This window comes from Panicum virgatum, chromosome 2N (genome assembly GCF_016808335.1).
Source record: "Panicum virgatum strain AP13 chromosome 2N, P.virgatum_v5, whole genome shotgun sequence".
Lineage (NCBI taxonomy): Eukaryota > Viridiplantae > Streptophyta > Magnoliopsida > Poales > Poaceae > Panicum > Panicum virgatum.
Window position 1 is genome coordinate 718,640 of NC_053146.1, and position 63,042 is coordinate 781,681.

Below are 63,042 nucleotides of genomic sequence, written 5' to 3' on the forward strand. Positions count from 1 at the left end.
CATAATGAATTGTTTGATCTCAAGATCTATGACATGTAGTATATTTGAGATTACTCTCAAATATTTTTTCCTTGTATATTGTATTTTCTCCAATTGTAAAAAAATAATTAATTTAGTATATTCTATTTAAATACAATACTTTTCAAAACGTCATCTAAGCATATTCACATGCGGTCTTGCTTTGAATGTCTCGTCGTAGAAACACAATGGTGCAATTAAAATTTAATTTGAATACATGGTTTAAGATTTTGTTATTATTTCTATTCTGCAACATATTTGCATGCTAATGACGTAATAAGATTTGTCTCTTTAGCATGTGCTCACCGACTTTCATGTATTCATGCCTCTGTTCCGTGTTGAATTTTGTTTGGGCTAAAATTTGATTGAGCCGTAGAGATGGAGAAGTTTTTTATCACCTTCTACGATGCATAGCTGCGCCCGTCGGCTGGACGATCTGATTTCAGCTAGGAATTAACAGTGCCCTCAAAAAAAAAAGGATGCAGTTTTTTTAATGAGACAAACAGCAGAGGTAGCAACAAACATTGCCTTCATTTTGTGGATTTCTTAAGAATTCGATTTTCCAAGTCTGGACACTGCATTACTGCTTCTATTTGCAGAGATAAAATTTGAGTCTGAACACTGACTGAAGAAGACTAATGAATTCAGGTTCAAAAAAAAAGAAGACTAACGAATTGTGCTCAACGAGCTAGGCCACGGCATTAGCCACGACAGCGAAGAGTCTGACCAGCGTGACAAAGGTCCTCAGATAGATTGGCCGCCGCCGTCCCCCACACCTCATCGGTCGCTGTGGCGCCTTCGTCTCCACCAGCAGTTGCTTGTGTACTTCTCAGCTTGGCCGTCGTCGCTCGCCGGAGGAGCTTCCGCCGGGTCACGATCCGCAGGCCGATGGTGGTTACCGTGCAGGCCATGTACTCCGCTTGCGAAATGCCTCGTCCTCGTCGTCCGAAATGCAGGACAGGTCGAGCTCGGACTCCGATCGTGGAGGCTCGTGTAGTCCGGCTGACTGAGGATGATGGACTCGGCCGGATCGCCGCGAGCTTCTGCGGCGGGACCGGATGGCGGAGGCGCCCGCAGCGACCGCGCGATCTCCAGCTCGAGCAGCTTGAGGAAGTCGCCGAGGCCCGCGCAGAGCTTCTCCAGCCTCGCCACCGCGCGGCTGAGCCGGTCCAATAATAAGCCGTCGCCGCCACCGTCCCCGCGGCGGCCGAGGGGCCACGGCAGCAAGCTCCTCGCCGAGCGCGCGACGCGCCTCGCGGCGTTCCAGAGCCTGCCGCGCGCCCTCTCGGCCGCCAGCTCGGCCAGCCGCCGCCGCCGGAAGAGCCTCTGCACCTCGTCGCCGTCGAGCGCGGCGTCGCGGAGCCTCCAGAGCCATCGGCGCAGCCACCAGCCGGCGATGTGGACGCGCTCCGCCTCGTCCACGGCGCTGTGCACCGCGAGGAGCAGCGTGCCCAGGCGCTCCAGCTGGTCGTTGGCGTCGTGCCTGTCGACCGCCGCGGACATGGTCCGGGAGACGACGTCGCCCACCGCCGCCGAGAGCGCGTGGTCGCCGAGCTCGGCCGCCTTGCGCTTGCGCCGAGACATGGCAGCTTGGTGTTGCTTGCTCTACCACCAATGCAACTAATTTAACCTAACTGAACCAACGCTCTGATCGAGATGGATGATGGTCAGCGGCATGCATCATTTTGTTTGTTTGTTTGTTTTCCACGATCGGCCATTCTTGTTTTCAGAGCGTCATATGTGCCAATTTGATGGTGCGGTGCACTCGAGGACGGACCCAACATTATTAAGGTATATATTCACTTTGTAATAATTTTATTTCGGACATCCCCAGGCAGCGTGTCTCTGTGTGTGTATGCAGTGCACATCATAATCATAATTGAGATAGAACTCGCTACAAGTGTAGTGTAGTGTTCTTGACCTGCTTTCAAGTTTCATATACCGTGCAGTAGTCTTATATAAAAAGGATTCAGCAGACAGCAGTACAGCTAGCATTACAAGCAGGACCGTCGAAGCCCACGAATTGAAGGGCCCCCAAATTATTCTATCAAGGCCCATAACATATAGTAGTTTAGAGCAACAACGGTCCATGTCTGCTGGGACTAGAGGGAAATGAAGCAGCAGTGGCCCATTGCTAATTTCTTCCATGCGAAGATACCGTTGCCATCTCCATCGCCGATGTCTTTGTTCGACTGACCGACGTGAATACTGATGCCGTGACCATATCGCTTGTCGCTCGACGGTCGCCCGTCCGTGCTGAGGTCGAGGTGTCATCGCCGTGCCGCCGGCCGCACTATCGCTGGCTTGCCGCGCCGCGCCGTTGCTGCTTCGTCGCCGGCTCGCCACGCGCATGCCATCGCCGTGGGCCTCCATTTGTGTTTCGCACACGGGCCTCCAAATCCGGCAGACGGCCCTGATTACAAGTTCAACTGGTCGCAATAGGCATTGCATGCTAGGTGACACGCAACGAAGACACACCTGACCAACATGATGACAAAGCATTTCAGAACAATTGTAAAACAAGTGCTTAGCTGCATCTAAAACACTTAAAAGCACTCTGTTTTGCTGGTGAAGAATTGCAAGCTTGTGTTGTTTGGGGTGTTCCCCCAGCCAATGTTTTTTCAGCGGTTGCTAGATCTCGTTGTAAACAGCGAGTGGTTTTTGCGGTCATCAAAACCTTTTGTGGCGATGACGTTTGCAGGCGTCCTTTTCCCTTACTGTCTTTTCAGTGTGTTTTTCAAGCTCCGATGGACGACGAACAATCGGTTGACGATGACGATCAGAGAGCTCTTCAGTGTAATTTTATTTTCTTTGCATTGTCTTGTGTCAAGTTGTACTTCTGTTGTACTACCAATTGTTTTCCTTGATATGAATAAGACATGAGGCACCTTCCAGGTGTCTTCCTAAAAAAATACTTGAAAACATTCCTTACAAGAAGATAAGTCAAGAGTAAAGTACACAATCGGTCTCTAAACTTATTCTGATGTGCCATATAGATCCTTAAACTCTCAAAATCCCTAAACTTGTTCCAAAGTGTCACATAGATCCCTAATATCTCAAAATGCATATTTAGGCACATAAACTTGTCCCGCGATGTCATGCAGATCTCTAAACTCTCAAAATGCTATTTTTAATTTAATATAAATGTTGTTTTGCTACTTTAAGTCAAGAAAAAAAATCCTTTTGCTTTAAATTTAATAAAATTGTTATTTTGATTTTTATTAAGAATGAGAATGAAGTATCTTAATAAATTTATACAAAGTGCATGCAAAATATAAATAGTTAGTATGAAATATCCAGGATTAGCATTGATATATCCATGTTAAACAAGAAAACTATAATTTCCATCGTTGATATCAAATGATCTTGATTAATTCATGATGTAGGATTAATAGGCAGCTAATTCAGAATTAAAATGGTCTTAGTGCTAAAATTTCTAAATGAATTAGGTGGAAAAATAGTTTAATAAATAGTCCATTTTCAATACAATTAATTAGTGGAAATTTTCAGGGACATGAAAAATTCATCAAAATGACACATTGAGACAAGTTTGGAGACCTGAAGATGCATTTTGAGAGTTTAAAGATCGGAATGACACCTCTGGACAAGTTTAAGGATCACCCATATTTTTTACTCTGAAAAAGAAACTGATCCACTACCAAAAACCACAACAACTATGCGAACGTGATCAAATTCTGAGCTCAGGAAGACATTATCTCACAAAGGTAAAACATGAACCGTGACCGGCGGATTGCGGTCGGAAGCTTACAGTATCAGCCTTTCGTGAAGCCTCTCCAGAGTCCAGTCCCCAGTTATTTTGCCTGACCTGACTAATCTCAATCTGACGAGGCTCGATCCATGGCAGCAGTAAACCTGACCAACATGAGGAAGTTGTCGAGATGAGCAGCCGCCATCTCCACGCTTTGCGCTGTCCTCGTAAGGCAGCAGTAAACCTGACCAACATGAGGAAGTTGTCGAGATGAGCAGCCGCCATCTCCACGCTTTGCGCTGTCCTCGTAAGCTCGTCGCCTGAGGTCGCCGCCAGCCCGCCACAATCACTACAACATGACTGAAGATACGAGGCATTTTAAAATGCCTTCAAAAGTGGCAAAATGCCTTCACAGACTATTTAAGGCATTTTTGAAAATGCTGCCGAAAACACGGACGCAAAAGGTCTTTGGTGGCACTTTTCAGAACGCCTTTAAAAATCAATGATAAAGGCATTTTCAAAATGCCTAAGCTACGTTCAGAGGCATTCTGCAAGATGCCTTTGAAACTTCGTAGGGCATTTTTCAGAACGCCCTCAAATGCTGATGGAGGCATTTCTATAAATGCCTTCAAAATAAAACCACCAAATTAAAGATGAACCAAATCAAGCAATTGTATTTGAAAGTGAACCAACAGGATCAGGAATTGTCTGTTATTTTCAATCACTTAACATTTCATATGTTCTTGGTTTTCTATCCATATCTGTAACTAATCACAATCAATGAAGCTAGAAAAATGAATAAATATCCATCTCCAAATATTTTTCCTTATATCCTGACTCTTGAATGAGTGAAATTTCTTGCTCACTTGATTACACAAAAAAATTCGAATCAAGCTGCACATCAAACTTTAACTCTGTACTCAATGGATGTTCCTTGCCTTCCTGTCGTCCTCACTTCATTCATGCTTCCTGCTTGGAACAAGATATTTGGATGAGTAAAATAATGGACAAATACACCATATTTTTGGAGTACTAAACAACAGGAGTAATTTGCATCAATGATTATAATAGAAGACCAACCAAAGATCAGAGTGAGAAACTTACTTTTAAATGTACTAACATCAAGATGTTGCTTTTTCTTTAGACACCTTCCTTGCTAGCTTGTTTTCAGACATGATTTGTGAAGCGCCCTGACCATTTTTAAACTTGGAAGCCTCAGATTTTGATGTTGACCTTTTTTGCTGTACAGTCCCACTTAAGCGCACAGAACATACATTTTTCTTTGGCCATGCTATACAACGGGCAGTTGCATTTCCCAGGTTTTGTATCTTCCCATGTGCACGAGGCAATATGGTTGTTTGGTTAAAAGCAACACTGACAAGGACCTCAACACAATCTGCCAATGGATAACCATCACTTGCATTAGTTTTGCTATCAGTTTTCTGAATGGTCCCCAATGCCACCATCCTTTTACTATTTGGTGACTCCAAACCAACCTCCATGCCACACTTTATATCTTTCACCTCATCCTACAAAGAAATTTTACTCCTAAGTCTTTCATCTATCTACTATTAGTTTAGTAAAAAATTAATCTGCAAAAAAAGTATAGCTCGCTCACCTTATTGAGTGGTGTCTTAACTTTTCTTGGTTTCTTTACTTTCTCTGGAAGGCTTTGTTGAGTTGGTTTGTCCTTTCCTTTTTGCTGGTGAGTAGGTTGTGGTATCATGCTCTTTGTTTTTTTCCAGACATGGTAACACAATATTCCTTGTTTCCTAAGAGCAGAAGAGAAAAAAGATTAGCAATTGTGACTAATTAGTAAATAGACTCAAATAGAATTTTGGTTTACCTCAAGTTGTATTTCAGGTTTCTTTTTTGGACGTGAAACTGAATCTGCTTGGTCATCACCATTCATAGATTGCAAATGATCTGGAGATACTGGATTAACTATTGGACTACTTTCAATAGAAGGGCACCTTTCTGAAGCTGAAACTTCACTTTTCAGTTCATCATATTGCTGTTGCAACTTAGCTTGGTTTGACATTAGCGTCTGCACCGCACTCCAAAGCTTTTTTGTTTTCTTCTATCACTTCCTGCACCTCAACCAAAGCTTCAAATATGCGTCCAGAGGTTGCACCACCTGCTAACAGCCCAAGACCATGCCTTCTTCCACTTCTCTCCTTTGGGAACAATGTCGAGAAAAAATCATTATCATGGGTTTCCTCAGCAATCAAAGAAGGATCCTCATCAAATCTTCGTCTAATTTCATCCTAAAAAATTAGAATGGGACAAATTTATCAATCTTTGTGCATTGCTAAGCAAATACAAAGCAACTTGAGCATGACAGAACCAATGTACAGAAACCAACAAGTGAAAGAAAATGGCATACAATTTTGTCACTGCTGTAATCATCAATTGGCTTTCCATCTTTTCTGGTATGTGTTGCAGCATAGAGCTCAGCATGCCCAATTTGTCTACCTTCCTTCAGCTCCTATAAGGGCATTCAGTGGTAAGTGGAAACACACTTGGCAACATAGTAGATGGAAAGAATGACAATGCTGTCAGGAAATACCAGTTGATCTAAAACAACCGCATTACTTCTTGATCCAGTTGTGTGTCTTGAATTGAGCTGTAGTGCCCTAGTAGCTTTGTTCTTCTCAGATTTAAGCTGAGAACATGAAGTTGAGACAAAACTAGAATAGCAAGAAGCCTATGTAGCATTGGTAGATCAAACAAGTAGTAATCAGTTCTAGAAATAATTAATAAAGTATCACCTGTCCCTCATCTGATTTCCAGTGATTCACCAACCACACCCATTGGGGTGCCGGAATCCTACCGGCACAACCATTACTGATATTTTGCCTCCTGGATAAATTAGGATTGAAGTACTTTCTCTTCAAAACAACCTTAAAGTCTTTCCATTTTTTTCTTGCAGACTTCAAAACCCAAGGTTTGTAAGACTCATCAATCTAAAAAAATCCCTACATGCAGTCATATTTTTAGTCAATATCAATTTCAATGAAAATGAACTTTCAAAATCATCAAGTAAAATATTTAACTATGTACCTGAATAGTTTTCCATAACTTCTCTTTAAGAGATTTATCTACCTTGCTCCAATTTTTGCTTGCTAAAGGTATTTCCTTTCCTCTAGCAAGGTATCCAATAAAACTTGTTAATTTGCAGGTCTTCAGTCCACATGGCTGGCCATATCTATTAATTCAACTGAATCCTGTTTTGAGGATCATGCTCTTTCCACATTCTTTTCATCTTAGTTGGACCTCTCACATTCCTTATAGGCTAGTAAGAATCACCATTCATGGTCATATGTTCTAGATCATGTTCATTTTCAAGCACCAAGTTATCTTCAAAGTTCTCTTCCACACCTTCAAATCCAGACTCATCTTCACTCATATCCTCATCATCAGTGTCTTCATATTCATCATCACTGCTGCTTATTTCACCTTCAGGTAGGCTTTTGAACTGTTCAGATTCAGACAATCCCAAATTGACCTAGCATAAAAAACAATCGTCAGCTAGGGAGCCAAAAGATGGACATTTCACTAGATATCATTAAGCATAAGTGATTTATTATTACCTTTCGCATCTTAGATGGTGGGATGTTGGCTTCTTCAAGTGCATCTCTATATTCCATAAGCCTTCTCTTGTTACTCATTGCAGAGTCCTGATAAGAATATTTACCTCTACTGCCTGTTACTCCTCTTTTGTTCATCTTTACTGAAATATTATAATAAACTATGAATTAGAAAATGCATAATCATTCCTGAATCATCAGGGACATCATTACCCAGAGATATCAACCATTCAACCTAAAAAAATATAATTTTATCAATATGATCTAGTATCCTAGCCCGTAGTGGGAAATATAGATCATATGCACTTACATGGTCTGAAAACCAAGTGTGGAAAGTGTTGTGATGGGCACGTTCAATATTTCGTTTATTTTGGTGCTTATTTGCAGCTAGGACATTGAGATGTTTTCTACATGGAAACAAAGGGAGAGTTAGGCTCATATACTAATATTGAGAACATGGATGGCATATAAAAAGAGATTACTGACATACTCGACATATGGAGTAATTTGAGGATAATTCATCAACACATATCGCTGAGCTTGGATCCATGATGTGTAGGACAGTTCACAAGCAGAAGCCCCCGACAAAGGAAGGCCAACTTTTCTTAAGTAAGGTAGCTGGCTTGATAAGGCACAAGAATCATTGCTAGGACTTTGCAAATACCGTGAGCAAAATGTCATACTCTCATTAAATTGGTAGCCTTCAGCTATTGCTCCCTTAGGACGGCTACGAGTCCTAACCATGGATTGCAACTTACATAGATATCTTTCTATTGGGTACATGTTTCGAAAATGCACCGGTCCTGCAAGCCTTACTTCTGTTGCAAGATGAATAGTCAAATGGACCATGATATCAAAGAAGGAAGGAGGAAAAACCTTTTCTAACTGGGACATGATTTCAGGGATCTCAGCTTCTAGCTTTTCAATCTCACTAACACAAATAACTTTTGAGTATAATTTCTTAAAGTAATGGCTAAGATAGACCAAAGGCATGGAAACTCTTTCTGGTAAAATTCTGCTGACGACTAAGGGCAACACATCACACATTATAATATGACAATCATGAGTCTTCAACCCAACCAGTTTCTTCTCCTCCACAAGCACCTTATTTTGCAAGTTGGATGCATATCCAGCAGGGAACTTCACATCTTTCAGAACTTGACAGAACATCCTTTTCTCTTGTGGACTCAATGAGTATAGTGCAGCAGGTAGGTATGATTTACTCCCTTCTGTTTGTGGATGAAGATCTGGCCGTATGCCCATTTCCTGAAGGTCAAGGCGGGAATTCAAATTATCCTTTGATTTTTTATCAACTGCAAGCAAGGTATTGGCTACATTACCATAGACATTTTTCTCTGTATGCATGGCATCTAGATTGTGGCGCACAAGAAGCATCTCCAATATGGTAATTGAAACAAGCAACACCTCTTTTTGAATACTTTTGACACCTTGGCATCATGCACATCACTAGCCTCACTGTTCCTCTTCCTCTTTCTCTTATCCTTGTCATCAATAGTCTTCTATAGTTTCCCATAGATAGTCACCATGTCTTTTGTCATTTGGGATATGTCCTTCCCTGAAAGTTGAATTGGAGGCTCTCGAAAGTCTTGAGTGCCATCAAATAATCTAGCTTGAAATCTGAACTTATGATCAACATCTAAGAATCTACGATGGCCCATATAACAGGTTTTGTGCCCATGTTGCAACCGAAGTGAAGTTGTGTCGGTGAGACAATGGGCGCATGCTGCTATACTTTCCCCAGATAAAATCCCTCGCCCAAATCAATCTGCTGGATGCCGTAGCAGGCCATCTTTTGTGTGGCCTTCCCTATGCCACCTCATGTCACATGCTGTCTTCGAAGACATGAACAACCTTTGGAGCCTCTTCTTCAATGGAAAATGGCGAACAACCTTTGCAGGTACTCTATGGACACGTCTTCCATCGACTCCACCTTTCACACTCTTCCACCTGCTTGATTTACACACTGGACAGAACTTGGCATTGGCATATTCTTTCCTAAACAATATGCAGTCATTAATGCAAGCATCAATGCACTTATAACCAATTCCAATAGACTTCACGAATTTTTTGGCCTCATGGAAATTCTTTGGCAACAACTCACCCTCTGGAAGTGCCTCCTTAATTAAAGATAGAAGGTCATCAAAGCATCCATTACTGATCCCCCATAGATTCTTCAGGTGTAGGAGCCTGACAAGAAATTTCAGCTTTGAGAATCTCTTGCAGCATGGATACAATTGTTGACTCCCATCACTGACTAACTTGTAGTATGCTTCTGCATCAACATCTAGTTCATCCTCACATTCCTCATCTACCCCTAAAGCACCAGCATCATACATGCCAAACCCCTCCATTAGCATCTGGTCCATCGCATCACCCTCAGCATGCCCTTCTTCAGATTGTGAGCTCGAGGAAACATTTGGCACAGATGATCACATGCCTTCTCCATGAAGAATCCATGATGTATATCCATCCATGAAACCCACAGATATTAAATGATCTCGAACATTTCTCGCCTCTAACCAGTAATTATTTCCGCAATTCCCGCAGGGACAAAGTATCTTATTCTGTTGCACTGATGTGTAAAGGGCAAGTTCTATAAAGTTTTGAAGATCTTCATCATACTCTACTGACCACCTAAGATGCAACGATGAAAAAATCAGCTAACTACAGAACCAACCGTACTTCACTAATTCGAAACAGGAAGCACTATCTAACTAGTTACCTAGGTGCTTTCATCCAACTCTTGTCCATGATGGCTGCACGATGTGTAGGTCTCACTATAGCAATTAATTTAACACAACAGATTTAGAAGGATCAAGTTCAATACAACAAATTGGCTTAAATATAGAATCAAGGGATCATCTCAACTGAGGATTCACAGCGTACGAGTGGTCATGAAAATTTACCTCGAGGGGATGTATGGGCTTAGGGAGGAGCGATTGAGGGGGCCTCGGCGACGGAATTAGCGCTCAGTCGGCAGCAGAGAATGGGCCTGGTGAGGGAGCGCTTGTGGATCTCGGCACCGACGGCAGCAGAGAATGATGCAGCGTAGGGCCTCGGCGACCAAGGCGAAATCAACGATTCTGAGGTGGACGACGGCAAAGCTCTTGATGGCGGGGGCAAGGGGAGGTGCTCGCGGGAGGAATCGACGAACGGCGGCCGGAGTTGGTCGGAATCGACAATGGGGCGGCGATCTGCTCTGCTCCTGCTCAGCTCGACCCGAGGTAGAGGAGGAAGATATGCGCCGGCAGCGATCGACGGCGAATGTGCGGTGGTGGGGTGCAGGAGGAGCTCCGCGTCGGCGAGCTCGCAAGCCCTTGCGGCGGCGCTCAGGCCAACATGGTGTTTCCGTATCTGAATTGGGGATCGATTCAATTAGAGAAGAAGGCAACGTGGTGGGGGTGTCTATAGACATCATGTTATTGGTAGGGGCTTTTATGCATGTATGACAAGGATACAAAGGCACTTTTGAAAAAAAAAATGCCTCTATTCTTAGCAGGCGTTTTGTAAAACGCCCCAAGTAGTGTATATATTCAGGCGTATTTCAATTTTGCCTCCAAATGCAACGTTTTTAGTGGCATTTTCAGAGAAATACCTTTATGTAATTAGTAACTAAGGTATTTTAAGAAAATGCCTTTAAGAAAAGGAGGCATCTACACGGAGAGGGGTCTCCGGATAAGAATCCGTCGAGACCCCCTCCGCCTCGTACAGCAACATCGTCTTCCTCCATCCCTATCTCTCCGCCCGATCTTGCTCCTGGCTTCCTCCGCCCCCGCCCCGCCGACGACCTCCCCCTCGCCGGCGTCGCCTCCGACGCCAGCGAGGACCGCCACCTCTACCCTACCCTCCTTCCTGCCGCCACTGCTGACCTCCCCTGCCCCGCTGCCGAGTTCCCCCGCCGCTGACCCCGCCCAACCGCCGTCCTCCACCACCTGGACGGCGGCGCCATCGCCGCCGGCCTCGCCGCCCACAACCCGGAACCACCACCGGGCTTGCCGCCGCCGCCGGCCATCCCTCTATACCTGCCGGTAATGGAACCCCACCCCAACCCGGAAACCCAAATCCCTAACCCCGCCGGCCTCCACCGCCGCCCACGGCCGGCAGCTACCCACCGCCGACCGCTCCGCCCACCTCCCGCCCACCCATCGCCGGAGTTCGAGATCGTGGATTGCTCAACCTTCTTCTTCCCCTTTGTTATCTCTTCCTCCCCCTTTGTTGTTTCGTACTGTAACGGGGAGGGGCTCTCGATTTAGCTTAAATCGAGAGGCCTCTCGACGTAGGATACAGGTTAAGGAAATGCCTTCAAATCACGGTTGTGTACTAGTGAGTGGCTTGAGCTTGGACCGGAGGTGTAGGCTGCTCATGATCAGGCGCCGCCAGAGCAGGTAGCACGCGGTCGGCTCTGTCTGCGACGACCTGCAGCTCGCGGCGCCACCTCTCCAGCCAACGGCTGCCGTGAACCTCCGCCCTGTCACTGGCCTGAACGACTGCACAGATCTCATTCACCAGGCGTTGCAGCCTCTCCGTGTCCGGCTCCGATGTCAGAAGAGCTTGCCGCCGATAGCTGTAGCTGCCATCGTCGGATTCCGACGAGGTGTCGTCGTGCAGCCCTGTCCTCCTGCTCCGCCTCCCCCCTCCCCCCCCCCCCCCCCCCCGAATCCTGGTGCCCCGGGCCGGCGCGCTGTCATCGCTGCTCCCGTCTTCGTCGCTGGCGCCGCCGTCTTCCGCAGCCGGCATCTGGATTTGCACCTGGAGCAGCTTGAGAAAGTTACCGATGGTGGAGGAGACCTGGCGAGGTTCGGCTCATCGTCGTCGTCACCGGGCGTCTTCCGACCCAGCCTTTCCAATCTTGGCTAAAATTATTATCACCATTCACACATATGTTAAAGTTTTTAAATCTTGGCTGAAGTGTAGCCCACCCCATTATCACCCTAGTTTGGACGAGCTAGTGTTAAATTTAGCACTTTCACCTATAATTCTTGGATCCAAACGGGCTCTAAATAATCTCGTGAGTGTGAACGAAGACACTTCTTTTTGCTTTCCTTGATGAGGGAGTGTAGGCAAGGCACTTGTAATAAATTTGTAATCCGTATAATTTCTGGCGAATCGACCGTCTCCACCAAATTAAAGAAACTTTTTTTTTTCAGTGGAGGCATGGAGTGCAAACATGCTCATCAGCTAGCTAGTGCTCCTTTCTTTCACCTCCATCTCCATCCTCATCTTTGGAGTGAAGGCCTGGAGCACATTCTTCTACCTACCTTGTTGAAAACAACATCCACCTCGCTCATTATGCTTGCAAGATAGGCAGTCATGGTGACGGGTGTCCCCAGCACACCACCACCGCCGGTCGCCGGGGGTGCATGTCGTCGTCATCACGATCGATGAACAACTGTATATATATAGCCTAGAAACCGAACTCGATGACGGTAGGCAAAGGAAGAACAACATAATGGGCGGCAGCGCGGCTGCGGCGGCTCTCCTTCTGGTGGTGGCAGCCAGCGCGGCGGCGTGCGCGGCGCAGCTCCGGCGCAACTACTACGCGGGCGTGTGCCCGGAGGCGGAGTCCATCGTGCGCGACGCCGTGGCGAGGAAGTACCGGGAGACCTTCATCACCGTGGGCGCCACGCTGCACCTCTTCTTCCACGACTGCTTCGTCGAGGGCTGCGACGCCTCCGTGGTGGTGGCGTCCACGCCCAACAACACCGCGGAGAAGGACCACCCGGTGAACCTGGGCCTCGCCGGCGACGGCTTCGACACCGTCCTCCGCGCCAGGGCCGCCGTCGACGCCGTGCCGCGGTGCCGGGGCCGGGTCTCCTGCGCCGACGTCCTCGCCATGGCCGCCCGTGACGCCATCGCGCTGGCCGGCGGCCCGTCGTACGCCGTGGAGCTGGGGCGCCTCGACGGGCTGCGCTCGGCGGCGAGCAGCGTGGACGGCAAGCTGGCGCCGCCGTCGTTCGACCTGGACCAGCTCACCGCGCTGTTCGCCGCCAACGGGCTGTCGCGGACGGACATGGTCGCGCTCTCGGCGGGGCACACGGTGGGGTTCGCGCACTGCGGCACGTTCGCCGGGCGGATCCGGGGGCCCGCGGCGCCGGACCCGGCGCTGAACCGGAGCCTGGCGGCGCGGCTGCGGGCGTGGTGCCCCGCCGGCGTCGACCCGCGGGTCGCCGTGACCATGGACGTGGTGACGCCGCGGGTGTTCGACAACCAGTACTTCCGGAACCTGCGGGACGGGATGGGCCTGCTCGCGTCGGACCAGGTGCTGTACACGGACCCGAGGTCCAGGCCCACGGTCGAGGCCTGGGCCCAGAGCAGCGAGGCGTTCAGTCGGGCCTTCGTGACGGCCATCACCAAGATGGGTCGGATTGGGGTCAAGACGGGGGCCCAAGGGAACATCCGCCGCAACTGCGCAGTGCTCGATTGAAGCTGCTTGCCGTGTATTTGTTTTCATATTTTTATTCGAATACGGTGTCGAATACGGATAGTGCTAGTTTTTGCCGAATAAGATTGGAATGGATGTCGACATTATAAAAATATAACTTTTGAGTATTCGGATACGGATCGGTTACGGATATTGAATACTCGGAATTGAATACGGACGGATAAAAACTCTTTCAGACCGGATCGAATTCGAATACAGTCGGAAAATATCCATACCATTTACATCCCTAATGCCAAGCTAGCCTGCAATAGTAGTACAGTACATGCATGTGTACAGCAGCTACGAATGATGGGATCAGACGGTCCAAAATGATCGGCATGTGTGATGTGCACTTTGCGGCCCACTTGCGCCCTGTCCGACACCTCCTTTCAAGCGCTTTTCATTTTTATATAAAAAAACAAAATTTCAAAAATATATGCTGAATAGGGAAATTTAAAAAAAAAAATAGGTGCCTGTCGCCCCAGGGTGCCTGGCGCCCATCCAGTTGGCAAAAAATTACATTTAGGTCCTGGCGCCCATGATGTATTAAACAGTAGATTTGTAAAATCGATATAAAATCATATAAAAATTATAAAAATACAAACTCAACTATTCTCGATTCTATGAAACAAGATCTACAACTTTTGTTACATAAAGTTTTTCATTTGATCAATGTATCTTTCTCTATTTTAAATACCAGTTTAATGCACTTTTATTTAAATCTCAAGATCCATGCTTTGGATGCATGTCATCTTTGACCAGAGTGTTGCATATGGTGAGCATAGGCTTTTACAAAATTGGTAGGCCCAGAAAACATTTCTAGAATAAGTTTTTAAATTAGATCTTGCAATATGTCTAGTCTAAATGGGTTATTTATCCATGCTGCTATACTGAGTATTAGAAGACATAACTTTTACAGTACCATTATTTTATTTCCTAAGAGCTATAAAAAAGTTTGGTAAATTTTAGATAAGCACAACTAGACCAAATGAATTCTTTCAGATTTTTCTAGGTACGAGAACTATTTTTCTTGATTTAGATACATTGATCAAATGAAAAACTTTATGTGACAAAAGTTGTAGATCTTATTTCATAAAATCTATAACAGTTGAGTTTGTATTTTTCCGATTTTTCTACAATTTTATATCGATTTTACAAATTTACTGTTTAATGCGCCCTGGCGCCAGGACCTAAATGTAATTTTTTTTTACATTTAGGTCATGTTGCCAACTGGATGGGCGACAGGCGCCCTGTCGCCCATTAGGGGGGCGACAGACACTCATTTTTGAAAATTTCCCTATTCGGCATATATTTTTTAAATTTTGTTTTTTTTTAAAATATAAAAATGAAAAAAGCTCCTTTCAATTAGCTTGCATTGGGTCGCAACTCGCAACCCATCGCCATCACACCACCCTGTGCTTGCTAGTTGGGTGCAAGTCCAATCGCACAAACCCTATGAGCTCGTGCAGCTGGCTAAAGTGTAGCATGTTTGGATTCCATTGCTAATTTTTAGCTAGCTATATAAATTAGGGAGAAGTCCAAATTACACTCGCGAACTATCGCAACTAAATATTATGAAAATCAAAAAAATCAAATTTGAATAACTGAAAAGTACATACCAATAGATAGGTTATATTTTTTAGAAATTTTTTATATACTTTTTTATTTAAAATGAATTGCTTATAATTTTTTTGTTTAAATTTAAATATTTTAATTCTCACAAAATAGAAAGCCACCTTCAAAACCATCTAAAAGGCCAAATTTGTCCGATTTCAACAATTGGATGGTCTTTATTATCCGATTTTATAGTTAAAGGTTGAAAATCAGATTTTTGTGATAGTTCAAGAGTATAAAGTGGTTTTTTTCCCTATAAATTAGCACTAGCTGATCCAAATATAAATTTTTAGCAAACCCTCTTACTAGTCGTTAGCCCATTAGCAACAATTTATTAGCTCTTTATCCAAACAACACATGGCTAATTTTTAGCAAAGATAATATTTAGTCCAAGCTAAAAATTAATTTTAGCCCATCCAAACAACAGTTAGCCTTTTAAAGTTTTAGGACTTCATTTAAAATTTTGATTTTAGGCAACGAATTAAAGCGTACTAGTACTGATCTAGACCACTGCATACATATATAGCTGCTGCACGTCATTTTTCATTGGCGACGACGACAGCAGGCACCACGCGCACCAGCTACAAGCTAGCGCAGGTCGAGCAGTATGGGCGGCGCCGGCAGCATGAGGAGGCTTGCGGCGGCGCTCATGGTGGCGCTGGCGCTGGCCGCGGCGGGCAGCGCCCCGACGTGCGCGGCGCAGCCACTCCGGCGCAACTACTACGCTGGCGTGTGCCCCAGCGTGGAGTCCATCGTGCGCGGCGTCGTGGCGAGGAAGGTCCGGCAGACCGCCACGTGCATCGGCGCCACCGTGCGGCTCTTCTTCCACGACTGCTTCGTCCAGGGCTGCGACGCGTCGGTGATGGTGGCGTCGGCCGGGAACAACACCGCCGAGAAGGACCACCCCAACAACCTGTCCCTGGCCGGCGACGGCTTCGACACCGTCATCAGGGCCAAGGCGGCAGTCGACGCCGTGCCGCAGTGCCGGAACAAGGTGTCGTGCGCCGACATCCTCGCCATGGCCACCAGAGACGCCATAGCCCTGGTAACCATTCATCACTTAGCTTGCCGGAACCGGAACCAAGCAAATTAATTAAATCCGTGGATCAATCAGGCCGGCGGCCCTTCGTACGCGGTGGAGCTGGGGCGGCTGGACGGGCTGAACTCGACGAAGAGCAGCGTCGACGGGAAGCTGCCGGCGCCCTTCTTCAACCTGGACCAGCTCAACAAGATCTTCGCCGCCAATGGGCTCTCGCAGGCCGACATGATCGCCCTCTCCGGTACGTACGGTACCGATAAAATTTCCCGTCTTGCAAGCCGAGGCAACTACTAGATAGCAGTGATGATGCATTCATGCATCATGACACACTCGATCAATCATTAGTGTTCTCTGATGAGAAGCGCAAGCGCAGCACTTTGAGGAAAAAGAAGCTACCTAGCTTTCCACTATCAACCAGTACGTGTTGCTTGTGCTTGGCAGTTAGGCAACCACAAGCATGCAAGCAACCGAGGCCACTACCTCCAATCCAACAGCCTGCTGCTGCACATGATCCAATCCAAGCAAGGCAATCCCAGTCCCAGCTCGTCCATGCCGCCAATGCCATGCCTTCTTTCCTTTCCTGTTCTGGAACCTAGCGCCGCTACCGTACAACACACCCGATCATCTCCAAGCTACGAGCCCGATCGAGACAAAACCACACATGTGCCTGTCGCTACCTTGCTTGCTTATTATTCACCTTGCGGCGCCGGCGATGATGATTTTGCATCGCATGCAGCCGGTCACACGGTGGGGCTGGCGCACTGCGGCACCTTCTCCGGGCGGCTCCGGGGGCCGTCGGCGCCGGACCCGACGCTGGACCGGGGCTACGCCGCGCAGCTGCAGGCGGAGTGCCCGGCGAACGCCGACCCCCGCGCCGCCGTGTCCATGGACCCCGTCACGCCGGTGGCCTTCGACAACCAGTACTTCAGGAACCTGCAGGCCGGCAAGGGCCTGCTCGCCTCCGACCAGGTGCTCCACACCGACCCGAGGTCCAGGCCCACCGTCGACGCCTGGGCCCGGAGCGCCGCGGCGTTCGACCGGGCCTTCGTCGCGGCCATCACCAAGCTGGGCCGCGTCGGGGTCAAGACGGGGGGCCAGGGGAACATCCGCCGCAACTGCGCAGTGCTCAACTGATTGCTGCCGAGCTGATTTGTAATGTAAACCAACCCAGTTTCTTTTCTTCAGACAGGTTTAATTAGAGGAAACAAATGAGGATACAAGAAGAAAATTGCAAAATTATTTAAATCTCTACTTATTGGGAAGGGAACTCTAAATGCATACTACAGATTATAGCTGCTGGCAACTTATGGTTGTGACAATTCAATTGTCTACCACATGACACACAAATAATAAAGGTCCTGTAAACAGATTGTAAAGCTGGCAACAGGGCTGTGATAATGACATAAACTTCTGAATATCTTGCTGACAATCTACAAAAAAAATTATCAGTCAGGAACACGGTTTGTTGACAGTTTTGAAGCTGAAGTAGTTGTCATGCACAGCAGTTTTGAGGCTTATATATACAGGCAGTAGGTCATCTGTATTGCAGGGAATATAATGCCCATTCTGCTCTGGCCGGTACATGGATAGTGACACACATCTTTCCCTGATATGAGACGAGAAAAAAAAATGAACATAGACATGCAGACTGACCATTGACGAAAATCAAAGATCTGCTTCTCCTTATTATGTCTTTCGTATAAGCGATGCAGATCAGGCCAACACCAACTGCTAAGTTGGTGTCAACTTGCACCTTGTCATGGGCTCATGGTACGCATGACACCAACTGCTAAGTTGTCTCGAACAAACCATGCGATAGATCACTACTACATAAGAGGTTTGTAGGGGCAGGTAAAATAGTATTTTTAGGGGCGGATGCCGCACCGCCCCTACTTTCCGCAACTAAAAATAGCTATTTATAGGGGCTAGAAATTGATTTTCAGGGGCGGGTCACCCCACCACCCGTCTCTAGAAATCGATTTCTAGGGGCGGGTCACCCCATCACCCGCCCCTAGTAATTGATTAAAAAAGTAAAAAAAGGTGAGCGCCAGGCGAGCGCGCTGCCGCCCGCCGCTCGCGCGCCGCCGCGCCCGCGGCCCGGCCGCGTGCTGCCGTCGCTCGCTCGCCGTCGCGTTCGCCGTCCGCCGCTCACCGTTGTTTTCGCCGCCCGCTCGCCGTCGCGTTCGCCGTCCCCCGCTCGCTCGTCGCGCGGGCCGCCGCCCGCTCGCCGTCGCCCGCTTGCCGTCGCGTTCGGCGGCCGCGCGCCACCGCGTCCGCAGCCCGGCCGCGCGCCGTCCCCTCCGCCGCCGCACGCTGCCATCCGCCCAGATCCACGCCGCACCGCCCAGATCTGCCGGCTTTGGACCCGCGGCGGCGCTCCCACCGGCCGCTGCGCCGAGGCCCAGCGGCGGCGCTCGGGCCGACCGCCGCGCCGAGGCTCAGCGCCCGCGCTCTTGCCGGCCATGGGATGAGGCTGAGACTAGGAGTTCGAGAGATAGAGCTGAGGGGAGAGGAGAGTTCGAGAGAGAGAGATAGCTCAGAGGAGAGAGATGAGGGGAGTTCCAGAGAGAGAACCTGCTCGCTCACCGTTTGAACTTTGTAGCAGCGCGTGATATGACAACCCGTCCCTGGAAATGACGAGGCTGTTCGGCTGATCTGATGAATAGTGTCCGGCTGGTAGAATGAATAGTATTATGTAAGAGAAAATAAGCCGAAACAAGTCGAGACAAGCCGAGAACCGATCAGCCAAACAGGCCGGACATTTCTAGGGACGGGTGATGGGGTGACCTGCCCTTAGAAATGTATTTTCAGGGGTGGGTCGGCTGCTACAGTAACTTCATGTCATTTGTAGCAACGGGTCAATTTTTGATCCGCCCCTAAAAAAATTTGGGGCATTGCTACAAATCGTTTTTGTAGTAGTGGATGCGCTAATTGACATGTGTCCGTCGCTAAACCTAAACAGGTCTCATCTGCGACAGACACTGACGTCACCGACCTAATAATGTTGGGATAAAAAAGGATAAAATTTATTCCATATACATGGTGAAAAGTTGGGTGTGGGTGTGACTTGTGAGTGTGATCGGAGGCAGCAGCTTTAGAGAGTAGAAGAACAATGGCAGCCAAGGTTTTGGGCTAGTAGTGTGCCACAAGGCACTTTCAGGAGCACAGCATGCAGTTACGCGTGCTGAAACTGAACATTGCGAACGTCATTGCAGAAAAAGAAAGAAAGAAAGAAGGAAGGAAAGAAAGAAACAGAGATCATCTGACGAAGCTATCTTCCTCTGCTTTGTCATTCAGTGGGGTGCGCCATTCTCTGTGTCTCTCTTGAACGAACGGCAGCTAGGCACTGGAAATCTGTGGCTAATAAGTGTTAACTAGTTACTGTTGGATGAGAATGAGAAGGATCCAACTGCCGGCAAGCCAATCTCAATCTGTGATGTCATACTGAACCGGCAAGAATGGAAGTTGACATGCACATTCTGTCGAGTGTCGAGGAGATGGAAAGGAAAAGGGCTGGCCGCCTGCATGTACACGCCGTGAGTGAGTGTGAGCACCAGTTCCTTAGGTTGAAAGTGAGATGGCATCGCCAAGTGGAATGCAACCAGGTAACTGACGGTTGCAAGAAAGAATAAAGAGCCAGGAAAAGGAATAAATGAGAGTGAGAGGGATCTTGTTTCTTATCCGATGCTACAGGCCTCAGGAACCTCGCTCTCTCGCTCGTTTCAGCATCGGCTCAGGAACGCCGTAACAGTGCACAGTCCTCGGTTACATGCGTGCTGTCTGAACGCATCCGAAGCAAAAACATTTTCAGACTGCCGCTGTTTCTGTAACCGCGCGCGTCATCGTGATGATCATGTCTATCTGGTCCTAGGCAAAAAAACATGTGATGCAGGGACGGATTGTTGTAAATTTTTAATTGTTTTCGTCACGTGTACCTCATCGACACCTTTTCCTTTGTATGGTCTCGCAGCAGATTGCGATGAATGACAATTCCGGGACACGCAATCTGCATCGCATGTATGACACGCAAATTTAGGCCTCACCACCTAATTTGGTCCACCACCATCCTCTGCAAAAACTGACAAGGATGAAGGATACGCGTGCATGTGATCTGAGTGGGCGCTACATATAAATAAATAACTGTTGAATACCCGCGCATTGCTGCGGAATTTGTGGACAAAAATATTGAAGTTGAGTGTATTGAAAAATAGAGATATGAATTTGTAGTCAATTTTAGCATTGGAGATATATGGCATGGTTGTATATAAGATATGCTTAAATACTAAAATTGAAGTACATATAAAAAATTCAAGTTGATGAAACTGATAAAAAGAGGAATCGTAATAGGTATGGTAAGATCGCTTTAATTTTATTCTAGGAGAAAATGGAAAAAATCTGCATCATTTTGTGAAGTGATTTGACTTTGTATCGACTCTTTGGCTAAGCAAAATTTATGCAAATATTTTTTTAAAATGAAATGTGAGGAATGCAGTTGTGTGTGAAATGTTGATAATTAGAAATATAGTTGTACAAATATAGTTGTATCAAACAGTAAAATATTAAGGAGGAACTAAACGTAGTATCAATATCAGAACATAATGAATGAATGTGTAACATTGAAGAGAAGAGACCTAGAACAATCCTTCACGGTGCTCTTCTTGCATGCCACAGTGATGCAAGACAAAATTTAAGAGTAGCAAAACAGCTGGGGAAGGCAAGGAGCTACCAGAACCGAATGAAATAATGGAGTCGAGAGTGTGTGTAACGCTACGATAGCTTCAACTAAGCAAAATATATAGAGCGTTGCGTTCTACAGATCATGAGAAGTGAAAAGGGTGGTGGTGGTAGTGTATTGTTAGATAGAGAGACTTAAGAAAATGACAGCTTGGATGATCAAATTACAAACATGAGAGAAATGAAGAGACATAGTAAGTTGGATGAAGGAGTGCTTCTTCCATTGTTGGTGCCTCAATGGGGATTGAGAGAAATATAAATTAACATTTTCTAGTGGGATGCATCAATCTTAGAAGACAGAAATACAATAGGAGACTAATTGTTTTTCTTTTTGTTAACGTTTCCTAGTGGGATGCATCAATTTTAGAAGACAGAAATACCATAGGAGACTAATTATTTTTCTTTTTGAAATAAATGTGGATTTATTTATTAATATTAGATAGACTATTATTTAATTGATAAATGAAAATAATGTTCATGAGACAATAATAAAAAAAATAAAAGGAGGGTATTTAACATATGTATGTTGTATAGAGTAATATTTAATTGATAAATAAAAAATTTGGTTGCTGGGCTTCTTCTTTATTTATACTTTTGATGAACCGCAACATATTGAAAAACATGACCGAGAGAAATAGAAATTATGACACTTAGTGGTTGATGACATAGCAACATGTCACTTAGTGGATTGATGACGTGGCAGCACGAGGATTGAGAGAAATACAATTATGACACTTAGTGGGTTGCATCTATATATAATATATAGATATACGGAGTAGTACTAGTATATTCAATACTATAATTTTTTGGATAATTTATTTTATACTATAAAATTTAAACTTTAAAGACGTTCGAGAAGAAAATGCAGGGAAGAAGGAAAGGAAAAAAGTGAAAAGAAAAGACGAACGGGCATGGATGCATGCGAAACGTGCTGCGGAGCTACCGTCTTTCTCTGCAATTTATAATAATCAAAACTCGGTCGGGTGGGGAAAGACCGCCCCACCGGTATTAAGCTAAAAAGAAGCCTTGGCTTCTCTGACCGAAAAAATCCCCGAACCCCAGCCCTGCCCTAACATTGGGAACCGTAACCCCTGGGAATTGCCTGGGCCATACACGGTCCTCAGGTCGACCTGGATCGGCTCTTAACCAGTGCTTTGGCACACGGGACCGGCGAGAGAATTTTTTTAACCACAACCTGAAATTCGCTCTCACGGGGATTCGAACTCAGGACATGTGGAGTGCCGCTCGAGTGTCTTAACCGCTAGGCTAAGCACCCTTTGGCAACTTATAATAATCAATCAATCAGCTGGATTGTAATCAGGCGCTAATTAATCCTGCTTATGGGGCGCTTGAATTAAGCTGACTAATAGTATACTAGTGTGTTCAATGAGGACTGCATATGCATCGCCTGATTGATGGAATGGAAGCGACTTTACTTGCCGCCGGTCAGCAACTACGACTCCAGTCCTCCATTGATTTGGACTGATTACAGCAAGATGGATCTTTCGTTAACGGTGTACTAGACTGTAGATTAAGAGGTAAAACCAGTCGCTAGCAAGCAGTATGTTTTTTTTCCCGAAGGGGCTGGAACCCATATCTTCAGAACAAGACTTTTACAGAAGGCACCCGGGAGAAGATGAAAAATACAATAAACTCCACAGCACACAAACTCCAGGTGCACAAAGTTACACAAAGGACCCTGAAGGAGATCAAATTTGGAGAAGAAGTCCTTGGATCCTCCGTCACTGATCCCATCCTGTGCATCTCCACCGGATCCGCTGGAGACGGGGAGAAGACGCACTGACCAAGATAAAAGCTCCACCAAGAAACCCGACGAGACCTCCAGCTTTTTGTAGCCGCAAGACATCCCCCTCTGGCGCGTATTGGCCATCACCGTCGAGCTTCAAGGAAAGCAAAGAACTGACATCCCTCTGCTCTGGTTGTCGTCGCAAAGGCGTCTTCCCAATAGCAAAATCCTCCACGAAGTCGCCAAAGCCCTCCAACCAGAACACAAATCCGCAGCCAGAATCGCAAATTCCGACCCGAAAAGCAAGCCCCCACAGGGCAAATACAAGCTCCATCCCCAACGCGAAAAGGATGAGCACAACTAAACTCACGGGCCAACCGGAGGAAGCGCCGCCGCCAGCAACAGCCTGGAGGATCAAAAGCTTTGCACCGCCACAACGACGGGGAAGAAGACCATCCTCCTGACGGAGGTTATTCGCCGCCGGAGCCGCTCAGCAGTCGCCGCTCCCGACACCACAAGCTCCGCCATCGACGACGACGGTGAGCACCCTAACTACCCTAGATCTACAAACTACCTAGGAAATATAAACACCCGGTAGTCGATTCCCCGCCCTCCTCCTTCTTCAGCGCCGGAAAGGACACCGCAAAAGAAGGAGGGCGCCGGAATCGGCCCCGGAGACGGCGTCTCCCTCCCTTTCGCCACGGTCTACTGTAGCACTGGAGAGAGAAGGGGAATCGACGAGAGACTACCCGATCCTAGCAAGCAGTATGTTGCTTTGCTTGCTGCTCAAAACTGCAGCCGTCGGCTCTGATTTGATTTCCCTGTCAGAACAAACAAACGGTCAGCATCAGCTTGCGCTGCTTTTGTTTTCACCTGGCGCGTAGTCAAACAAAGAGTCCTTGTCAGACAATATAAGCTCTATTTTTCAATGTCAGCGTAACAACTGTTATCTGACCGTATATATTGGATAACTACGTGCCTATCCGACGTGCACACTAATTTACTACTTTTTTTTTTTCGCTTCACCAAAGATTTGATTGAGTTATTGCTTCCTCGAGGACGTAAGCACTTGAGGAGTTGCACACTGTCGGACCCCACCTGTCACTGAGATGTCAACGCGGATAGCGAGCCGACAACATATTTCGGCATTTGCTCGTCAAATGTAAAACGATGAGGTGCCTCCGACCGAGTGGAGCGTGCCAAACCAAACGTCGATGACCCAAGTGACAAATCTTCAAGTAAAGATTTTTAAGGCCAGTCTCAATGAGAGTGTCATAGTAGTGTCATGAGCATTAAATTTGTTAACATGATAACTTTTTTAAGAGAGAGGATGATGAGTGTCATGAAATGTGAGAGGAGTGTCATCGCCTAACACTTCTCCGGCTCGATTACCTAGTTTATGGTCTTGGTAACTGTGTCGATGACACTCCCACTGAGACTGATATAATGATGTACTCCCTCCGTTCCAAATTATAAGTCATTCCAAGAATTTTGGAGAGTCAAAGTTTTTTAAGTTTGACCAAATTTATATAACAAGATAATAACATTTATGATACCAATTAAATATCATTGGATTCTTTGTTAGCTATATTTTCATAGTATACCTATTTGATGTTATAAATCTTTGTGTTTCTCTCAATAATTTTGGTCAAACTTTGAAATGGTTTGACTCTCCAAAATTCTTGGAATGACTTATAATTTGGAACGGAGGGAGTACAAGAGAGTTTCGACAGCATTTCAAATCTTGGGTTTGACTTTCTAGGAGCAAATATTGTAGAATTTAATGGCGTTGTGCTTTCAGTAGTAGGCGACGAGACATCTCTCTATGTGTGTTTGTAGGGGTAAGTGTGCGTGCCTTTGCGAGTCTCTGAGTTCTATTCTGTAATCTCAAAAAAATTCTTTCTTTCTTTTTCTTGTTTTTAATTAGGACTAATATTTAATTTATATATTACTCTAATGCCGCTATATCGCCGCACGATTCAGTTTGGATAGTCTCTTGACGCCCACTGCCCTGTAAAGTGTCACCTAATATATGTCCTTTTCAGGTTTAAGGGCGGTGAAAAAATATAAACGAAATCAACCTTTTCTCCTTTTTTTTTTGTTCACTCAGAAAGTCACAAGTGATGTGACTAGTACATGCATGTCTACCGTGCACTCACCTTGCTGTAACTATCAGGCCGAAAGCATGAAACATACTAAAATATTGATGGAGTGCAAAATGTTGTTGATTGCACTTATGAGAGGAAAACAAAATGGTAACAAAAAATCGAAAGGAGATTTGGACACTACTACTCTTTTTTTTAAAAACGATTTGGACACTACTAGAGGACAGGAGGAAAAGGAAAACAAAAAAGAACCACCACCCCTGGACAAAAGGAGAAAAAAAGATGCGGGATCAGGGGCCGTTGGATCCTGACGCGGCAATCTAAAGGCTTGCCTGTCAGTTTGGCCTCGTCTGCTGCTCCTGCTAGTGCCCGTGCGCAGGGGGAAGCCGCGACGAATCCGTGTCCATCCACGTGCGCGCTCGCCGTCCCCCGCCGCGTCCACATCGGCAGCCGAGCCTCCCTCCTCCCTGTGCATCACGCGCGCATCTCTCTCTCTCTCCCTCCCTCCCTCTGGTCGAGCGAGCCATTTCCATCTCACCTATAAATACGGTCCGGGGAGGCCCAATGCCAGCACTGCAGATAGGCTGAGAGAGCTTCTTCAACGACCCCCTCCTCTGTCCTCTCCGGCGTCGACTTTTACAGACAAGGCAGGGAGAGCCGATCGAGCCAGCTCCGGCGAGGTCGGTCGGTCGAGGACATCATCAGGAGATCGATCGATCGATCGATGTCGTGCTTGGGCCGCGCGGCGGTGCCGGTGAAGCGTGTGTGGCGCGGCCTCAGCGCGCGCCTCCGCCTCCGGCGAGCCACCGGTAAGTCGTCGTCGTCGTCCAGCTACGCGCCGATGGACGACCATCGGGGACCGGAAGACCACCCATCTGACGGCGAGGCTGACATGGATGTGGGCACAGGTCTGGGCCGGCTGCGGAAGGAGGTGCGCACGTGCGAGTACAGCGACGTGCACGTCATGTGGGAGATGCTCAGCAGCAGCAGCAGCAGCAGCACGAGGGCTAGAGGAGGAGTCATGGCCGGGAAGGGCTCGCGGCGGGGCAGGGGCAGGGGCAGGGTGGGGAGGAAGGCCGCCGCCGCCTGGAGCCGCCTGGCCTCCTACTGCTGCGCGCTCTGATTCTGATCCGACTCCGAGCAGGGTTGGTTGGATGCTCTGCTCCTCTCCTCGGATTCAGACAGAGATGTCGGTCCTCTGCTTCTTGTGCTGCTGCCTTGTTGAATCGAGCGAGCAATCAATCAACCGCCGCCATCGGATGGAGGGAGCCGAAACGATTTTTTTGGGAACGCGGGGATTTCGTTTCACATGATGATGAGCTCCTATTCCTATGGATGGAGAGCAGTAGAGTTCAGTCAGAATTGCGCGTGTGTGTATCAGTCATGTCAGAGCTGTACATACAAACAGGCTGCCGTAATTTTGCTCCATGTCTGCTGCTACTAGTGTGCAAAAGACAATTTTGTCTGTCTCCGCTGATTTGTCCCAATTTTGGCTGTATGTTTCCATGTGTTGTTACGAACAAGTTATTAAAGACAGGGTTCCATGATGAAAGATGGTCAATCACAAATTCACGATGATATCATTGGGCAGAAGCTCTGACCATGTTGTTCATCAACTGAAACGAGACATATGGAGTAGTCCTTGATCGAGGATTTAGAGTTTGTGACGACTGACGTGCCTGTGTTGAGGCTGTCCTGTACACAGGGAGGCTCTGACCGATCGAGAACACAGGATATTCGGCCATGTATGGACAACTCTAGACGCATGGCTGGCCTGGCCGTCAGTATTAGGAAACAAAAAAACTCATTTGTCCCACAACAGATTTTGAAACCCTTGTTATTCTACTAATCCTTTATTTGACAAACAGAGGGAGGATTGGGAGGCTATTTCTGATGGAGTGACGATGAACCTGCTCTACCTCTATAAAAATTCCAGGTCCCCCGTCTCGAATACTCTGAACGTAGACGCAACATTCTTGGTGCGAAACCAGTGCGGCGGATCATCGATCGCTTGCCGACCGTGCAAAAATTCAACGCGGATGGGACGGTCAGACAGGGACTCCGACTCGTTTCGCGCGCGCGCGCACACACACAAAAAAAGGACAGACAGGGACTGCACGGTGCTCAGTAGCCGGAGTACATCATCTAGGATCTATCTGTATGATCTATTTTTGTTGTTGTCTCAGTCTTACCCCTGTCGTTTGTGTGATGGTCGTATGTCTGATCGGCGGATTGACCAAACTGGTGACGTGAGTTAGCTGTTAACCTGATGCATCAGCATCACTATTCTGAATTTCTGACCGGCCGACCAAGCTAGCTAGAGCTGTGGGTAGCCGCAGCCCGCAGGGATAGAATGAGACAAAATACATACACCATGGGTTTTTACTTGCACGGGTTAGTTGATCAAGCAAGCACATGTTTGCTGTCATTTTTGCATCGATCAGCCCAAAAATAAAAAGACAAGTTGGACAGACAGACTGCAGTGCAGATCGATCGAAGCGGAGCAGCAAATGCAACCTCGCTCTGACAGTGTTTATTTGGCTGGCTGGTTAGCCAACCAGTCAGCGATTTTTTTTTCCACACCAAATTAGCACCAACCAAAATGCCCAACACTATAAGCGGTGTCAGCAGTTGTTATCAAGGTTGCTGGGCAGTTAATACAACCATCAAGATACTGATCGATCACGGGGCCGGCCGGAGAGGATCGTCGGAGACGGCCCGCCCGGCCGCCGTGTGCCGTCGGCAACCGGGCAGGCGGCGAACCGTCGCAGCAAACAGGTGGAGGTTGATATATACGCGTATTAACTAACTGCATGGTGATTGATCGACGCGACGCGTATTCTGCTGTGGAATTATTATTTAAACTAAATAACTACGTACGTACGTACGCACGCACACGTAGGGCAGCGCATTGCAGCACCAGCTGCCACATGCCGATCGAGCAACCCATGCACGTTGTAATAGGTTTTGACTATACGTGAAATCCGAAAAAAAAATAGTTTCACTTAACTTCTAATTCATTTTTACCCTGACTTACAAAATAGCTTCATACTATATGGTGTCCCGCTTTTTGCGTAAAACAGGTGAAATCGAAAGCTACGCGCTAAACCTTGCCAAACACGCCCTAAGCTAGTAAGAATGGCTTTTTAGTTGCTTGTTATCACGAAGCCTGCCCAGTATTTATTCGTGTGCGTACAATCAATATATTATAATACTACGTACGTCCAGGACTGTCGTCCTGGTCCTTGAGATACCGTACAGATACGCCGTACTATACAATATCCCTTCCTTCCTTTGTACCTACGTACTGATGATCCCAGTAGATACATACTCAGGTCCTCCATCTTTACGATTGACTGGTAGTTGATAAATACATCCAAGTTAGTACTATATAAGTACACTAGCCTATCAACCCGTGCAGCTACACAGGTAAGTAGTAATTTATAGTTATACATATTTCTAGTAAACACACCATCTGTTAAATATAGACCGAGATATATTTTAGTCTATCTAGCGAACCTAGTTTAATATTGTAGGTATTTATGGATTTTCTCTATAAATTTGATCAAATAGAGAGAAGTTTAATTTAACAGGCTAAAATCACTTGGAATGAACACTGCTAGAAAACGGCTCATTCGTCCACAGCAGTTAGTACCGGGCGTACTTTGGTCAGGTACACTAACGTGCCCATTTAGTACCGGGCCTAGACTACAGTGCTCCCTGGAGCCTTTTAGTACCGGCTGGAGCCACCAGCCAACACTAAAGTGCGCCACTGACACCACGAAGTAACCATTTAGGCAAATAGAGTTTTTATTTGGACGCCATAATACATAGAATTTGAATATATTTTAACTCTTTATAAGTAAATATACTTTAACTTGTTTACATCACACTAATCACTAATGCGCTAGCAAACCCAGCTATACAAGATTAGGCAATAGAGATTTTATTTATACAGCATAATACATAGAAATTGAATATATTTTAACATTGAATATATTTTAACTCTTTTGCGAGTAAATATACTTTAACTATTTTAAATAAGGAGAAGAGATTATGAAGGATAGTTAGTGTAGATGTGTCTGGTACTGTTTTATGGACTTATTTTCGAAAGATGTAAATTAGGTTGGATCTATTTTTTCTGTAATGGTAGATGTGTGTAATTAAGATAAAGGTATAGGATCTAAATTAGGTTGGATCTATTTTTTCCTATAATGGCAGATGTGGGTAATTAAAACATAGATATAGAAAGTTATTTTAAGCTAATTCTTCATAATGGCATTGGTGAGTAAATTTTTTAGAAATTAAATAAATCCAACTGCCATTATTACCAATGATAATTACTATATATTGATTGGTGGCTAGATATTTTTTTTAGAATTTCTCGCAATTTAGGATGTCCGGCTAGGATCCTAGACAACTTCATGTTGAGGCTTCAAAATAAGCCTACAATTAATAATCGTAATATCCTATATATACATATATGTTATACAAAAGAAAAATTGAAGTTACTATGTGTACAAGTATTAATTAGTTGCGATGAGATCATCTAGCGTCTATGGACAGTACTCTCCCGTACGGTATATAGAGGTACAATACTCATATTGTTGGACGCGTACGCGTATGGTGTGCGTTTATATATGGTATGTATTGTAGTACTACTCTCCCGCCGACGGTACAAGATTGAGAGGGCCGGTACGCAGGGATGTCAATGGATCGTAGCTTCGCTAGTCCCTTCACAATCTAATTTAACTTTTATAAAGTAGTTAGTTCAAAATTGTAGAAGATCGCCTGCTCATTTTAGACCCTGAAGCTTAGATTATCTATGCCAAATTTTTAAGACACTATGTATACGTACAAATTCAAAGCACACCCATGCATGTCGTCCTTTAAATCGAAGGTGGAAGGTGTATCTTGTACACACATTCCAAGCAGTGAAAAATCGGAAGGCGCCAACACTGATACACGAAGCAGAGCATAAATAGTAGTAGCTTACTAGCTTCACATCACTTCACCTATAGAGAAAGCAAAGCCACTCGCCATCGTCAACGCCGGTTGGTTTCAGACTTTGAGTTGGTCGCGTCCCACTCGCGCGCGCGCGCATTGCCGCCTTCCACCCACAGCACGGCTGCCCAGCAGCACGGATGTCATCCGCAATGGTGGACGCCACCCTCGCGGCGCCTCCGCTAGACCACACCGCCCGCCGCCGGGCCCGCCCCGCCGCGCTCTCCAACGCCAACGCCAACGCTTGCGCCGGCGCCGGCGCCGTCGCCGCGGCCCCCAACAAGCCCAAGGCCAGGACAGTCGCCTCCCGCTACCTGACGCCCTCCCCCAAACCCACCTCCATCTCCTCCTCCGCGTCGGCCCCTGCCTCGAGGCCGCCCGCCTCCACCGAGCGGTCGCGGCCGCCGCAGCACATTGCCGTCGCCACTTCCGACGCCGCGGCTTCCTGCGGGAGCGCCACCACGACGACGCGGACGCTCGCGGTCGCGTTCCAGAGCCCGGCCTACTACCTGGAGACCAGCAGGGCGAGGTCCGCGGAGAAGAGGAGATCCGGCGCCGCGGGCGCGGCCGCGCGGGCCAAGGTGTCCGACGCCAGCCAAAACACGTACCGGTGGCCGGCGTCGGCGACCCCGCCGCCGTGCGGGCACGACGCCCGCGCGCCCGCCAAGAGCCCCGGGTACTCTGCCTCGGGCAGGAAGGGGAGCGCCGCCGCCATCTTCGGCGCCGTGCGGGCGGCGGTGCTCCACGGGACGCCGCGGCGCGCGTCGGTGGACGGTGCCAACGAGTACCTGCTGGCGCTGTCATCCCACGACACGGACAGCGCGTCGTCCGGCGGGTCCGGGGACGGCATCGCGCCCAGACGCAGCGTCGGCTCTGGGCCGCGACCGTCGCCGAGGACCGCCATGAGCTCCTCCGCGCGGTTCACGCGGGACGCCATGGGGATCCACTCCGAACGCTTCTCCTCTGGAACATTTCCAGCGCCGGCGCCGGTGAAGAAGAGGTCGCTGTTCAACGGCTTGCTGTCTTCGGCGTTCAGCAGGTCGTCTCTTAACCAGCCGACGACGAGCAAGCCGGTGGCGAGCTCGTTCAGGAGGACGGCGAGCCCATCCCCGGGCCGGCGCTCCACCGACGCGCCTGTCTCTGCCGGGAACATGCAGGGCAAGGCTTCTTCTACCGGCTGCGGCTTCGACGGTGGTGACACGATGAAGTTGAAGCCCCCTACGGCGATCAAGGCCGAGGAGGAGCACCAGCTGAGACTACGCTACACCCAGCATTTGCAGTGGCGGCTCGTGAATGCGCATGCCGGCGCCGCGCTTTCTTTGCAGACCACGGCTGCAGAGGTGAGTGACCGAGTGGGCATCTCTGTTCTTCTTGGACAAAACTTGAGACATGACATGATAGGCTGAAAGTTATTCAGAGTTACGGATCAGTTGTTCACTGACTTGATGAATTTCTGTTACGGTTGCCATTCAGTAATTCAGCTGATCATTCTCATGTTCATGACAGAAAACCTTGAGTGGTGCATGGATTGCCATCCTGAGGATGCGCAAATCGGTCGCCATTAGAAAGATGCAGCTACAGTTGCTTCGAAACAACTGCAAACTCATGGAAGTTCTCAGAGGACAGGTAAGAACTTCCGGTTGATATGCGGCTTTCTTCATACGGTCAATTCTCCATTTGTTCCTTCCATACAAAAAAAATCTCTATTTGTTCCTGACACTTGCATCACTTCTAGTTATTCACCAAAAACTTTGAGTAATCCAGTTTTTGACAATTGGGCTTGAGCAGGGCTGTCTGTTTCATGAATCCACAGGACCGCAAGTACTAGTATATATACTAGGTCATTTTTGGACACGCATTTACTGACTGTCCAGATGATTAGCACATGGATCTTTATTACACCAGTTGTGAAGTAGATAAAATCAGATCGTAAGGTCACTACCGATATGGACTTATGAAGTTGTACTAGATTGCAAAATTGAATGGCCATGATTTGGGTCATAAAGATACTTACACTAGCTATAATGCCATCTTTAAAGTCTAAATCTAGTACACCCAACACGCTCAACCCTGTCACTCTTCTGGACCTGAAGGAATAACTAATTGATGTTTTTCAACACTAAAGTCATTTTTTGAGTCTTAATATAAAAATTCATTTTTTTAGTACACATTGATAAAAAACTGATAAACTTACAAAATGCAGATGAAATACCTGGACGAATGGTCCTTTTTGGAGAGGGATTGTGCTCATTCTTTATCAGGAACAACACAGGCCCTGAATGCCACCGTCCTGCGCCTTCCTGTTTCCGATGGAGCAATGGTTGGTTTATCATTTTTTACCACGTTGCTTCCAGTTGAAATATTAATTAGGACTTCATATTTGCAGGCAGACATTCAAGGGATTGAAAATGCTCTTAGATCTGCAGTTGATGTCATGCATACTCTAGGAAACTCAATTACTGCTAGACTGCCTCAGGTGCTGATTTTTTACAAGAGTCCCCTTTGTGGTTTCTTGGCATCATATAACATTTACTGATTTACACAATGCTACCGCAATAAGTCATGTGATGTAGCACTAAGTACTGAACCATGTAAGAGTCTGCTGTTTTTGGTCTGAAATCATCTGCCATTTTTTGCAGTTAGCCCGGACGAATGTCTTGGTATCTCAGCTCTCCAGAGTTTTCGTTCAAGAACACATTCTGATAGCACAGTGCAGAGACTTGCTGTCAACACTAGCATCAATACACGTAAGGGGTACATGCAGACCGATAGATTTGGTTTTCGTCTGCCAGAGCTGTTGGTGTTCTAACTGTTCTCGATTCAATGTTGCTGAAACAGGTGAAGTACAGCAGTCTGCAAGCTCAAAGGATACAGATGAACCAAAGAAGGCATCGGCATTTTCAATAGTCTCGAGGGCTCTCTCAGGCTATACACTTCTCCAGTCTCCAACTGCAGAATGCGGGTGTGGTTGGTAAAAAATGAAACTTTGTTAAGTGCAGTAGTAACCGTTAGGAACAATGTATTGCTTTTGTAGCCCACCAAAGCACCAAAGTGTGTCAGAACTTTATATATAGAAATGCATGAGTCCAAAACCAAAGACGAATGAAGAATTTCCTGCACGCGATGCAGAGGGAACTCCAACTGAAGGAGGCGAGGATATCGATGAGCATCTTCGAAGGGAATAGTGAAAATCCACGAATGATGTCTCGCTCGGGAAAGGCGGTTGGGCGGGGCCTCGGCGACTTCGTCAGCCTCCTCGTCGACACGACGACAAGGGCCTTCCGGCGAGCTCGTTCGGAGCCCCGATTTCCGTTTGCGCATGTGGATCAGAACTCTGTACTGCTAAAGCATATCCCGATTAGCCTGCGCTGGGGGTCACCCAGAGACGCGCAGTCGCGTGCGATCGATGTGGATGATACTGTCTCTCCGGCGAGACTCTCACCGGAGCTGTGCAGGAACACGGTGGCGAACCGCCCCGTGGATGATCCACATTGTACCGGGTTCGGGCCTCTTCCCCAAACCCGGCCTCGTCTCTGCTCACCTCCTCCGGCCAAGCGTCCCGAGGGCATCATCGGCTACCAACCGTTGGTTGGGAAACGCGGCGAGAATCCTGGAGGCGAGCTTGGGGGTGCCCGTAACCAGGGCGATGCTCCGACCAGGCCTCCTCCGCTGAATCAGCAGATCCCACTCCCATCTCACCCTCCCTTCGTCTCCGAGGCGGGGATCTCATCCGCTTCTAACCCTAGGTTCTCGAACCTTTCTCGCTTCCTTGGCCACTTTTTCAGAATTCCTAGATCCAGAGCCTCCCCAAACCACTACCTTTGCCACGGTCAGAATGGTTCAACCCGCTCCAAATGTGGGTGGGGGAGAGGGACTTGGGGCAGGACGTAAAGGTCGTGGGGCTGGGCTGTAGGATCAAGAACACGGACTAGAGGAGGGTGAATAGACGGTTTAAAACTAAAATCACAAATACTAAAAAAATTTAATTAGTAACACAAGAGAGCCCTATGCCATGCTACAACTATTTCTAGCTTGGGTTTGCAATCTAGAATGACAAGATACAAATCAAGCTCTAGTAAGGTAAATTGCTCAAAGTAAATGCAAGAAGTAAAGAGAGCAAAGGAAATAACCGAGCTTGACACAAGAAATTTTTCCCGTGGTGTCGATGACTTGCCGATCACCTCTAATCCACGTTGAGGTGGATTCCAAGAAGCAACCGCTCCTCTATCAAGAAACCTCTTGATCTTTAGCCGGCTTGAATCAAGAAACCGCTCCAAATCTCGATTCCACTAGAGTTGCTCTTCACCATTCCGGTGAGGTGAGCACAAGACTTCTCACAACCGAAATCGGGGCTCCTCAACAATCTCCTTGGAGGTGCTTTGGCCAATGGACCGTGCGGTCGACGGCGGTGAAGGGCAGCCGGGACCGGAGCTCGTGCCGGGCGATAGCTGTGGCGTCCACTCCTGGATCGAGGGCGCAAGCGGTGACGGAAGGCGGGTTTTTTGGTTTGCGCCACAAAACCAAGGAGGCGGACGGCGGTTGAAGACGCCAAGTCGTGGAGGCACGGGCGTCGGTCTCGGGACTGACGGAGGCGACGGGCGTCGACGGCGTCTAGGGCCTCGCTGCGGGCGAGGAGGTGACGGGCGTCGGGCGGCGTCTAGGGCCGTCAGAAGGCCGAGGCGGGAACGACGTCTAGGGCCACGGCGTGGAGGCGGGAATCTTCCCGCGCGTGGAGTTTTGGCGGTTTTCTCAAAACCGGCCACCTACTCGGGTTTCGCGGACCCCCCAAAACCGCAAACCGGATCTTTATCGACATGGCAGCATCGCGGAGAAGACTTCGAGTCGAAAAAAGAAACTCCGCCGTCGGATGAGATCGTGTACATATTTCCGATTTTGCCCCTACGGGCGTTTTAGTGTCTAGTTTGAGTCGAGGGTATTTTGGACCCCTACGTGGGCACCTTAAATACCCCTCACCCTCTCCTCTCTCTAGGAGCGCCAGCCAAAAACCAGCACCACGCCACCACCTCCGCCTGGCGCCCTTCTCCTTCCTGTCCCTTCCCTCTCCTCTCTAGAGTTAGGGATTTTAGCCATGGATTGGTGAAGAATTTGTACGTGAATTGATCGGGAAAGGAGGCCCTTCCCTCCTTGTGCCCTCCGGGGTTTTGAATTCACTCCGATTTTGTTCATCTTGTGCCTTGTTTGGATGATTTTCGATTTTCCTTTGTCGATTCTTGAGTACAAGATGAGAGGTTGTTTTGTGGTGATTGTGTGACTCTTTGAGGTGATTCTAATCCATCTAGCCCAGTGCAAAACCCCCCGGAATCATGAGTCTCTTCGAATCGACGTTGTTGTGTTCTTGAGAAAACATTGTTCTTGCTCGGGAATTCTTCGATTCCTCTCAAACCATGGAGTGATTAGTCGATTTCTTCCGTGGATATGTTCACAAGTCCTTTGCGATCATGCCTGCAAAATTTGAGCACCTTTGAACTTTATTTGATCGTCTAATCATCGAAGTTTCCAAAGGTCGCGGGCTGGAAAAACGTTTCTGGGCTCTGTTTTCCCTATCACCGGATGAACCGACGTTTTAAAGTTGTATGCGTCGGATAAACCGGTGAGTAGGTTTTTTCGTGGGTTAGGGTTTTCTGCTGTTCGCAAATTGCACCGGTGCATAGCACTCGACGAGCATCGGTTTAACCGGTGTATGTTGACCAGCGACCCCACGAGTGTGTTTTTACTCGTTTAACCGGCGTATTGATTTTTCTTAACGTCGGTTCATCCGGTGCTCTGTTGGATTCGATTTGCTATCTCTCTGGACAACTGCACCGGCGCTTTGGGTTTGTGATCGTCGGTTTAACCAGTGCTTAGAAGTTCATTTTGAGCTCTCTCTGGATAACTGCACCGGTGTTCGTTTTGGATTTTGTCGATTTATCCGGTGCACTATCGTCGGTTGAACCGACGCTGTTTAAACCGTAGCGTCGGTTTAACCGGTGAGTGCTTCTTCTCTGCTGCCGGCTCTGTGACGTCGGTTGAACTGGTGGAGTACTTCTTCACACGTCGATTTAACCGGTGTTAGTATACCGTGCTGATTCTTGCGCTGTTTGTTCGTGATTTCTTCCGCGTTGATTCTTGCTTGTTCCTAAGGTTGTTTTGTGTTGGTGTAGCTTCTCCATAGCTACAACACACTTCACCTAGGACGTTAGGGTTGGGTGTGTATTAGGGGATCATAAGCCGAGCTTCCGTTTGCGTTAAATTTTATCGGCTCCCATTCACCCCCCCTCTGGTCGCCTTTTCGGTCCCTCAACATATGAACCAAAGAAGGCATAGGCATTTTCAATAGTCTTCAGGCTACACTTTTCCAGTCTCCAACTGCATAATGCGGCTGTGGTTGGTAAAAGTGAAACTTTGTTAAGTGCAGTAGTAACCGTTAGGAAGAATGTATTGCGTTTGTAGCTCAACTGGGTCAGAACTTATATATAGAAATGCACGAGTCTAAAACCAAAGATGAATGGGGTGCTGGCACATTTACACCCTTATTACAGGAGTAGCATAAATCCTGTCAAGATGTCAACTTGGCCCACTGGCAGGCATTTTTCTTTTCTTCAGTTCCGATGCTTAATGACGTGCCAATAAATATCAGAGCCAAATGGCAGTCAATCTATGTCTCGATCAGATCATTACCGAATACCACTAGGAAATTCTGAATTTTTCTAAAATAAGGACACAAGAGAGTGATAGATTGAATTTTCGACCACAACACCAGCACACCAGGATAACGATTATCTCGAATGATTCAGAAACCAAACAAGCTACAGGACTTGCAATGTCAGCATCATCCATCAGGACTTGCAGAATATTTTCATGGATGAAGATGGAAGAGCTTTCCCAGAACCTGCAAGCTCCAAAGTAAATGGGTTACAGCTGTGATATCTGTGAGTAGATACATAACATAACTTATGACTGAGCTGAAGACAGTTGGACCCAACTTTGATACTAAATAGATGTCACATTCTACACAATCCCTGTTATTTTTTTCTTTCAAAATAATAGGACATCTGTATTGGAAATTTGGAATCCACTATTAGACGCACAACATGAAACAAGGATCTGTGAATGATGCCCATAATAAATTTCAAAGATTGATATACAGCAACATTACTCACTTGTTATTATTGAGTCTCTTCGATCTCAGTTGGAGCAGCACTTGCACTGGGAGTTCCTCCCAAATTATGCACTAGATTTGCTTGTTGCTGGACCATCCCTGCTGCTGAAACAAGAACAGTACGGCAATTCCATAACAATTAGACGGCAGAAGACCTTATATTATAATCAAATATCTCCAGCTTTGATGCTTTCGGTTACTAACTAAATAATTAGATGCAGATTTAGGGAACATGAAAATCTGTTTCAGATTCACTTTGGCTTCTTCTTTGGAAAAGAGAAAAAGGAAGGACACTTACGTTGCGCTTCAGTATGGTCCCCACTTGTTGCCGGTTGATTTTCTATGTCGTTATTGTTGCCGACAGTCCTTTCACCCCTGTCCAGGATGCCTGCGTGGGTGAGCAGCGCCCACAAGTGTGTGATAAACTCCCCTCCTTCCGCCAGACATTTGACGTGCTCCTCCACATTATCCGATGGCGCGATGTAGAGCAACGTCTCCGCCCAGAAATCGGCCAGGATTTTCCAGCGGGTGCCCTCTTCCATCTCCTCCAGCTGCCTCCCCAGCCTCACTCCCTTGTGGAAGATGTCCTCTTTTGTATCTCCTCCTGATCCTGTCGGCAATCTTGCCATGGCAATGTACTTGTTCTTCTCACCTTGCAGGGTCGCAACCGCTTCTGCTGTAACCTCACCAAACACAAGCCGGGTATCATATTGGTGCCCAGGGAGAAGCTTTGGTTTCTTCAACAGCAGGTACGCACAGTATTTGGACAGTGTTGTGGCGACATCAACATGATGCTTGAGCTCTGTCCCCACTCTGGGGCAAAGATAATTGCTTGTTGCCATCTCGCAGTAACCTGTTGCAATGTGCCATGTCAAAATAACGAACACCTGCAGTTTCTCTTTCTTCTGCGAGCTGCTTGTGCCATAGTCTGCTGGGCGTATCATGCCTTCCTGCCTGCAAGCCCACATCAGGTCATCTGCCCGATGGGACAAGAGTGATGACTCCCCGTTTGTAAGAATACCTTGAGAACGTTGAAGGGACTGGACCACTGCCTTCCTCACTTCTTTAGTCAAGTCTATAGGTGTCCCGAGCTTGTCGACACGCCATTGTTTGATCTCCGCACGTGCTGGACTGATGACCACTGCGTTTACAAGAAAAAACACACGGCCCACGGCTCTTAGTCTTTCCAGGAAACTAAACTGATCAGGAGATGGCTTATTAGGATGGTAGGGCACTGATTCAAGCAATGAGTACTGCCCAAGTTTGTTCTGCCAGTAGCATCTGTTTTCTGGATCAAACCAGTAGTTGCAACTGTTTGAGATGGATGTGCCAATCCAAAATAGAATCTTGTCCACAGTATCTAAAAATCTCCTCGAAAACCTCCACATGCAGGGGGCTCTTCTTGTGTCCCGTGCGGCCGTGCTGCAGGCTGCCCTCTGAGCGAACGACAAGCCAGATCTACCCTGCCCCAGATGGTCGTCCAGTAAAGAAACATCTGCAGGAACTCAAGCAGGACAGTGCATGCAAGTATCAGCATGGTGACGAGTAGATCAGCGGCTGTGACAGGAAACCCATTTGTAATAGCGAATACAATCTGGTCACTGGAGGTGGGATCAGTGGGACAAATAGCCAACGTGGCGAATGATGCCACAGTAAGTGTAAGAATGCTTGTAATCAAGGCGAACGCTTGTGCGACCCGTACTGTGTAATAGATGGCAGCATACTTGGTGAAGAAGAAATCATACATGAAAGCTAGCTCAACCTCGATCACCTTGAAGACCCTGCTGTAGTCGGTGCTACCGGTAGCCCACTTGTTCTTGAGCAGGCCCTTGAGGACAAAATCAAGTGTCTCCTGCCGCGAGGATTCGGCGCAAAAGGGAACCCAAAGAAGCGCCTTCGCAGCAGGTGGAAAAGAGAGGAGAGGCATAAGTCCTTTTGCTCTGAGCTTAGGCTCTCACACTGCCATACCTTCTCTATGTTAATGACTGCACCTGGTTCCTCTTTATTCACCTGTAATGCATAGAATGTGTCAGCTCCCAGATCCCATGGGACGAGGAGGCAGTCAACTAGGTAATGGTATCCTTTCATGCTGACTGGATCATAGAATGATGCGTCGGTGTGCTCCTGCTGCTGGTACATGTAGTCAGCAACCATTTTGTTCAGGAACCATGACTCACTCGCCATTCGACATGCCAATTGTCTCTGCATCCATTTCAGCAAAGAAAAAAAGCACAGTTCCAAAAAGAGGAGCTCCAACACCAGGCCAGCACCACCCAAGATGGTAGACGCAATCAACACCACATAGAAGACGCTGAGGAGAGTCTGATAGGCCTGTGTCATCAGTTGGCGGTTGTCGTCCAGACTGTAAGCCGTGATACAGTCGGCAGAAGCAGACAGGACATAAAGGGACATGGCCAGAAAGGGGAACATGCCGCTCTTTGTCGGGGATGACTGCATTGAACCAAATGTGTATATTGCCAGGGAGGAGGACGAGATGTACACGACCTGGACGACTTTTTGGGCGACAAAGTTTCGGCTCCGGCGACGCCAGGACCCAATGGCGGTCAGGAGCACCATACTGATAGCAAACAGCCCTACAAGCACCTCGATGCGGGTCACCGTTCCCCTTGCGCTGTTCCACCAGCCCTTGGCGCCATGGGACAAGATCGTCCATGCAAGATGGTTCCCCGCCGCCTTCCCTTTTGCACCATAGCAGAACTGTGCAAAATGCTGCAACCATATATATATATATACATAATGTGTTATAAGATATTTAGCAAAAACCATCTTATCCTTAAAGTCGAGGAGCAAAAGGACTAATAAAATCTGTAGAGCACTAATCATCTACTAACTACATACTCTTGTAAGGAATCACGGTATTTAGAGGAAAAGAAAGAGGAAACTAACCAACCATATATATCTGGTGGGAATAATTAATATATTTAAAATGGAAATTTACACAGGTCTTGTTTAGTTCGTGAAAATTTTTGGGTTTTTACTGTAGTGCTTTTGTTGTTATTTGACAATTAATGTCTAATCTTGGACTAATTAGACTTAAAAGATTCGTCTCGTCGTTTATAGTTAAACTGTGTAATTAGTTATTTTTTAACTGCATTTAATATTTCATGCATGTGTCTGAAGATTCGATGTGATGGGTACTAGAGGAAAAAATTTGGGAACTAAACATGGCCATAATTGTTTTTCACCTAGTATTATATAATTTAATATGGATCATTATTGCCATTGGTATATGACTCATTAAAGAAGCATATTTCATGGTTACTAAAGACATAGAAATCGATATGATCATCGCTCAACATGCATGTATGTATATATGTGATCTGCATGGTGCCGTGCATCATAACACATTCTTTTTTTCTTGAAGCATACATAAGACGTACTTTGAGTTGTCTTTCCATATATTAATAATGACATGGCAATGGGTGAAATATAAGCATATGTAAGAGTTTTTGGGTTATTTTCATAATGGCATACGATGGATTCATTTGGCTATTTTCATTATAGCAAAGGTGAGGAATTTAGATACATAATTAATCATTTTATGTATTTTACAATCGTAGAGAGGTTGGCAATTTAGATGTACACTAGACCTAAAGACTATTATATTCAATAATGATTAACTTTACAAATCGATGGCGGGATGCTCTACATTTTTGTGAAATTTCTAAGATTACCCTGTGTTTATAACACGTCTCGTGGGGATTAATGTGGAGGTTCTAGAAAAATATTTAATTAGTTAACAATAAGATTCATGCAACATAATGAAAATGAGTGTATGCACGAATTGTATTGTGTGTTTATTTAATTTCTCACATACTTACAATTAAGGAAAAGTACGGACGTGCTCTTTAAAAAATCATCTCCTTAATGCCACACACATAATTTGCAACACCCTATGTCTTATAAAATTCACTGGAATTTTGAGTGAATTTTGAGCTTTTTAAAATGTAGATCAAACTCAATTTTCTTGAAATAAAATTAGGTTGAGTATCCTAAATTAACTTCCATTTCAAATTTGGAAACATGCATCAAATTCAATCATTTTAAATTCAATTGTATTAATGTTTGACCATATTTAAATTTGATTTCAATTTGAAATTGAACCCTCTTATTTTTAGTAAACATTTCAAATTCTTAATGCATGAGTATTTAGTTTTTTCAGCAAAAATGTTTGTTTTTTAAAAAGCAGGTCCCTTGGTTTAAAAGTTAAATGGGAGTTAGGGGGGCATAATAGCCATTTGGTAAAAAGCAAGCACCTATTTGGTTGTGTACTAAGATTGCCATTGTTTGTTTGTTTTTTTGCAAACTTGATTAAGGTTCGGTCATCAAATTATTTGTCACACTTTGGCTAGCCTAGGAGAATATTGCCACACTTTTCTTAGTCAATGACATTTGGGACCGATCTGGTACAAAAAGAATTTTACCACGATTTTTTTGCTACAGCCAAACAACTACTAATAACTTGATTAACTCACCGAACCTTAGGTGTGGCAAGGTTTTGTTTCAAACCAAACATGCTCTAAATTACGAATCGGGGAGGGGGGATGGGGGTTGTGGAAGTGGGTACACAGTTGCACGTGGATGACAGGGGACCACGCTTGTTTTAAATTGACATCTCAGGCAGATGATCGTAAAATTACAATGCCCTGTGCGACTTAATTGGTAAACAACGGTCACATTGAATCGTTAAGACTTACTGATTGTCTGTTTCATGCACATGCCCTGGACTGTCTCCCGAACGCAATATGCATCATAACTTTGGGATTCTTGATACCATAGCAAACTGTATGAAAAATACTAAGCATAAATTTGCATGGGCCATATTGGGTGCTTAGAATACATCATTATTATTGAATAAAATATTGACTAAAAACTGAGGGGCCAAGTAATGGCCCATGCATACATAAAGAAATTAACTAGTCTTATTCCACAACATTCTTGTGCAGTCAGCCCCTAACACGTGTATGAGTCATGTGATGTAATCAAGTGAAGCATGAGGGTTGGTGTCACCTAGGTCATACCAGTTAAACGCTAGGTGAGTGTTGGGCTAGCGCCTTACTCCCAGACATTTCTGTCCAAGCAGATTAGGTGGCTCATCTCTATGTATATGGTTCTATATGTTGATGGCACTGGTCCTTGACTTATATTTACGCAACAAAGTCCAGGCAAGAGTGGTGCAGATTAATATTTGGGTTTGTTCTGACAACGCATGATAACAAGAGATTTTTTAGAAAAAGGAAATAGTGGTGGGTTGCTGCTGCGTACCGTTTGGTTAATCATCTCCTTGATCAGTCGGATTGATGAAAACGAAGAGAACTCGACGATGATGCCCTTCTTCGATTCCCTCCTGCAGGCCGCCACAGCTCTACCACCGATGCCCAAAGCAATAATATCCAAGCACCAAGCTAGTCAATCTGCTCGTTGTCTGCAGGTTGCAATTGTGTAATGAAAGGGATCCCCCATCTTCGATCTGGGACACCGTCAAGGTTTTAAATAGCCGGCTATAGCTTTTAGGAAGGCCAGACGCTATGGCATTTAGCCTGTTAAAGCCGGCTATAGCCCGCTAAATGCCAGCTATAGCCCACTAAACGCCGTAACGGCAGCTCTGCCGCTAAAAGTCTTAGCCGGCGATTTAAAACATGGGACACCGTATATATTAGTAGCTTTATTTGGAGATTAATTGGTGCAGGTTACACGCAAAGGAACAAGATGCCTAGGAGCAACCAGAATTATTAATAATGCAAGGCTTCCACACATTCGTCTTGTCTGGCAACTAAGTACGCAAGGAAAGAATCATGTGGCACCTTTAGATGTTGCTGAATGTGTTATCATTGAGTTATCTGTGGCACCTTTAGCTTTGCTGTGAGCGTTAGTCATCATTGAGTCATGTATATAGAATCACGTGGCTTTATTTGACAGTTGGACATGAGCACAGGGAATCTGAAAACATATAAACACTCGCAGGTGTTATTAGAACGTGAGGAGAGAAGTGGCTTGCATGTGGGTATTTAAAAAAAAAACTGACTTGCTGGATGAATTTTTTTAACTTTTCTAATAATATACTGCAGATTTCTGAAAAACAAGATATGCATATTAACTTTGTTGAATTCAAGTCCAAATAGTTAAAAATCCACCATACAGCACAAATCAAAGCCAAATACATTTTCCCTCATCAAGGCTTTCATGTGAAGAGAAAAATGACTGCTTATACAAGTTTAATGGGCCATAAGTTGGTAAGATGCTCAGTGTAGCTGTTCATCTCCATGATGAACGGAGGAAGACGTTTCCTCCCTGCCAGTGCCCAAAATGCATTGGGCACCTTTAGATGTTGCTGAATGTGTGCTTCCACGAGACAAGAGATGGGCATCTCAGTGAAAATCTCTTATTGCAGGACACTCAGGGACTCAGGGCAAACAAGATGCATGTTTTACGAGTGGACCAAAGGTTTCAGCACTCTTGATTCTCACTTTAGCTTTCGGCCAACCAAATAAGGAAATAGTAGCGCTTCACTCACAGCTCGCCATGAGCATAAAAATAGTTGCAGTGGAAGATTGGACGGGATGGTTGTTTGATAGTTTTCCCCCCAGCCTAATTCAATTTTCAAAAGTAGAGCCTGGCCAAATTTAAGACTAGGATTAAACCTCACGCGGGTTCCAACATCGTAGGTGCTAATGCACAGCTAATTTGTTTTCAGAAACCATAATTCTCCATCTATCTCCTCTTTAGACCACCGTGGTCCTTACACTGTTTTAAAATGGAATATATGGGACTAAAGCTCACTAGAAATTAAATTACACAGTGCACATGATAAGTAAAAGTGGTATCTTACACTCACAAGACCAGCTAATAACTCTGAAGTTTGATCATATCAAATGAGAGCTCTACCTTGACTTTCTAGTTTGTTCAATTCAGGCTAGTTATAACACTAAAGGCTACATTGATTTATCATTAACCAAAAAGAGACCTAACTAAGGAGCAACTATGTGGCTTTTCATTAAGAAGAAATAGGCACACAAATTCAACTTGGAGAGGACTAGCTCGAACCTGGGTTCCAACCCCAACCGGTTGAGCTAGGTTCACTTAACATTAATAGATCAGAAGATAGAAACGTTATGATTGTTATTAAGAAGAATTCACAAACAAACAAGACTTACAAAGAAAAAGGCAAGGCAATGCTAAAAAGAGCTTACATTTGATATATTTTGTTTGGTGTGCAGCCACCTGGCTTCTACAGTTCTGTCACATGGCTGGATGCTCACCAAATCTTCTGAAACTTGTTCTGCAACCTGGTGAGTAACATTGCTCATGGAATTTCAATTACAAGAAAACAATACAAAAGTCTTTCGACAAATATACATACCTGCATAGTTTCAGCTAATTAAGGTATTGCATGGTAGATGTGGCTGGACCTCTAAAGTCACAGTAGTTTCTTCATCAAAGCTACATTGCTCCCTCTTTAGAATGCCAGCGTGGAGAAGCAAGGCCCAAAGATGAGTAAGAAATTCCCCTCCATTGGCTAAATGTTCGATGTGTGATTTTGCATTATCTGATGGGGCTATGTACAAAACCATCTCTGCCCAGACATCTGCTAGTATCTTCCAATGCATGCCATCTCTAATCTCTTCAAGCTGCCTTCCAAGCAGGATCCCTTTAATCAAAATCCGCTCATCTGATGGTTGCAAGTTGCAAGTTCTCATCATTCTATACATTTCATGCAGTGCCACCTCTTTAGGAAATATGTTTTGGGCATCACATCTCACCACCTCAAATATGATCCTGCTATCTAATTCTTCATCAGGAAGCAACTCTGGGGCAAATGCCATCAGATATGCACTGTATCTTGATAGTGTAATGGCAACAGTACGATCGGGAAGTGAGACATCATCTTGTTCTTCCCTTCCAAGAGACTGTGCAACATCACTATATTCAGTCGCAATATGCCAAATCAACATGGTGCTGGTGTGATAATCCTGTTGGCATGCCCACAAAAGTCCACATTGCGCATTTCGTCGCAATGAGAATGCTCCATTCGACAGGTGGCCATCGCTGACTCTGAGAGTCCGAGCAATTGCTAATTTCACGTCCCTAGTCAACTGAATACGTTTTGGACCTGGGAAATTGGTAGATCTTGAGGATACTGTTTGGTATCCAAGATGCTCAGCAAAGAAACGCCCAGATATGGATCCTATAGTGTCGGCAATGTATGATCGGTGATGTAAATCCTTTAGTACTGCGTGCTGGCCAATCTTATTTTGCCAATATCCTAATATCTGGGTAAGTTTACTGTAAAACATATCAAATCCAAACATTATGACGTTTCCAGAGATAGACCGACGAACAAGTTGTACCTTAGCCCAATCAGATGATAAATAAAGATAAAGCTGTAGCAGCTCTAGTGCTAAAAGCACTAGCATGATTAGTATTGCAGTAAGGGCCAGCCCAGAAGAGCTGCTGTTTTTGTTTTCTCTGTGGATGCAGAAGTCCTTAACTGAAGCCAATAACGTGACCGGATATATAACAGCTTTAGCAGTACCCAGTAGGATGGAACACATACCAAGTTCAGTGTTCCCGAAAGCGGCACCCGTGAAGAAGTGGTCGTGTGCAAAAGCCAACTCTGCCTCAATTACCCTATATGCAGATTCATAATCTAAAAGTAATCCTTTGAGAACAAAGTCACGTGTTTTCTGGAGCTTGGATTCAGGACAAGCAAGCCCAAAGAAACGTCGCCTCATCAGCCGAAACAAGGCGAATGAAAGGCATACCTCCTTCAGCAGTTTACCATCACTTGTGCCTAGTGGACCTTCATCACAAGACCAGATCCTGTCGACCGTAATTTCTAAACGACGACATCCAATTTTAGAGGTGGAATCATCAATCTTCTCGCAGACCAGGTATCTGTAACCTGCCAAGGTAACAGGATCATAGTTGGTTGATTCCATGTGCTCACTCTTCATGTGAACCTGAACATTTCTGCTTTCTTTGTCCAGGGGACTGCTCGTGGCCATACATGCATAAATCCTTCCCCCATTCATAGAAATCATCAAAGCAACCAAGAAATAAACTGCGATGGAGTAGATGAGGGTCATAATAGACCTGAAATCTGTAAGCTTTGGCACATCAATTTTACACATGGCGAGGAGGCTCAGCACACACAAAAGCTGCTGGACAGAACGTTTCGTGTATTGCTTGTTGTCATCAACACTGTAGGCTGTCATACAGTTTGTGCTTCCCAGGGCCATGACAAATGGGAAAACACATGTCCGGAGCAATTCGCTCGCAGCGACAGAAGGAGCTGATCGAGCGAGACCAAGAGTGTAGATCAGCAGCAATAATATGGTGGCAGCAGGCACCTGCTGGCAGGATGGCACGAAACTGCCGGGTTCCGGCTGTCTGTGGCTTCCAACACTGCACCGCGTGCAAACACGGGATCCGGACAGCAGCAGCCGGCGATGTCCACGAGAGCTGAAGAATGTAGCCAGCAAGCATCCCGAGCCATAACCAGCTTGAGCATCACCGTCGATTGGGCGGATCCATCGAGTCGAGGCCAGGCCAGGCCAGCTCCACTAGGATTCCATCAGAGAACTCAGAGATGACGCACCACAAGATGCATTCCAAGGCAGCGACAGGTTCCCAGGACCAGGAATAATATAATATAATAGCAAAAAAAAAATCAACTGACCCTTCACGAGGGCGACGATGCCTTCTGGGGATGGACACCATGGTCAGTGAGCGAGTGAGTTGGGTGCTCGCCGAGAAAGGGACAGCGCCACAGGGCGAGGAAAGGGCTGGTGCAGAGTCCGACGCCGGCGGGGGAGAAAACGAGAGGCCGCCGCGGCGGCGTCCATCCGGCGGTGCGCGCGCTTTGCCATATGGGCCAGGCTGGGCCGTCAAAAGGTCAATTTATTCCTACTCTACTCGGCCGGTCGCCTATGCTTCTGCGCATCTTTTTCTTTTTTATATTTAAAAAAATAAAAATTTCAAAAATATATGTCTGTTTTGAAAAATTTCGAAAATGGCCCCCGGTCGCCTGCCCCAGGGGCGACAGGGGTCCTGTCGCCCAAGCAACGGGCGACATGATCTTAATGTAATTTTTTTAAAATTTGCAAAGAGGTCCCTGGCCGGGGGTGTGTGGAGGGAGGGGGCCCTGTCGCTCCCCCAACGGGCGACAGGGTCCTGTCGCCCCCCCGGGCGACAGGGGCCCCCCACAGGCGACAGGGGGTCTCCCACCCTATATAAGCCCTGGTCTCCATTCCCTTCTCATTTGAGCCCAAAAATTGCACCAAAAATTTAGAAAGAAAGAGAGGGGTGAGGAGAAGAAATGCGGTAAAGCTCTGCCGAATTGCGCACTTGTGATCTACCGGTAACTTCCGTATGAATCCATTGATATTGTATAATAATTTAATATAATTAGCGGATTAGCTGAATTAGATTTGGTGCTTTAAAACACTCGTTTAGTATTACAATTTCAGTACTATTACAGACTTGTTTTTAAATTAATTATGAATTAGAATAGAATTATAACAATACCTTATTGATATTGCAGCATAAGGCAATGACTGCCTCCAATTGTGGAGGATTTTCATGGACCGAAGAAAAATCTAGTATAATACTTGATATCATGACCCATCTTGTTATCAGTAAGAAGTTGGATCCGTTAGCGGATGGTACGATAGAGATGGTGTTGTCCAAAGTAGTAGAGTTTAAAGATTTCACATTATTTCGAGGTATTACAATGTAAGATGTAAAGAGACACCTGCTAGAACGTCAGAAGATATACATGAGAGTATGTGAACTAGCGAATCATCCTAATATCATTGGATTCTTACAAAGTTCTTGTAAGATATGGATGCGGCCAGAGGTGTATGAGATGCACATTAAGGTAACTCTCATTCAGTTCTAATCCCGTCCGTCATTTGGAATCCATATTTATGAAACAGTAACATTATTGTTTAATTATATGCTAGGATTACCCCGAGGACACGGACTTGATTAACAAATCGATACCAAATTTCCGTAAATTGGTATGTATCTTCGGTGGACTTATGCTGCAAACTAGATGAAGGAGGTGGATAAGATCTTCGGATGATAGTACTTGGCCTGTGCAAGAACAGATCACCGGAGGTTCGTCGAGTCATGCTGCAGCACCTCAAGCACCAACTTGTGTTAACTGGGATGACGACATGGATGACTTCATGCCCCCCAAACCATGGCCTCCAACACATGATGTTCCTCCCCCTTTACATGAATCTAGAACCAGAAAAAAGACAAAGGGAAAGGCAAGAGGTTCGTCAAGTTATGTTGCACCACCTGCAGCACAAACTTGTGTTAACTGGGATGACGACATGGATGACTTCATGCCCCCCAAACCATGGCCTCCAACACATGATGTTCCTTCCCCTTACATGAACGTTGATCTAGAAAAGAGAGAAAGGGAAAGGCAAGAGGTTCGTCGAGCCATACTACACCACCTGCAGCACCACCATCTGTCAACTGGGATGACGACCTAGATGATTTCATGCCATGATCTATAACATATGATGTTCAACGGTTTAAAATGTATTCGCATTTAGTATTGTTAATATTGTATTATGCTTGTATGTATGTCTCGTACCTAACTTGCATTCACTGGACATGTACATAATGTCGAGTTTGAATCGTACTTAGTCGTAATGGAGCATCGAAGCATAAACATACAATCTATCGTATGTAATGGAAAATACGAGAGTGATCCGAGGCGAACGTTGAAGTGTACAAATAAGCGGTCCACAGCTATCTCATTACAAATAAACATCAGAGATACAAACATCGGATATATCTAACCACCCCTAGGGCGTTGGACCCTCTTAGCCCTCTGCTGGGCACGGACATGGCCCTCGGAGTAGGTGTGACGATCCGGAGACCTCACCTGTCGCTCAGGACGCAAAGAGGGTTGCAGTGTCTGTTGCGGAGAGATCCCAAGTGGTGCTCCTCATAGCTGTGAATACCCCAAGACATCGGGGTCACTGTGCGCGCCAGGTGAGTCTGGAGTCAAGCTGTCGAGTTCGTCTAAGGTGACGCCCTCGTTATCTGGAACGAACGTACTCGAAACAAACCCCGCGTAACATATAAACGTAAACCAACATATGTTGCGTGGTAAATTAGTGAGTGTTTTGAGAGAGTGTTTTGTACCAGGTCAAAAGGAGGAAGAAGGTCCGGCACCCACATCGGGGTAGAATCCTACGCATAAAATGCGGATGTTAGCGTACGCTCGTGTCTTTCGTCATGACATGTAGAAACCGAAATATGAAACATAAACTAACCTGTGTAGGCCGGTATTTGTGGCCCCGGTACCATCCCTGGATACGGTCCGCCAACTGGTGGTGCCCCTCTAAACATTCCAGTATGGCTGAACACAGTAGCTGGATCGTATCCTGTTTGTGATATTAGTAAATATATAGCAACACTTGATCTAATTTTAAAGAGATATCTACGTTACCTGCAGTTGTGTAGTACTGAGACGTCGGCCGGTGCACGGTCGCCGGACACGGGAACGACGACGAGGCCTGGGACGACCCGTGGCTGTCTTCATACTGCACACGGCTTCCCAAGTTGTGCAGTGCTGAACGCAACTGGTCATGCTGCCTCGACCATGCCTCTGTCTGCTCAAACAGGGTCATTGGGGATCCGGCACGTACCCTCGTCAGGTAAGTCGAGCAGTCCGTCTCTATCATGTTGCAAAGGTGAAACTGCATCCATTGAGTAAAGGAACAGTTAGTAACACATGAATTATCTTATGAATATTAATATATATATGCAAATATGATCAAGAGACTCACCGCGCCAGCTAGTGCCTCCACGTGGTGCCGGGCATAGCCATCCTGAGGCCTCGCCTGGTGTGCCTGTGGGTGAGTGTCAACATAAACTAGACGAGCCCGAGTCCGGGGTAAGTACCAGGTGAGGTAAGCCCGAAAGGAGCTGTCTGTGTGTGGTCCTGTTGGATGGACCAAGTGCTCGTCTGTCTGTTCCCATTGGTCCACCCACGGCTGCATCTTGGTGAGCCAATCAGCAGAGCACGGCAAGCCACTCCTTGACAACCTAAAAAAGTGGACCACGAAGAATCGTTAGATTCGACACGAATGTATGAGCCAAGTTCATTCATAATTACCTGTGGTCCTGGCGACTGACACGCTCCAACGCGGTGGGCACCGGAAACTCCTGGCACTGCCCAAACTATCTCCTGACTCTCCAGGGGCAATATGCCTCAACCGCGATGTCGTAAACCAGGACGGCTGTAGTAAGCCACAGGCTCGCATTCGCGGAGCAGCGCGAAGACAGGCCTGCTGGTGCACGGGTAGCCACAGCCTCTGGGCTGTAAGGCTCCCAGACAACGTCCTCGGGCGTCAGCATGTCGAGCTCCAAAACAAACTCAGGATATGCGCGTCTAACCTGCGCATGCGCCCAGGACCTCTGCAGTCCGAATAAGTAAAATTAAAAGTACACTAATGCATCGTGTAACAATGAATAACAAAATTAGATTTGTTGCGAACGTACCTGACGCCAGATCCAGAGAGTTCCCATAGTGGGCCTGTCGTCCTCCTCGTCGCCGTACATGGCCTCGTGGTAAGGCTCGTGCCTGACGATGGGCCGACCAACGGCTAGCCTCTCGTACAACCAAAGTTGCAGCAGTAGTGGGCACCCCGCCAGGATAGCGTTCCCATGTGTCTTGCTGCAGCCGTCGCAGAGTCCACGGTAAGTGGCTGCAAGTACCGCCTCACCCCAGCTGTAGGGCGGTACGTCCTCGTCCCCATCCGCAATCACCCGTGCATACGGAAGGAGAATCCTATCGACCGAGTTGCCATTAGTGTTGTTGAACATGATGTAACCAAACAACCAAAGTAGGTACGCCTCCAGCGATCTGGTCACACTGTACTCGTCGGCATCCGCAGCCAACAGGGTAGGCTGCATAAACAATTAAGATTAATACTTTCAACTGACAATGCAACATGTGAATTGTAACAATTAAACTTAAATATGAAATGAATACGTACTGTAAACTATAGGAACCAGGTCTTCGAAGGACCTGCTGCTCGCGGGTGCGGGTTGATCGGACCTGCTTCTTCCACATGGTCAACCAGGGCAAAACGGGCCTCCAGGCCATCCTTCCACGAGGCCGCCACCACACGTGCACCTACAGCCTCCCCGACGATAGGGAGGCCGAGGAGGTAGGCCACGTCCTGCAGCGTAGGAGTCATCTCCCCACACGGGAGGTGGAACGTGTGTGTCTCCGGCCTCCATCTGTCAACGAGCGCCGTCAGGAGGGATCGGTCGAGCTGAACAAGCCCACCCTCGACAAGATGGCCCAGAGTCAGTAGACCGGACTCACGTAACCTGTAATAAACAAAATTGTCAAAACAAAGGAATACCGATGAATACATAAGTGATAAACAATAATATTTCATTACATACCTGTCAACCCAATCGTGGTATATAGAGATCGCCTCCCCAGGTGGACGAGGACGTAGCACCTCTAGGGCTCGGTGCTCAACTGCTGCAAAGAAAGACCTGTGGCTCGAGTCGATAACTGGGTCTAGCAAGGAGTCCATCTCCATACCTACATTCAAAAATATATGAGAACACATAGGTACATATATGTTCCATACAAACTGGACGCACGATATTTATACATTACAGATAGGTTCGATACAAATTGGACGCACGATTACTACATATTACACATAGGCTCGATACAAACTGGACGCACGATATTTATACATTACAGATATGTTCCATACAAACTGGACGCACGATTACTACATATTACAGATATGTTCAATAAAAACTCCACGCACGATTAGTATATAGGTACAAACTGCACATTGGTGGATCTTGACACTGAGTGCCTTCCACGAGCAATTCTCGCCGATGGTCGTCTGAACGTAGGAGGTCCTCCATCTCTGGGATTTCCGGAAGGACTGACGTCAGTAGCATCGTGAAGTGCATTCTAAGGACACTTCTTGTAGTTGTGACCCAATGCTCCACATTGGCTGCAACTATTTTGTGCCTTGCTTGCTTCGGACCCGTCCATACCATTCCGAATACGACGTGTCTGACGGCGGCCTTTGCCTTTCTTAGTGGCTGGATCAGGAATAAACATCTTATCCTCATTATCCTGAATGAAAGGTCCCACTATTCCAATCCCGTATACCTCATGTCCCCAGGTGGATACAGTTACTTCCTTGCTGAAGTAAGGTGAAACAAATACTCCTAGCTGCAACCCAGACTCTGCACATGCCGCAATGAGATGCGAGCATGGCAAATGCAATAACCTAGGCTTCATGCAGGAGCAGAAGGCTTTGCCATCTAATATAATCAAACTCTCCTGTACCACCCTATCTCTACGGATACCATGACTAGTTATATCCTTGCATAGAACCTCAAATCTATGCTCCATTGTACCTGTCGATATGAAGCGGTGCAGTTTGGCCTTTTCAATCTTCTGTTGCATATATTGTGTCACTCTTGTGCAAAACTGAATTTGGGGGTTCCTGATGTTTATGCTTGCAGCCATGTAACGCTCTCTGAAATACTTCATGCACCCATACATGATGAACTCAACAATTCCCACAAGAGGAAAGGCACGACAAGAACGCATAACCATATTAAAACACTTTGCATGGTTCGTTGTCTGAATACCATACCGTATTCCGTTGGTATCATAAAGGAATGACCATTTCTCTTTAGGTGTGTCGGTACCCTGCAACTGGGGTACCCACTCCTACTGTGCCAAGACTCGCGTAGTTATCCGTAACTACGCCCTAAGGAGCTGAGCAGCCGGACCCCTGGGGTCCGACTCCATCTCACCGGACCAACGGTCCCGGACCTGCTTCCCACTCGGGGACGGGTCCGGTGTCACCACGTGTCCCAGAGGTGGAAATACTCAGTACCTATGGCCGCGGACCCGGACCCCCGCACGTGGGTCCGGGACCTCCACGTGCCATCCGGACTCCCGCAGATGGGTCCGGGACCTCCACGTGCCTATCCGGACCACCGTGAGCTCTCGGCTCAGCTAGCTGCCCGGGAGGGGTCCGGAGCCGCCAAATGTCGTGGACCGCAACTACGGCCGGGTGGCGGAAGGCACCCGCCCTAGCCCAGAGGGTGTGTACTTGGGGGTTAGCTAGTCCCAGAACGATCTCACTCAAGAACACGATGAACACAGCAAGATTTAGAGTGGTTCGGGCCGCCGGAGCGTAATACCCTACGTCCACTGTGTGTTGTATTGCCTCCCCACGAGAGTGTGAGAGCTTGTGTGTCCGGAGAGCTTGTTCGAGAGATCTCTCTGCTAGAAGGAGGGCGTGCTCTCCCTTTTATATGTCCAAGGGGAGCACGTACACTGAGCGGGGCCCCGACATGTGGACCCGGCGATGTATTATAAACTACACTTTGGCCTTCAATGCCTCAGATCCGGAGATCTTGTCGTCGGCTTCCGTGCGTAGCTTCTGACCAGGGATGGTCTTGAGCTGTCCTGTCAGAGTAGAGTCTAGCCTCTGCAGCCGCGCGTCGAGGTCATGATGAAGCGCCGAACTACTGACTCAGTCCACTGTAGCAACGTGTACTGTTGCTCCAGTCAGTAGCTGGTCATCATGACTCGTCATCCATGCTCGCGGCGCTGAGTCTTTAATGCTTGCCTTGGTAACTGACGAGCCGCCTCGGTAACTGGCGATCCACAGTGTGGACTTACAAAAGCTGCCCCGTGCCCAGCAGCAGCAGAGCACGCCTCAACCACTCGCACTTAATGCGGGTGGGCGAGGGAGCTTCCAGCGGAAGGCTTGCGCCCGCGTTTGCGTGGCCCGTGTCTGCGTGACACGTGGCGGCTCTGGACCCCTCCCGGGCAGCTAGCTGAGCCGAGAGCTCACGGGGGTCCGGATAGGCACGTGGAGGTCCCGGACCCATCTGTGGGAGTCCGGATGGCACGTGGAGGTCCCGGACCCACGTGCGGGGGTCCGGGTCCGCGGCCATAGGTACTGAGTATTTCCACCTTTGGGACACGTGGTGACACCGGACCCATCCCCGAGTGGGAAGCGGGTCCGGGACCGTTGGTCCGGTGAGATGGAGTCGGACCCCAGGGGTCCGGCTGCTCAGCTCCTTAGGGCGTAGTTACGGATAACTACGCGAGTCTTGGCACAGTAGGAGTGGGTACCCCAGTTGCAGGGTACCGACAGAGGCCCCCGGGCCCGCCTCGGGAGAGGCAACGAACCCGCAGGTGGGGCCACTACTGTGAGCAACTTGGCTGCTTCTGGCGCCCAGCAGTGCGCGCCGCAAGGGTCTTGTCCTGCGTCGTCCATCCTTTGGGTCACCTGCTGCATCATCACGTTTGGACCTGCACATGACTCAAGGTAGATGCTTAGTAGCGTGCCCACGGGTCCCAAATCCTGTTGGCTGTAATCCTTTGAGATAGACAGCTAGGTTCAGCGAACGGAGCTCAAGGGGCCGGCCTTTAGGTTAAGAGAAAGTCCGGACCTCCAGGTTCCCAGTCATAGGTACTACGGCACTCATTCACAGGAGGTGGTGCGTGCAGGCTTAGGGTACGGAACCAGGCTAAGCGGCTACACGGCTCTGGACCTCCCCGGAGAATGAGTGCGCTTTCCTGAACCTGCAGGTTCCCAGGGGGCCGAACCCCTCTCTTCCATGAGGGGTCTCGAGCTAAGTCACTAACTAGCCAACTCAATTCGGACCACAATCACCGCATAAGAGTAAGAAACCACGTGGGGGTTAGCGCAAACAGAATGCGTAGATTGAAATTGGAATATAATATAATTATAGGCGTACTGAGAATAAACTTTCCCTTTATAACTAGATGTACATGAGATGTGCGATGTAAGCCAGAACACGGGTTTATGAGGCCGGAGCTGTCCGGACCTCCGGGCCCCCAGTCTTAGGTACTACGGTACTCGCCCTAGGGAGGTAGAGCATGCAGGCTTAGGGTACGGAACCAGGCTAAGCGGCTACACGGCTCCGGACCTCCCCGGAGGGTGAGTACGCTTCCCTGAACCTGGTTTGCAGAGGTCCGGACCCCTCCACGGGGGAGGCTCACCGGTCTGGACCACACGGAAGTACTACCTAGTTACAAAGGAAAATGTTTTATTCCCTGCTGGGCCTCTAAGGGTAGGACTTACAGAGATGTAGAGTCGGAGGTGCGACCGGAGTCGGCTTAACATCGGAGAGAGCCACCAGAGTCGGCTTAGTGCGACCGGAGTGGGCTTTCCGCCGGAGCGGGCTTGGTGCGACCGGAGTCGGCTTTCCGCCGGAGCGGGCTTGGTGCGACCGGAGTCGGCTTTCCGCCGGAGCGGGCTTCCTCACATGAGTGAGGTATGCTGCGAGCTGGGATTTGTCGCTCCGCCGCTCGCAGCTTGTGAGGGGGCCCTTGATGGGCGCCCTGACTCTTGCCAACGAGCAGCGCACGCCGTCGCCGACGGTGGTTGCTCCATAGGCACGGTTGCCCTTGGAGCAGGAAGGCGAGAGGCGTGTGGCGCGGATGATGCCACACCCTCTGTCATCTCCACGTCGTCCACACGAACCATGGAGACGAGGAAGAGATGAACTGCGACAAGCTAAATACCCCTACCTGGCGCGCCAAATGGCTCCCGAGGTGATGCTGGATGATGCAGTTCAGGCACATCTAGGGCGCCTTCGCCTCCGACGACTATGAAGAATTCAGGAGTGGCCATACCACTTCCAACCGGAGAAGAACACGCTGTATAGCATGCAGCCGTAGGTTACTCCTAAGAAAAGATTAAGAGAGTCCTCCTTTGTAATAACGTGGCGCCTATGTGTGTGTCCAGAGCGGTCAATGTCTGACCTTGTAAACCCGTCCTCTGGCCCTATCACACAAACAGGCAAAAAGCGGTCCGGAGCGGTGGAGGTCCGACCTCGTAATCCCGACCTCTGATGTATACCGTGATAACCACACTAATAAAGGAGAGTTATTTTCTTAGTCTTGTCTCGCCACCACTCTAATTACATTCATTCGTTCTGATTGGCTATTTCTTGGTTAACCGTCTCTTCCCCCCAAACAGAGTCTTTTCTTTTGTTAGCGATCCAAGTTAAGTTGCCGGCTTGAAGTCAGGTGAGGACGCCCCTTCTAGCTGGAAGGCAGTCCGGACCCCTAAGGACCTGCTCTGGAGAAGTGGTACTCGTATCCTGGGGTAGAGGAGCTCCGCGTAGCTTAGCCTGGTAATGTACCCTAAGCTTACGTACTTCACTACCTTGTTACAAGTACTCTAGTATCCGAGACTGCTGTCTTTAGAGGTCCCGGGCTCCCTTCTAGTATAAGGCTTGGTTTCTTGCACCTTACTGTGAGGTCCGGTGACATTTTCCTTTGGTTCGTCAGCAATAACTCAAGTCCACTCCGGTGGCCCGCTCCGGCGGAGACCGCTCGCCACGGTCGACTCAAGTCCACTCCGGTGGCCCGCTCCGGCGGAGACCGCTCGCCACGGTCGACTCAAAGTCCACTCTGGTGGCCCGCTCCGGCGGAGACCGCTCGCCACGGTCGACTCAAAGTCCACTCCGGTGGCCCGCTCCGGCGGAGACCGCTCGCCACGGTCGACTCAAGTCCACTCCGGTGGCCCGCTCCGGCGGAGACCGCTCGCCACGGTCGACTCAAGTCCACTCCGGTGGCCCGCTCCGGCGGAGACCGCTCGCCACGGTCGACTCAAGTCCACTCCGGTGGCCCGCTCCGGCGGAGACCGCTCGCCACGGTCGTCAAAAGCCAGGTCCAGGAGGTAGTGTTGCTCCCTGAGCGGTCCGAGGTCTGTGTAGCCGCTTAGCTTGGTTCCGTACCCTAAGCCTACACCTTCATCGCCCTGCGGAGAGCACTCTAGAGCTTGAACCTGGCAACCGGTGTACCGGCCTCAGGGGTCCGGAGCACCCGCTCTTCGTATGAGCACACCAGCGTAATCAGGTTACGTAGAAACACATCACGATAGTGGCCCCACCCGCGGGTTCGTACCTCTCCCGAGGTGGGCCCGGGGGCCACTGTCGGTACCCCAGGACTGGGGTACCCCTTCTTGCTGTATCTAGGGAAGAGCCTTGTAGTTATCCTTGACTACGTCCAAACAGCCGGGCCCCTGTGGTCCGGAGTCCTGATCTCTCGGCGACGGTTCCGGACCTGCCTCACGACTGGGAAAGGTCCAGGAACGACGCGTGTCCCGGAAGAGGCGGGCAGCCCGAACAGCCGGGGCTCCGGACCTCCCGAGGGGTCCGGACCCCCGCGGAAGCCCCGGACCCCTCATAGGGTCCCGGACCCCTTGTATGGTAACCGGACCACTCGCTAAGGGAAGAAGTCGACGCCCTGCCTCGGGGTGGTCCGGAGCGACACGTGTCTACAAGCACGACAAGGTGCACCTCGAATCCAGTGTGAAAATGGCTTCTCAATTGAATCCTTAGCCTCTGCAGCCTGACTCGTGCTTGTTCCTGATGCCCTTACCTTCACTTGCTCTGCAGTCAACTGATCAACCATCTGCCATAATGCATTGAATTTTCTCTATTGTTTTTGGGTGCACAACCTCTTAAACAAGTTCTTAAGATCCTTGTACTTGAAGTGGTCATAGAAGTTTGCACCCATATGCCTAATGCACCACCTGTTTTGGACATCGAGCCACAATGGAGGCGTTGTCGCAGTTCCACGTTGCAATTTCAGTATTGATTGTAGCAGACCTGCATGCCTATCACTAATAAGGCACACATCTGGACGTGCAGCAACAACATGAACCTTCACTCGTTCAAGGAACCAATACCAACTGTCTAAGTTCTCATTCTCAACAAATGCAAATGCGAGCGGAACTATTTGGTTGTTGCAATCTACCCCGATTGGGGTGAGTATCTGACCTTTATACCTTCCAGTCAGAAATGTGCCATCAATACAGATCACCGGAAGACAACACTGAAATGCCCTAACACAGGCACCTAGGCAAAAGAAGGCTCGTTGCAGAATGCTTTGCCCCCTAGTCACGGCTGGTACGAGGTATGTGTCATAAAAGCTTCCAGGATTTCTAGCAGCATCCTGGGATAACATACGAGGTAGGTTATCATATGATGCCTCGTATGTGCCGAACCGCATCTCAAACACCCTTTGTTTAGCCCGTCATGCCTTCAAATAACTAATGGTGTACTGGTAAGTCTGCTCAATGTGTCGAACAATCATTTTTGGCTTATAATTTAGGTTGTCCATAATCAACCCATATATTTGCTTTGCAACAAAGTCGCATGATATATTGCGATGCGAGGGAAGAACTTCTGACAGCAAACAAGTGTGCTCTGCCACAATGGAACATTTCCAGTTCGACTTCCATTTTCCCTTGAATGCATGTACTCGCCATGGACATCCATCATTCACACACTTCACCTCATATTCTTTACTGCCAGACTTTACGACTCTAAATTCTCATTTCAATGATATTGCCCATTGTCTCACAGCATCTTTTACGGCTTCAATGTTTGGATATGTTGCACCTTGCACTACCTCATTCCCTCTGTACTCCCACTCCTGATTTCGTACGTCTTCTACGACATAATTGCCAAAACCATGCTCCTTCCACTCTTTTGGCAATGAGTACTACTCGTCATCAGATGAGCCTTCATATTCTTCTATCTCCATTGCGGTTTGGTCTTCTGCCTCCATCTCGTCCACAATGCTATGTATCCTCTCTCCCTCATCAGCAAGGCCCTGTGGTCCGATGTTTTGGTTCTCTATCTCTTCTGACTCATCTTGCTCAACATAGTTGGTCTCTCTTCGAATACTCGGAGTTGCTTGATCTGCACCATGTTGGATTTCATTTTGTGTCTTCTCCCTTGTTTGAACAAGAATGGCCAGAGGCCACCCACGCTCTAGAGCTGCTTGCATGTACTTATGCCAGTCATCAGTGCTGTGTATCATCATCAATTCCCATAAATCACTTTCTACTCCCAATTAACAAGAGACTGGATGGTCATCACATGTGTCTCCGGATCAACACGGAACCCACGCTACAGCCACTTATATATGGAACCAAAACTCCTCTCCAGAGGTTTATCTATGGCGCTAGATGTGCACTTAAAGGCAGAAAGGTCTACTCCATTTGGCCCGTACAAAACATTATAGTCACCAAAAAATACTTGAAACTGCATCTTGCTCGACATATCTGTATGTCACCGAATACTTATCGAGTTATACTCTTTACTTCACTACCTTATTCAATAATCCGTAAAAACTAAGTATGGATTTCAACTACAACATATAAGTATTCATAACTACGTGATGACACTCAAATTCTATACTGCATATGCGAAATTCTATTCTAAATCGGGGGTTATGTGACACAAACAAACCAATCTCAAGATAAAGAATAACAAATAAACCTAAAGTTAGTGGAAGCATAGGCATAAAAAAGGACACCATGGCATATCTACTTATGTTAAGGGTTAGACAACACACGATTAGGTTTAGTGTTATGCAGTCAATATTACGAGGAAACTACCCAATATTGGTCTGCCAGCAACATGGAATAGCGCTTTAGACTTCTGCACCACATATGAACATGGGGACTACATAGGATGGACAAGTCTGTCACTACCTGACACCTACCCCGACAGACCATGGGATGCAGTCATATTCAATAGATCCCTCTCCCACCCGTGCAAAAGATCATTACTCTACCCCCCCCCCCCGGTGGGAACCCAACCACGATGATGGACAGGCATAGAGCACACCAAACCGATATTGGTACCTAGCATTAAGCTAAACATGATTATATAACTTAAGAGAGCATAAGGCATGGTATAAAGTACTATCAAGATAGTATGATAACGATGGCTAAACTTTGTATAAGTAGAATACTGACAAGTCGGATACAAAGCCATACCCCTCAACGATAACTTACTTCATTTAGAAGAAGTATAAATCTAACTCCACTAGCCTAAACCCTTCACTAAAAAAAGTTTGATGCACTTTTAGATACATATTTTTATGTAATTAATTCATAGCCACAATTTTCGTGGTCCAATTATGGTAAAATTATTGTGATAGACTAATCATGATATGCTTAACTTGCGTCTGATTGATAAAAGTTTTAACCAGTGTGACAGCCAGCTAGCGTATGCACGCCTCAGAACACTAGCCTACTTAACATTACGGCGAAACTAGAAAACGTTAGAACACCTTAAGGCCATGTTTAGTTCCCAAATTTTTTTGCAAAGTATCCGTAAAATTGAATCTCTAGACACATGCATGGATCATTAAATGCAGTTGAAAAAATAACTAATTAATAGTCTAACTGATTAGCATGAGCTGAATCTTTTAAGCCTAATTAGTCTATAATTGGACATTATTTGTCAAGTAAAAACGAAATGTGCTACAGTATGAAAATCCAAACTTTTTCACCAACTAAACACACCCTAAAGCGACCCCAAGAGACTCTCTATATCTCTCCTTATTGTTAGGAATAGAAAGTTTGGTGAAAAACTACCCTCCAACAGATTCTCTAAGTGGTAATCCAAAAATGACCATCCTCCATTCCATGTTTCTAGTTAGCTAAAGATAGATAACGAAAATAGCTTTCTATAGTGTACACAAGGTATAGAAAATCTGTTGGGGGAGTGGAATCATATAGAAAGCAATTTTTATGCATAAGGCTCTCCAAATAATAATTTAGAGAGTCAAATTTAGAAAAACTCTTGGAGATACTATAGAAACCAGACCGGGAGGAGCATACATTTATTGAAAATCTAGAGAATCAAACAACAAACACCGTTTTCAATCATAACTACTCCATCCTAAATAATTAGGAACAATTAAATCATTTCTCACTGTTTGTAATGATGTGTCTGAAATTTTTTATAAAATAGTACTTTTAGGATAGGGGAGTAACATTTAAAGGAAATATAATGGCTTGTGATTGGAGGAACGGCATGCGAAGATTTAACTCTTAATAAGCGATTTTAAAATTTTATCCCTAATTTGAACACAACCTCTAGAAATCGCTCAACATTTCCTAGCACATCTTATATAAAAAAAGAACATTTCCTAGCATTGAACACGTAATCGTAGGTACGTGTTGTCCGTTGGAATTCACGTTACGCTAGCGCATCGCGATGGCTAATCATGCGTAATCATGACCACTACGGCCGGCGGCGCGCGGCGGCGGCGGCGAGCGTTTCGTCCTGATCGAGGCCGGGTACAGTAGCTATAGCTTGCTAGGGACCTAGCTAGGGTTAATGGGCGCCACGCACGGAGAAAGGCCCTGCCCATCCACACCGTGACACCGATGTCGAGCTAGCGCCGCCGCCGTACGTGGCCAGTGATGCCGACTGCGCGCGCCCACAGCGCCGCCGCTGCTGGTGGGGTACCCGCGCCACGTTGCCCACCTCGTCCCCGTCCCGCTCCGTTCGCTATCTTGCTTGTACACGCGCCACGTTCGCTATCTTGACGCTGCGGAGGAGGAGACAAGGGAGGGGATAAGATTAGGAGAAAATAAAATAAGAGGAGAGAAGTGAGAGAGATAATAAGTGGTGATATTTGTAGCACGGTGGGTCGTAATACGATCCGGCGGTGTGCCCAACAAAACTATCGTAACCGGTTCGTATTATAACCTGCCGGTGATGCGTATTATCACCGCGCGCCAGTTTGAATCAAATTGGCGGTGATGGGATGTTTGTGAAGCCATATTTTGTAATAATGTATTAATTTTAACTATCAAATTTCGATGATATAATGACAAAATTATATAATACGAACTAACATTCATTTGATATTTGAGTTTTTGCTCAATATTTTGGACGGACGGTGGTTTGAAAGCCGAGCGGATCAGGCCTTTTAGCTCAGCTCCCTCTGGTCTCTTTAACTACTCGGCTAGCTTGTGAGCAGCAGCAGCTCACGAGCCAACTCGTTAATGAAATGAGAAAAATAACTACTCAGCTCGTTAAAAAGATGTCCGTCGAGCCGAGTCGAGCAACAACCGACTAGCCGAGCCAGCTCGCGAGTTATTTTGAACTCGGTGTCCAGAGGCACGGGCTAGCTGCCTAGCTAGCCGAAGCTAAGGACGCAGAGCTAGCGTTACGGACAAAAACACGTCACTACTCACAAAGCTGATAGGACGAAATTTGGTTTATGCGACGGGAAGGAATTTGCACCGGCTACCCACAAAAGCTACCACACAACATTCAGATGCATGCGTTTCTAGCTAGCTAGTCTCTTCGTACCGGGGAACGGCTGAAAACTACTTGCCGGTTTTGTATATCAAATAATATCATGGCCAAGCAATGTATAGTGTAGTCTACTATACTCTCTCCATTCCATATTGTCTTCATATACATCAATACAATAGAGGCAGTCTCCATGCTCCATAGTTTTTATGATATATTACCACATAAATTTATTCCTTTCGTCTCAAAATAAGTGTTCGATCTTTTAGTAGAGTGAAATGACCCACGCGCCTCTAATTAAAAGTGTTTGATACTTGAACCGACCTGTTAGCGTTAGCAATTTCGGTGAACAACGAGTACTAAGCAACTTGGAAAATGATGCTGAAAATGATAACGGATAGTAAATTAATTAAAACTGTCGCATGGCAAGGCGCAAGGAAATGAATCAATATATGGCCGTGCATGCGGTACCTATGGGTCCAGTTAGAATACACTTTTTGTGGGCTAAAATTAATTAAAACAGTCGCATGGCAAGGCACAAGGAAATGAATCAATATATGGCTGCGCATGCGGTACCTATGGGTCCAATTAGAATACACTTTTTGTGGGATAAAATTTGAAAGAACACTTATTTTGGGCAAGGCCGTATGCCCGTATCTATTACTCGTACGTTACGACCGTATAGAGTAACATGTTTTGACAAAGCAT

General features: G+C 47.0%; 5 protein-coding genes and 1 long non-coding RNA gene across 10 annotated transcripts; 4 read left to right on the top strand and 2 right to left on the bottom strand.

Annotated features, from left to right (window-relative positions):
- Positions 1–4,381: 4,381 nt before the first annotated feature.
- On the bottom strand, positions 4,382–10,368 carry LOC120659224. 5 transcript variants are annotated; one of them, XM_039937283.1, is made up of 14 exons: positions 10,245–10,368; positions 10,061–10,115; positions 8,658–9,972; positions 7,808–8,583; positions 7,628–7,724; positions 7,321–7,460; positions 6,791–7,235; positions 6,499–6,705; positions 6,297–6,392; positions 6,114–6,215; positions 5,574–5,994; positions 5,346–5,499; positions 4,832–5,256; positions 4,382–4,696 (listed from the first exon to the last, which is right to left on the bottom strand). In XM_039937283.1, the coding sequence occupies exons 3-6, from the start codon at positions 8,685–8,687 to the stop codon at positions 7,458–7,460; spliced, it is 906 nt and encodes a 301-aa protein (XP_039793217.1). In that variant the 5' UTR covers positions 8,688–9,972; positions 10,061–10,115; positions 10,245–10,368; the 3' UTR covers positions 4,382–4,696; positions 4,832–5,256; positions 5,346–5,499; positions 5,574–5,994; positions 6,114–6,215; positions 6,297–6,392; positions 6,499–6,705; positions 6,791–7,235; positions 7,321–7,457. The 5 variants fall into 5 exon arrangements, 4 of the variants coding, with proteins under 4 accessions (XP_039793217.1, XP_039793216.1, XP_039793215.1 ...); XM_039937281.1 differs by having other exon boundaries at positions 4,412–4,696; positions 7,808–9,333; positions 9,440–9,972; XM_039937282.1 differs by having other exon boundaries at positions 4,832–5,123; positions 7,808–9,972.
- Positions 10,369–12,750: 2,382 nt separating this feature from the next.
- Positions 12,751–29,717, top strand: LOC120659226 (peroxidase 50-like). Its single transcript, XM_039937286.1, has 3 exons — positions 12,751–13,779; positions 14,985–14,989; positions 29,698–29,717. Exon 1 carries the CDS (start codon positions 12,788–12,790, stop codon positions 13,760–13,762), a length of 975 nt encoding a protein of 324 aa, XP_039793220.1. The 5' UTR covers positions 12,751–12,787; the 3' UTR covers positions 13,763–13,779; positions 14,985–14,989; positions 29,698–29,717.
- On the top strand, positions 15,935–17,667 carry LOC120659225 (peroxidase 35-like). Its single transcript, XM_039937285.1, has 3 exons — positions 15,935–16,418; positions 16,488–16,653; positions 17,149–17,667. The coding sequence occupies exons 1-3, from the start codon at positions 15,981–15,983 to the stop codon at positions 17,544–17,546; spliced, it is 1,002 nt and encodes a 333-aa protein (XP_039793219.1). The 5' UTR covers positions 15,935–15,980; the 3' UTR covers positions 17,547–17,667.
- LOC120659227 lies at positions 25,408–26,554 on the top strand. Its single transcript, XM_039937287.1, has 2 exons — positions 25,408–25,807; positions 25,907–26,554. The coding sequence occupies exons 1-2, from the start codon at positions 25,723–25,725 to the stop codon at positions 26,119–26,121; spliced, it is 300 nt and encodes a 99-aa protein (XP_039793221.1). The 5' UTR covers positions 25,408–25,722; the 3' UTR covers positions 26,122–26,554.
- Positions 29,718–30,040: 323 nt separating the features above from the next.
- LOC120659222 (QWRF motif-containing protein 2-like) lies at positions 30,041–33,086 on the top strand. The gene is made up of 6 exons (XM_039937279.1): positions 30,041–31,342; positions 31,509–31,628; positions 32,206–32,322; positions 32,389–32,478; positions 32,642–32,749; positions 32,841–33,086. The coding sequence occupies exons 1-6, from the start codon at positions 30,143–30,145 to the stop codon at positions 32,907–32,909; spliced, it is 1,704 nt and encodes a 567-aa protein (XP_039793213.1). The 5' UTR covers positions 30,041–30,142; the 3' UTR covers positions 32,910–33,086.
- A 3,413-nt stretch (positions 33,087–36,499) lies between these two features.
- Positions 36,500–37,276, bottom strand: LOC120658709. Its single transcript, XR_005668815.1, has 2 exons — positions 37,163–37,276; positions 36,500–36,891 (listed from the first exon to the last, which is right to left on the bottom strand). It is a non-coding gene; the product is annotated as an uncharacterized LOC120658709 (long non-coding RNA).
- Between the last annotated feature and the right edge of the window lie 25,766 nt (positions 37,277–63,042).

Bases quoted from the DNA above. Each gene is read 5' to 3' on its own strand.
- LOC120659224 (XM_039937282.1), bottom strand. From the start codon at position 8,712: ATGCTTCTTGTGCGCCACAATCTAGATGCCATGCATACAGAGAAAAAT. The intron at 7,725-7,807 runs GTATGTCAGTAA...GTTTCCATGTAG, and splicing joins CAAATTACTCCATATGTCGA to AAAACATCTCAATGTCCTAG.
- LOC120659225 (XM_039937285.1), top strand. From the start codon at position 15,981: ATGGGCGGCGCCGGCAGCATGAGGAGGCTTGCGGCGGCGCTCATGGTG. The intron at 16,419-16,487 runs GTAACCATTCAT...TGGATCAATCAG, and splicing joins CCAGAGACGCCATAGCCCTG to GCCGGCGGCCCTTCGTACGC. The intron at 16,654-17,148 runs GTACGTACGGTA...CATCGCATGCAG, and splicing joins CGACATGATCGCCCTCTCCG to CCGGTCACACGGTGGGGCTG.
- LOC120659222 (XM_039937279.1), top strand. From the start codon at position 30,143: ATGTCATCCGCAATGGTGGACGCCACCCTCGCGGCGCCTCCGCTAGAC. The intron at 31,343-31,508 runs GTGAGTGACCGA...TGTTCATGACAG, and splicing joins TGCAGACCACGGCTGCAGAG to AAAACCTTGAGTGGTGCATG. The intron at 32,750-32,840 runs GTAAGGGGTACA...TTGCTGAAACAG, and splicing joins CAACACTAGCATCAATACAC to GTGAAGTACAGCAGTCTGCA.
- LOC120659227 (XM_039937287.1), top strand. From the start codon at position 25,723: ATGTCGTGCTTGGGCCGCGCGGCGGTGCCGGTGAAGCGTGTGTGGCGC. The intron at 25,808-25,906 runs GTAAGTCGTCGT...ATGTGGGCACAG, and splicing joins CCGCCTCCGGCGAGCCACCG to GTCTGGGCCGGCTGCGGAAG.
- LOC120659226 (XM_039937286.1), top strand. From the start codon at position 12,788: ATGGGCGGCAGCGCGGCTGCGGCGGCTCTCCTTCTGGTGGTGGCAGCC.